The sequence below is a fragment of the Neodiprion virginianus genome, chromosome 6 (assembly GCF_021901495.1).
Source record: "Neodiprion virginianus isolate iyNeoVirg1 chromosome 6, iyNeoVirg1.1, whole genome shotgun sequence".
In the NCBI taxonomy this organism is placed as follows: Eukaryota; Metazoa; Arthropoda; class Insecta; order Hymenoptera; family Diprionidae; genus Neodiprion; species Neodiprion virginianus.
Window position 1 is genome coordinate 14,128,211 of NC_060882.1, and position 72,089 is coordinate 14,200,299.

A 72,089-nucleotide genomic window follows, 5' to 3' on the forward strand; every position below is an offset into this window, starting at 1 on the left:
TCCATCGCGAGGACAATGAAGCTGAGAGCGGCTCGTCCCAGTCGAAACCGAGTGCCCACAATTCTTGCATAAAGATTTTGGCTCTGATCGTGATCGGCGAGAGCCATCCGAGAGGATCAAAGAGCTGCGCGGTTTGTGAGAGAACTTTTCGTTTCGTGAAATTGTCCCGAGTATGATGAATTTGCGGAGTGAACGCGTACGCGTCGATGTCTGGTCTCCACGCAAGACCGAGAGCCCGAAAGAATGGACTTTGATCGAGATTCAGATGCATCGCGATCTCTTGATGGTTTCGAGAAATGTCAACGAGAGTTTCTGGGTGGCTTGAAGTCCACTTTTGAAGTTCAAAGCCGCCCGCCTTGAGCAATTGATTGAGTTCGTTGATTTTCTCGCGACCTTGATCAACGTCATCTGCTCCTGGGAGGATGTCGTCGACGTACGTGTTCTCGAGAATGACGTGGCTCGCAAAGGGATACTGCTCGCCTTCGTCCTGAACGAGTTGATAAAGAACACGGACCGCGAGATATGGAGCGCTTGCAAGACCATACGTTACCGTAGTCAGCTGATATTCTTCAATCGGTAGCTCTGGTTCTTCCCTCCAGAGGATTCGCTGAAAACCTTGGTCATCATTGTGGACCAAAATTTGTCGTTACATCTTGACGATGTCTGATGAGAACGCGACTGGATATTGTCGCCAGCGTAAGAGAACGTCCGCGAGGTCGGTTTGCACTTTTGGACCGACGAGAAGATTGTCATTGAGAGAGAGTCCGAGGTTGGTTCTTTGAGACCCGTTGAACACGACACGCAACTTTGTTGTTGAACTGCTGTCGCGAACTACACCGTGATAGGGAAGATAAAACACGCGGGAATTGTCTTCAGGTGTATTAATAGCGCGACGCATGTGCCCGAGTACACGATATTCACGAAGGAAGCTCGAGTAAGCCTCCTTGAGTTTTGCGTCGCTACCGAACCGTTTCTCCAAACGAAGGAGCATTTGATGCGCGGGATTCCGCGAGTTGACGAGCTCTACCGAATTGTCTTTGAGCGGCAGCCGAACTACGTAACGACCGGACGCATTTCGAGAAACCGTTTCGCGAAAGTGTTGCTCACAACGCTCTTCTTCGGAAGTTAGTGCCAAAGGTTTCGACACTTCTTCCTGCTTCCAAAACTGCTGCACGAAATCGAGCAGTTCGTGATCGAGGGAGCATTGGAAGCCTTGGACTGCGCTATACGAGGGGCTTGCTGCTTCCGCTGAAACGCAGCCGGACAGGACCCAACCGAACTGAGTTTCTTGCGCGATTGGTGTTTCTGGTGCTCCTCTTCGAACTCCTTGACCAATGATGTTGCTGTAGATGTCAGCTCCGAGAATTACGTCGATTTGACTGGGATGTGCAAAGCTTGGATCCGCGAGGTTGAGTCCTCGTAGATGAGGCCAGTCTTCGACGAGAAGTCGTAATGAGGGTAGATACGATGTGAGTCGTGGAAGCACGAGTGCCTCCACCTGACAGGAGAACGAGGTGTGAGCACGAGATTGGAGTTGCAATGTCGCGATGCCGCGAGTCACTGCCGATTTATGAGCTCCGACGCCAATGACCGGTATCGTTGCTTGATGCCGACGTAGTCGCAATTGTTGCGCTAGCGACTCCGTGACGAATGAACTTTCGGATCCTTGATCGAGTAGAGCGCGAGCGATGATTCTTTCTCCAGTCTCCGGATTCGAAGCGATCAATTGCACTGTGGCGAGAAGAACTGGAGAGCGCTTGATCATTGTAGGCTGAGCTGAGTGGTTGCTCACCTGAGAGGCGCTGTTCGAGATCGGTGCGTTCTGCACTGCAGGTTGCGCCACTGCGGCCTGTCCTTGAGATGTGCCGCTGTTGGCAGCTGTCGAGATTGAGGAAGAGTTTCGATGCAGCAAGGAATGATGTCGACCGTTGCACACGCGACACGTTCTGTTGGATCGACAGTCCTTCTGCTAATGTGGACCGAGACAATTGAAGCAAAGCTTTTTCGCAGAAACCACTTCCTTTCTTTGATCCAGAGATTTGTCGCGAAAGGTCGAACAGAACGCGATTTAGTGGTTGCCATTGCAACAAGCACACGACTGTTCCTTTGATTGCGCTGTATGTGACCTTGTCGTCTGAAGATTTGACCTTCCTTGCGATGAGTGCGGTTTCGACGTCGCGATTTGATTATGAGCATGAGCCTGCTCCACGGCTTCGAGGGTGTGGATGCGACCGATGAGAAACGCCTTGAGCTCCGCAAACGTGGGGGGCTCGAGTTTCTCGCTAACACTTTTCTCCCACTCTTCGAGAGATGCTGGGTCGAGCTTGCGAATCGTCATGTGCACGATGATGTGATCCCCTAATTTCTCGGGACCATCGAGAAGTTCGAGTGCGCCAAGAGCTTCGCAAGTGTTGTTGTGCAAGCTCTTCAGTTCTGATGACGACTTTTTCGTGACACGAGGAATCGCGAAAAGTGTCGCGAGATGAGAATCCGTCAAAAGTCTCTTGTTTTCGTACCGTGAGACGAGAGTTTCCCAGGATCAAGGGAAGTTTTTAGCGGTAAGAGCGATGTTTTTAATGAGTTGTGACGGTTCATCGGTAAGACTTGTTTTGAGGTAGTGTAGTTTTCCCACTTCCGAGAGTTGCGAATTTTCGCGAACGATTGATGTGAAGAGGTCGTGGAAAGACTTCCAGTCTGAGTAATTGCCCGAGAACGTAGGCAATGCGATGCGTGGTAGCCGTTTTGAGGCTCCTCCAGTTGTGAGTTGCGGGGCTACGGCTGTTGGCACGATCGGTGCCGATAGAGTCTTGAGAATTCCGAGTAGATCGAGCATCTCTCCCTTCGCGTTTAAGTATTGCTCTTCACACTGTCCGTTAGTCTTTCGCCAAATACGAAAGTCTTTTGATAGTGTCCAGTTGATCACCTTTTGCTGCGATTCTAATTTGATCGACGGTCTCGTGCATGTTTTGGAACTTCAGCCAATTTGAATTTAAAGCATCCAATCGCGATTGCACTTGCCCGAGGGTTGTTTTTGCTTCACCGAGCTTGCGCAAGTTTTCGAGAGTGCGACAGTTGCGCCTTAAGAGATCGGTTTGACGTTCAATGTATTCGTCGATCGTCATTTTGACAAACGAGAAAGTGTAACTCACGCGACGAACGAAGTTTTCACGAACGAGATACGCACACAGTGATAATAGGGCGTCGCGATACACACTTCGAGAGATCGGTGTTGTTGACGCTCAGATCTTAGTCACGGTCACTACAGAGGACACCGCACGTTTGAATTTAACAGACGCGACTGATTTTGATGATGGTTTTCACCGATAACGATATTGTTCACTTTGATTACGTGAACTTTCGCAACTTGATGCACACGCGATAGTTCCGTTTCACTCACTGGCTAATTCGTTTTTCCGTGAGTCGCAACGATTCGAAAGATTCGACTCGATTTGCGAATGATCCGATTCGATTCGCGACTGATCCGGCTCGAAGGACCAAAAATGTTTAGAGAGATGGCAAAAAGATATGGATCATCGTCGCGGGATCCGCGAATTAGTGATGAGAACGAGTGTGAATGAAACGAAATGTTGTTGAGATGGAGAGAGATGATGATTAATAGTAACCGAGAATTTTATTGATTCTGATGCGGCGATACAGACCGTATCGCAAGAGAACGTTACAGAGAGTGAAAATTTTACGGAGCGAGAGAACACATAGATTATACACATACATGATTTCGAGATAGCAGACAATACATGAGATACAGCTGATGGGTTTTGAGTCGCGACACGGGCGAGCGGCGAGATTTGACGCAGAGACGGCAAGTAAACATTGCACGCGAGTGTGCGTACATGTGCGAGGACCATTTTGAGTGTCGCGAGACACACATTTAACTATTTGATACCTTGCCGAAACAACATCAATATAATAGAATATAAATGGAGGTGATCAAGTTAAGGAATTTAATAAAATAAAGAATGATTTATTCAAATAAATTATTATTTTCAAATTGAATATGAATAATTTTCAAAAATTAAAAATATGAAATTAAATAAATAATGATTCATCAATCTGTTTGTTTTTTTTCAATTTCATAATGAGTTCTAATTCGTTGTACGAATGTTCCAAATTACAATTAATAAAGTGAATTAAATGGCATCTTTCCAATGAATAATATTCTGATTTTCAATAATATGCGAGCAGATGAATAAAAAATATATAGGATTTTTCTAATCATTATACATAATTTTAAAAAATTTGAATCATGTGAAAAAATTTTTTTTTCAAAATGTCCCTTTTTTTTAAAAATTGAATTAAAAATTATAGTATATATATATATACAAATACACACATATATATATATATATATATATATATATATACATATATATATATATATATATATATTTATATATATTTATATTATACATTACTATAATAGAATATAAATGGAGGTAACTGAGTTAAATGATTTCATAAAGTGAAAAATGATTTATTTGAATAAATCATTTCTCTCAAATTAAAGAATAATTAATTCTCATGAATGAGAAATACGAAATTGAATGAATAATTATTTATCTGTCTGTATGTTTTCTTTCAATTTCATAATAAATTCTAATTCATTGTATAAATGTTCCAAATTACAATTCATAATGTAAATTGAAAGGCATTTTTCTAATCGATAATATTTATATTTTAATTTATATGTGAGCAGATAATCAAAAAATATATAGGATTCTTCTGTTACGTCCTCCAGACTTCATATTCCTTTCCCACGCTCTTAGTTACCTTACGCTCTGTAATCTACCCTTATCGTTCGCGAGTCAGCAGGTTCTCCTGTAACTCGCGGCTAGCTTGCCTGCTACATCCGGCAGAAGCAGGCAGATCCATCCCAGCACTCAAGCAAGACACCTATCCCTCTAAATCAAGACCGTACCCTTTTTCCCTTGACCGACTCCGTTGCATTGACCACGAATAAACAATCATATACTTTAAATCGTTTACCTTCCCTTAATACCGATCCCTTTCTATTCCATTCCCTTCCTGCATTGGGAGTAGTAGCACGCGAGTGCATAGTCGACGTGAACGGACCCTACAATAGCCAAATAACACCTTGGCTGGGCGTGGAGTAAGCTCCGATTACCGCTCATCGGAGCCTACGCAATCTACCCCGTAACATTTTGGTGGCAGCGGTTTTGCCCATCGACCTACCCGTCAGTGCAGTGCTGCATGTTTTCTACGAAAGTGTTCAGTGTTCAAAGTTTCTAACGCCGTATCAATCAGTGATAGCCGTGTTACGAACGAACTACGGCCCACGAGGTACTGTGACAGGCATGCAGAACCTATTCAACTCGCCACGAACACAGGCTCTGCAAACAGTCCCCAATTTCAATAACTCCGTCACATTTTGGTACTATTGAAATTCATCGATACTTACTACGTCGAATAACTGTGTAGCGAGTGGAAATTCAGTGCGATAGCCAAGTTAAGCCGCACACCGCATCTGAACACATCACCCTTCGAACCGACAAATATTGAATGGACCATTCCCGCTCATTCGGACTCCTGCAACCCTGTTAAGACGAGAACCTGGACTCGAAAGTGACATCGCCCTAAGACCTGGATTACCACACTTATTTATCAACAAGCCACGGAGTGCCTCATCTATACCCTCCTCGTGCCGACGCATGACGTGTATCGCCTCTTCAAGTTTCACCTGCGTCCAGCTGCCTAGAACCATGCTGTACTCTGTTTTTGCGTTTACCTTCGCCCTGTAAGTCTATTCTAAGTCTTAGTATTAACTTGATATTTTTATTCCTGTACTTGCAATACCCTGCTTAAAAAATCAACATGGCACCAACTAACGAAACCGGTTCAAGCTTTTGGTCAGTAAAAGATGTCTTGCCGACAATCCCCCCCTTTGACGGCCACAACATGCCCTTTTACTCATTCGTAGAACAATTACGTCACGTAGAGACTCTTATAAAAGCTTCGGATAAAATGACTTTTTCCAAATTTGCGCAATCAAAGGTTACAGGCCCCGCATCTCAATATTTAATAGGCATTAACTGTAATGACGTCGAGGACCTCATAACTGCCCTTAGCCGAGCATACCGCCCGGATATCCCCATACGCCAGTTATCCGCTCAATTAGATAGAATTACACAACAACCATATGAGCGCATCATAGATTACTCGTGCAGAATAAGAGCAATATCAAAAGAAATAAGCACAGCGATCATAGCCAAACACCCACCAGACTTAGCAACGCTTCTACTGAACGATCTAAAGAAGTCCTCCAGACTTCATATTCCTTTCCCACGCTCTTAGTTACCTTACGCTCTGTAATCTACCCTTATCGTTCGCGAGTCAGCAGGTTCTCCTGTAACTCGCGGCTAGCTTGCCTGCTACATCCGGCAGAAGCAGGCAGATCCATCCCAGCACTCAAGCAAGACACCTATCCCTCTAAATCAAGACCGTACCCTTTTTCCCTTGACCGACTCCGTTGCATTGACCACGAATAAACAATCATATACTTTAAATCGTTTACCTTCCCTTAATACCGATCCCTTTCTATTCCATTCCCTTCCTGCATTGGGAGTAGTAGCACGCGAGTGCATAGTCGACGTGAACGGACCCTACAATAGCCAAATAACACCTTGGCTGGGCGTGGAGTAAGCTCCGATTACCGCTCATCGGAGCCTACGCAATCTACCCCGTAACACTTCTAATAATTATAAATAATTTCGAAAAATCTAAATAGTGTGAAAAAAATTTTTTTTTCAAAAGTTCTCTTTTTTCAAAAGAAAATTCAAAATTATATTATATATATATATATTGTGACGTGGTATTTCTTACCCCGTCACTTTGTTTAATTATCGCATTCCCCTAGGTACAAATATCGCTAAAAATAACAAAAGCACGTCTGAGGCCAATACTCCAAAAATGAACGACTAATTATCTTTAAGTTTATATCTCTTTACTAAGCTAATTGTATGCTATTTTCTAATTCTGTAATGCTCTTCGAGAACCATCCGCGAGACCTTCACGTCAAGATACCAGGACACTGCCTGACAGGGGTCACGTACCAGCTCAACATCAACACCACCGACTACAGACGAACGAATACCGCTGAAACCACTCCCGATGGATGCCTATCTAGTTGTCGAAAAGGGTCGTGCGTGATGCACAACAGCACCTCCAACTATTTGAGACTTATCGGCCAGGAGCCGAACCACGAACGAATGCTTCTACCGCTCGGATGCATCGTCAGGCGGCGTACAGGGCTGTGCGTCAAAAACACACCGAAGCCTCCCGTCGACGATACTTATCAGCCTGGAGCTGAACCGACCCTAACATCTACTAAGTCGTTGACTATCCAATAGAAGACGGTTTTCTCGTCACGAACCGTCTTATCGAAGGACTGCGGCGTGGAATAGGCTAATGATATGCTGACCACGTGGATATGGTGGATCTAGTGTGGGGATCCGGGTTGAGGGCCATCACCACCAGATCGTTCCGGCATGAGGGCTTCGATGAGCGAGGGCCGGGATGCAGCGCCGACGAAATAGCTACAACGGGGAGTACCAGTAAAGCAAGGAGTGAGTTACAGTCTGTCGCAAGTCCAGGGGACCGGTGACGTAACATTGCCGCACACCTCAATATCGCAATACCTGAGCAGTACGACCCCCCCCCCTTCTCACCAACGATACCGCATAGCTGCAGGAAAACATCGCTAACCACCTTCCGACGTCCTGATACCTCGATACCTGTCGTCGAGGGAAAAGAAAAACAAGCGGCGAGGGATTATCGCCGCCTATCCGTGGACCAGGCCACGCGACCTGCTGGTCCAATTAAAATACCGCAAATTTTAGGAAGAATCACGTGACAGCAGCTCGACGAAAATCAGGATCATCGCTCATCTCGTCACTCTACGTTCAGTTACCAATCATAGCAGACGTGCCTTTTGTAACTCGACTTCCAGTTTCGTAATAGCGCCATTATTAATCCGACCTTCAGCTTTGTTAATTGTACCAGTGTTCCCATTATCGCTTTGATTACCGCTATCGCATCGCTTTCTCTCGCACCTGTTAGATCTTCTTTTACGTAAGTGAGGTTCCTTTTCTATTTTGTGAAGCCACGAGATTACTTGCAATATATCGTACCTTTACCTTTATCTCTTTCTCTCTTTACCTTGCAGTTGGTCTGCTTGAGCCAATTGGGCTCGTATCTTTTCTCTTTATCTTGCAGTTGGTCTGCTTGAGCCACCTGGGCTCGTACCTTATTTTCTCTTATCTCTTATCTTGTCCCTTTTTCTGCCTTATTGCAAGTAACTTCGCGACTGATTGACTATTACTGACGCATTGTAGTGACTATCGCTTTATCTTATTATCTTTCTCTTTTAGAATATTTGAATGTCTAATATCGCTGTCTAGCAGCGCGTTCCGTTGAAGGATCAATTTTTATCTTAGCTACTGAGCATTGCTATTTTGTTATATTTTCTTTGATTAGTTTCTATCTGTCTCTTTACCTATTATCGTTGATTATCGTATCTTAGTGAGAGTACCGCGGGAGCGATCTTATATCGCTGCGCGGTCCCGTTCGTCGTTCATTTGACATTGGAGTATTGTGCCGTATCGCATAACATCTTTTTCACTATTTTCTTCGCTAATATCGCTGATCGTAGTTGTCCGTAGTCTATTTGGTTTGCCGTACGTTGCCTATTAATTATCTTGAATATTGTTTGTCTTATCTTGAATTGCCTTTTATCGTACCGAATATTATCTATCTTTCTCTCGCACTTACCGCAAACTATAGACTACGTATTATCTTTTATTCTCTATATTTTATAATAATTTTCTATTTGACCTGTCGCTTGAATCTGCCTTGTAACTCATAATTCCCTGTCTGCCTATTTCTGAGTATTCTGGTGATGTGATAACTATTACAATTATTGTATTTCGCATGTGTTTATAATTGCTTCTCTGATTTTATGATTTATTTGCTTACCGCTTAATTTAAGTACAGTATATCTTTTTCTGTTTTACCTATCTATCATAAAACCGTGTTAATCATTACCTTTTAGTATCGTGAGCTTGCGCATATTTCCCGCTTATTCGGAAAACGTTCCGTTAATTGTTAACTCTCTCGCTTAACCTTTCTCTGGCTGTAACTATTGTTAATTATCGCATATATCGTACTTGTATCGCAAACTCTTCAGCTACTTGCTTGTCAGTAAACTTATCGCTTCTTGTTTAATATATTTGATATTATTCCTGCTTCACCTGTTTCTTATTTTATCTATTGGATTCGACTCCGCCCCTCTACCATTATCTTGTCTCTCTGAGCGAACTGTGCAAAACCGTCGTAGAACCTGACCTTACCTTTATCTATTACCTTTACCTTTATCTTTGTCTTTTTCTCTAATTATCTATTTTTGACGCATGTGCGTCTGGCGCCCAACAATCGTACCTTTCTCCCTTAGTATCTCTCTCTATCTAATTATTTAGATTAGCGACTGCGCCGTAGGGTAACCAATTATCGTTATATCGTTCTTACCCTCAAATATATAAAAATATTGGTTACAATATATACAGGGTGTCCCTAAATTGAGGGACACGGACCAGCCAGCATGATACCTGACTGAAATGCAACCGAGAATTTCTTTACCGGAAGCTCGTCCGACCCATAGTTTTTGAATTATAAGCGATAGCGTCAGGCCAATCAGAGTGCACCATTTCATCTGGATTTGCCGCCACGGAAATTGCTGTTTTGTTCGTCTGGGTGAATTATTATTATTCGGTTACAAAGCAAATATCGGCACCTCCCCTCACTCGCTGTTGTACCCCTTCTCGAGCGCTGACCTCGGTATTGTTGCCGCGGCACACGCTGCCGGCCGCACACCCACAGACGCACACTCGTGTGTGTGAAAATAAGCGAATGCCCAGCTACACAATACTACGAAACACACATCTACGAGTGAAAATAAAAATAAATCTCGAAATTAATCAGCGGATTTAAGATTTAATGTTATAAAACACTTCCAATCATCGATGTATGCATAAAAGTAGAGATTTTAGATGATTGATATGCCGTTAGTGTTCATAATTAGTCATTCAATCAATCTGAATTATGCTTTCCGAACATTTTTTGTGTCTTTGCAACATAACTTTTCCACTAGTTTGAAATTCATCATTGACATCCGATTTTTCAATAATGCGAGGAAACAACAACTCGCTGAATTGACGTGTCAACAGGTTTGTGAATCAATCACAATTCACCTGAGTTAACACAAAATAACTGAATAAATGAGAATTCACTGAATCACTAAAAATGATAACTGAAATCCTGAGAATTATTTGAGATATAACTGAATTAGGAAGAGTTGTAATAAGTCAAGTTACTTTGAATAACATTAGATTCGTGCCAAAATTTTATGTTTAGAGAGAAAAATAATTAAATTCAAATAAAAAAGTAATTTTAAATCAAGAAGAAGAAAATTTCCAAATACCTGAATTCAAATGAAGCAATTTGAATTCAATAAATCTATCCGAATTTAAGGAAAAATAATAATATGTATATCTATATATACATATGCTATAATGTTTAATTTTCTTTAAAAAAAAGGGATCTTTTTGTTACATATATATACATATATATATATACATACATATATATACATATTACATATATATATATATATATATATATATATATATATATATATATATATATATATATATATATATATATATATATATATATATATATATATATATGTATATCTATATACATATATATATATTTATATGTCAAGGATAATGAAATGAATAACGAGGAGGATTATCACCGCTTTCTTCTATTCGGTCTCCAGAGAAACTACGGCAAAGATCAATAACAGAATAAACATTGAGCATTTTGGATCTTGTTATAAACGTTGAATTTTAAAAAGCTTTGTTCAATAAGTTAAGTTCCGTTTTTATCTTGTAAAAGAATAAAAAGGTGGTCCATCATGCGTCCCACACGCAAAACACAAAGTTCGCGAGTGTTATCTGGCCATTCTCTTACATATATATATATATATGCACACACACATATATATATATGTATATATATATTTATGTATACTTATATAATACATTAATATAATAGAATATGAATAGAGGTAATGGAGTTGAATAATTTAATAAAATGTAAAATAATTTATCGGAATGAATGATTTTTCTTGAATTAAAAAATAATTAATTCTCAAAAATGAAAATATGAAATTGGATAAATAATAATTTATCTATCTGTGTGTTTTCTTTAAATTTCATAATAAGTTTCAATCCATTGTATAAATGGTCCAGATTAAAATTCATAAAGTGAATTGAACGGCATTTTTCCAATTATTAATATTTTTATTTTAATTATTATGTGAGCAGATAATTAAAAAATATATAGGATTTTGCTGATAATTATACATAATTTTAAAAAATTTAAATGATGTGAAAAAATTTTTTTTTTCCAAATTTCTCTTTCCTGAAAAGTAAATTAAAAATTACAATATACATATATATATATACACACACACACACACATATATATATATATATTTATATTACACAATAATAAAATGGAATATAAATGGAGGTAATTAGGTTGAATAATTTGGTAAAATAAAAAATTATTTATTTGAATATATTATTTTTTTCAAATTAAATAATAATAAATTTTTCAAAATTAGAAATATGAAATTAAATGAATAATAATTTATCTATCTGTATGTTTTCTTCCAGTTTCATGATAAGTTCTAATTTATTGTAGAAATGTTCCAAATTACAGTTCATAAAGTAAATTAAATGGCATTCTTCTAATGAATAATTTTTTTATTTTAATTAATATGTAATCAGATAATTAAAAAATGCATAGAATTTTTTTAATAATTATATATAATTTTGAATAATTTAACTAATGTAAATATAATTTCTTATTAAAATTTCTCTTTTTTCAAAAGCGAATTAAAAATTTATATATTTATATACATTAATATTATACATTAATATTATAGATTAATATTATACATTAATATCATACATTAATATTATACATTATTATTTTACATTAATATTATACATTAATATGATGGAGTAAAAATGGAGGTAATCAAGTTGAATAATTTAATAAATTGAAAAATGATTTATTCAGATGAATTATTCTTCTCAAATTGAAGAATAATTGATTTGTGAAAATTAAAAATATGAAATCAAATAAATATTAATCTACCTATCTGTATGTTTTCTTCAAATTTCATAATTAGTTCTAATTCATTGTCTGAATGTTCCAAAATACAATTTATAACGTGAATTAACCGGCATTTTTCTAATGAATAATATTTTCATTATGATTAATATTTAAGCAGATTATCAGAAAATATATAGGATTTTTCTAATAATGATATAAAATTTTAAAAAATTTAAAGAAACTAAAAGAAATTTTTTTGTGGAAATTTCTCTGTTTTTAAACGTAAATTAAAAATTAAAATATATATACATATATATATACACACACACATATATATGTATGTCTATTCAGATGTATTTATATTGTACATTAATATAATGGAATATAAACGGAGGTAATTAAGTCAAATAATTTAATAAAATGAAAAATGATTCATTTAAATGAATTATTTTTCTCAAATTGAAGATTATTAATTTTTGAAAATTAAAAATATGGAATTGAATCAATAATCATTCATCTATCTGTATGTTTTCTTCAAACTTTATAATAAGTTCTAATCTATTGTATGAACGTTCCAAATCGCAATTCGTGAAGTAAATTGAATGGCATTTTTCTAATGGATCATATTTTCATTTCAATTAATATGTGAGCAGATAATTCAAGAATACATAGGATTTTTCTAATGATTATATATAATTTTAGAAAATTTGAATATGTTGAAAAATTTTTTTTTTTTTTTCAAATTTCTTATCTTTCAAAAGTAGATTGAAAATTATGATATACATATGTATATATACACACACACACATATATATGTATATATATATATATATATATATATATATATATATATATTTATATATATATATTTATATTATACATTAATATAATAGAATATAAATGGAGGTAATGAAGTCAAATGATTTTATGTAATAAAAAAAGATTCATTTAAATAAATCATTTTTCTCAAATTAAAGAATAATTCATTTTCAAAAATCAAAAATATGAAATTGAATATATAATAATTTATCTATCTGTATGTTTTCTTCCAATTTCATAATAAGTTCTAATCCATTGTATAAATGTTCCAAATTACAATTCATGAAGTAAATTAAATGGCATTTTCCTATTGAATAATATTTTCATTTTAATTAATTTGTGAGCAGATAATTAAAAAAAATATAGGATTTTTCTAATGATCACATCTAATTTAAAAAAATATAAATCATGTGAAAAAAAATTTTTTTCCATAATTTCTCTTTTCTTACAAGTAAATTGATAATTTTAATATATATATATATATGTACACACACACACATATACATATATTTATATATATTTATATCATACATTAACATAATAGAATATAAATGTAGGTTATTGAGTTAAATAATTTGATAGAATAAAAAATGATTTATTTAAATGAATTATTTTCCTTCGATTGAAGAATAATTAATTTTTTGAAATTAAAAATATGAAATTAAATGAATAATAATTCAGCTGTCTGTATGTTTTCTTCAAATATCGTAATAAGTTCTAATTCATCGTATGAATGTTCCAAATCACAATTCATAAAGTAAATTAAATGGCATTTTTCTAATGCATAACATTTTCGTTTTAATTAATATGTGAGCAGATAATTAAAAAATATGTAGGATTTTCTCAATAATTATATGTCATTTCAAAAAATGTAACTAATGTAAAAAAAATTTTTTTTTCAAATTTCTCTTTTTTTAAAAGTAAATCAAAAATTATAACATATATATACATTAATATCATACATTGATATTATACGAAATCTAAATAGAATATTAATGGAGGTCATTAGGTTAAATAATTCAATGAACAAAAAATGATCAATTTAAATAAATTATGTTTCTTGAATTGAAGAATAATTGATTTTGAAAAATTAAAAATATAAAATTGAATAAATAATCATTCATCTATCTGCATGTTTTTTTTGAATTTCATGATAAGTTCTAATGTATTGTATAAATGTTCCAAATTACAATTCATAAAGTAAATTCAATGGCATTTTTCTAATGAAGAATATTTTTATCTTAATTAATATGTGAGCAGATGATTAAAAAATATATAGAATTTTTTAATAATTCTATATAATTTCGAAAAATTTAACTGATGTACTAAAAATTTTCAGTTTAAAAATTTCTTTTTTTTTAAAAGTCAATCAAAAATTATAATATATGTATATATATATATATATACATTATATTATACATGAATATTATACATCAATATAATAGAATATAAATGAAGGTGATCAAGTGAAAATAATTTGATACAATAAAAAATGATAAATTTGAATATATTATTTTTCTTGAATCGAAGAATAATTAATTTTTGGAAAATAAAAATATGAAATCAAATAAATAATCATTTATCTATCCGTATGTTTTCTTTCAATTTCATAATAAGTTCGAATCCATTGCATATATGTTCCAAATTACAATTCATAAAGTAAATTACATGGCATTTTTTTAATAAATAATATTTTTATTTTTATTAATATGTGAGCAGATGATAAGAAAATATATAGGATTTTTTTAATAATTATATACAATTTTAAAAAATTTGACGAATGTAAAAAAAATTTTTTTTTTAAGATTTTCCTTTTTGTAAAAGTAAATTAAAAATCATCATATATATATACGTTTGTAAAAATATATATACATATATATATATATATCACCAAAATTCAAATTAAATTGAAATTTTTTGAATTATTCATCAACAACTGTTAAAATTAGTATGCATTGAAATTTGACGATAAATATCTTTCAAACGCTTAACTTAATCGACAAATCATAAGACAACATTTTTGTAGAGCAGTTAATTTCCTACAAAACCACGAGTTGTGCAATTCATCAAAATTTTTTGTAAGCGAGTTGAAAAATTCATAAGCAAAACAGAAAATTCTCTTAAAATAATCAAAGCTTAAGCTTTGATATCTTTCAAACCGTGAGGTTTACGAAAAAATTGTAAGAGACCTTTTTTGTAGAGCGTTCGATTTCCTACAAGAATATGAGAAGAGATATTTTTTAACGAACAGTTGTCAAAGAGATGTGAATTTTTGTTTCTAATACTCAGGAAAAAATGCAAAATTGTGAAGCGGAAGACCTTGTTATCAAAATTAAGAGCTCATATTTGGTGAGAATTCTTTAGAGGTATCTAGCAACCGATTTCCAGAGTATAAAGTGAAAAAAAAAATACTCATTTTTTTTGGCCCACCCTAATATATATATACACATTATTATTATACATGAACATTATACATTAATATAATAGAATATAAATGGAAGGAATCAAGTTAAATAATTTAATAAAACAAAGAATGATTAATTTAAATAAATTATTTTTCTTGAATTAGAGAATAGTTAATTTTTAAAAATTGAAAATATGAAATTGAATAAGTCATCATTTATCTATCTGTATATTTTCTTCAAATTTCATGATGAGTTCTAATCCATTGCATAATTACAATTCAAATTACAATTCATAAAGTAAATTAAATGGCATTTCTCTAATAAATAACATTTTTATTTCAATTAATATGTAAGCGGATAATTAAAAAATATATAGGATTTTTTTAATAATTATATGTAATTTCAAAAAATGTACTTAATGTGAGAAAAGTTTTTTTTTCATAAGTTTTTTTTTTTTTTCAAAAGTAAATTAACAATTTCAATATACATATATATATGTATATATATTAGGCTGATTTAAAAAAAACGGCTAATTTTTTTTTTTCAAAATCCTCACATAAAAACTTCCGAGAAGGTGTGAAAAGACGCCTGTAAAAAGCGGAGCCCTTAATATTATTATTAAGAGGTCGCGCATCGGGAATTTCTATTTCCCGTTTAAATAACACAGGAATAAATTTTTTTAAATTTTGCAATTTCGTATTTTTGCAACGGCTCATTGAATTAGCGGGCCAAAGCATATTTTTGTAGGAAATTTGACGCTCTACAAAAAAGGCCTCACAAAGTTTTCGATAGTCACACTCCTTCAAAAGTTATTCGAGGTCAAAGTTGAACTTACAAAAAAATTCAATGTTTTTTTTGTTTTTCGATGATACTATGAATCTTTTCTCATTATTTTTTTTAAAATGTAAATTGAAAATTTCAATATATATATGCACGATAATATTATACAATAATATTATACATCAATAATATACATTAATATTATACATTAATATTACACATTATTATTGTTTCGGCAAGGTATCGAATAGTTAAATGTGTGTCTCGCGACACTCAAAATCGTCCTTGCACATGTACGCACACTCGCGTGCAATGTTTACTTGCCGTCTCTGCGTCAAATCTCTGCTTGCCCGTGTCGAGACTCAAAACCCATCAGCTGTATCTCATGTATTGTCTACTATCTCAAAATCATGTATGTGTATAATCTATGTGTTCTCTCGCTCTGTGAAATCTTCGCTCTCTGTAACGTTCTCTTGCGATACGGTTTGTATCGCCTCATCGAAACCAATAAAAATCTCAATTATCGGTATTCATTATCTCTCTCCATCTCAACATCACTTTCGTTTCATTCACATTCGTTCTCATCACTAATTCGCGGATCCCACGTCGATGATCCATATCTTTTTGCCACCTCTCTAAACATTTTTTGGTTCTTCGCAAATCGAGTCGAATCTTTCGAATCGTTGCGACTTACGGGAAAACGAATTAGCTAGTGAGTGAAACGAAACTATCGCGTGTGCATCAAGTGGCGAAAGTTCACGTTATCAAAGTGAACAATCTCGTTATCGGTGAAAACCATCAACAAGAATCAGTCGCGTCCGTTAAATTCAAACGTGCGGTATCCTCTGTAGTGACCGTGACTAAGATCTGAGCGTCAACAACACCGATCTCTCGAAGTGTGAATCGCGTCGCGCTACTATCAGTGTGTTTGTATCTCGTTCGTGAAAACTCAGTTCGACGCGTGAGTTTAAATCCTCTCGTACATCAACATGTCGATCGAAGAACATATCGAACGTGAAAACGACTACATTTGGCGCCTCTCTCGTGCCGTCGACAACCTGCGCAAGCTCGGCGAGGCAAAAATCACTTACGGGCAGGTGAAGTCGCGGCTTAATGCCTTAAATTCAAGTTGGAATAAGTTCCAAGAGAATCACGAAAAGATCAGCGAGATCAAGTTCGCAGCAAAAGGTGATCAACTCGACGCGATCAAAAAGCTTTCTCACTTGGCGAAAGATTATTACGGGCTGTGTGAAGAGCACTTCTTGAGTGGCGAAGAAGTGATGCTTCATCTTCTCGAATCGCTAAAGCCTGCGCCTGCAGCAACCGTGCAAGCCGCTGCAGCTCCTCAAGACGCACCAGCAGGAGGATCATCAAAACGGTTACCGCGTATCGAACTGCCCACTTTCGCGGGCAGCTACTCAGAATGGGAGCCGTTTTACGACCTCTTCTCGTCGATGGTTCGCGAAAATTCGCAACTTTTGGAAGTGGAAAAACTGCACTACCTCAAAACCAGTGTGACCGATGAACCGTTACAACTTATCAAAAACATTTCTCTCACCGCAGAAAACTTCCCTCGAGCCTGGGAAACTCTCGTCTCGCGGTACGAAAACAAGAGACTTTAGACGGATTCTCATCTCGCGACACTTTTCGCGATTCCTCGTGTCACGAAAAAGTCGTCATCAGAACTGAAGAGCTTGCACAGCAACACTTGCGAAGCTCTTGGCGCGCTCGAACTTCTCGATAGTCCCGAGAAATTAGGGACCACATTATCGTGCACATGACGATTCGCAAGCTCGACCCAGCATCTCTCGAAGAGTGGGAGAAAAGTGTTAGCGAGAAACTCGAGCCCCCCACGTTTGCGGAGCTCAAGGCGTTTCTCATCGGTCGCATCCACACCCTCGAAGCCGTGGAGCAAGCTCATGCTCATAATCAAATCACGACGTCGAAACCGCACTCATCGCAAGGAAGGTCAAATCTTCAGACGACAAGGTCACATACAGCGCAATCAAAGGAACAGTCGTGTGCTTGTTGCAGTAGGCAACCACTACATCGCGTTCTGTTCTACCTTTCGCGACGAATCTCTGGATCAAAGAAGGGAAGTGGTTTCTGCGAAAAAGCTTTGCTTCAATTGTCTCGGTCCACATCAGCAGAAGGACTGTCGATCCAACAAAACGTGTCGCGTGTGCAACGGTCGACATCATTCCTTGCTGCATCGAAACTCTTTCTCAATCTCGATAGCTGCTAACAGCGGCACATCTCAAGGACAGGCTGCAGTAGCGCAACCTGCAGTGCAGAACGCGCCAATCTCGGATAGCGCCTCTCAGGTGAGCAACCACTCAGCTCAGCCTACAATGATCAAGCGCTCTCCATTTCTTCTCGCCACAGTGCAATTAATCGCCACGAACCCGGAGACTGGAGAAAGAATCATCGCTCGCGCTCTACTCGATCAAGGATCCGAAAGTTTATTCGTCACGGAGTCGCTAGCGCAACAATTGCGACTACGTCGGCATCAAGCAACGATACCGATCATTGGCGTCGGAGCTCATCAATCGGCAGTGACTCGCGGCATCGCGACATTGCAACTCCAATCTCGTGCTCACACCTCGTTCTCGTGTCAGGTGGAGGCACTCGTGCTTCCACGACTCACATCGTATCTACCCTCATTTCGACTTCTCGTCGAAGACTGGCCTCATCTACGAGGACTCAACCTCGCGGATCCAAGCTTTGCACATCCCAGTCAAATCGACGTAATTCTCGGAGCTGACATCTACAGCAACATCATTGGTCAAGGAGTTCGAAGAGGAGCACCAGAAACACCAATCGCGCAAGAAACTTAGTTCCGTTGGGTCCTCTTCGGCTGCGTTTCAGCGGAAGCAGCAAGCCCCTCGTATGGCGCAGTCCAAGGCTTCCAATGCTCACTCGATCATGAACTGCTCGATCTCGTGCAGCAGTTTTGGAAGCAGGAAGAAGTGTCGAAACCTTTGGCACTAACTTCCGAAAAAGTGCGTTGTGAGCAACACTTTCGCGAAACGGTTTCTCGAACTGCGTCCGGTCGTTACGTAGTTCGGCTGCCGCTCAAGGACAATTCGGTAGAGCTCGGCAACTCGCGGAATCCCGCGCATCAAATGCTCCTTCGTTTAGAGAAACGGTTCGGTAGCGACGCGAAACTCAAGAAGGCTTACTCGAGCTTCCTTCGTGAATATCGTGAACTCGGGCACATGCGTCGCGCTATCAATACACCTGAAGACAATTCCCGCGTGTTTTATTTTTCCCATCACGGTGTAGTTCGCGACAGCAGTTCTTCAACAAAGTTGCGTGTCGTGTTCAACGGGTCTCAAAGAACCAACCTCAGACTCTCTATCAATGACAATCTTCTCGTCGGTCCAAAAGTGCAAACCGACCTCGCGGACGTTCTCTTACGCTGGCGACAATATCCAGTCGCGTTCTCATCAGACATCGTCAAGATGTAACGACAAATTTTGGTCCACAATGATGACCAAGGTTTTCAGCGAATACTCTGGAGAGAAGAACCAGAGCCACCGATTGAAGAATATCAACTGACTACGGTAACGTATGGTCTTGCAAGCGCTCCATATCTCGCGATCCGTGTTCTTCATCAACTCGATCAGGACGAAGGTAAGCAGTATCCCTTTGCGAGCCACGTCATTCTCGAGAACACGTACGTTGACGACATCCTCCCAGGAGCAGATGACGTTGATCAAGGTCGCGAGAAAATCAACGAACTCAATCAATTGCTCAAGGCGGGCGGCTTTGAACTTCAAAAGTGGACTTCAAGCCACCCAGAAACTCTCGTTGACATTTCTCGAAACCATCAAGAGATCGCGATGCATCTGAATCTCGATCAAAGTCCATTCTTTCGGGCTCTCGTTCTTGCGTGGAGACCAGACATCGACGCGTTCGCGTTCTCTCCGCAAATTCATCAAACTCGGGACAATTCCACGAAACGAAAAGTTCTCTCACAAACCGCGCAGCTCTTTGATCCTCTCGGATGGCTCTCGCCGATCACGATTAGAGCCAAAATCTTTGTGCAGAAATTGTGGGCACTCGGTTTCGACTGGGACGAGCTGCTCTCAGCTTCATTGTCCTTGCGATGGATCGAGTTTCTACAAGATCTTCAAGGCATCTCAGCTATCACCATCCCACGATGGATCGGGTCAAGTTCAGCATCTCTCGGGATAGAGATCCACGGTTTCGCGGACGCCTCTCAAAGTGCATTAGGCGCAGTGATCTACGCGCGAACGTATATCAACACTCACGAAGTGCGCGTTTCACTAGTGTGCGCGAAAACTCAAGTAGCGCCGCTAAAGAAGGTGATAATTTCTCGTCTCGAACTCTGTGCTGCGAATCTTCTCGTCCGGTTGATGTCTCATGTGGAAAAGACTCTTAATTTCGAAAACACCCCGGTTTATCTGTCGACGGATTCCACAGTCGCGCTCGCGCGGATCTAAAGCCACCCATCGCGGTGGAAGAAATTCGTTCGTAATCGCGTAACGGAAATCCAAGAGTTCGCGAACGCTTGTTGGTATCACATCTCGGGTTTTGAAAACCCCGCTGATCATGCGTCTCGTGGTACATCTCCGGAGCAACTTCAAAAATCAGAACTTTGGACGTTCGGACCATCCTGGCTCTCGAAGCCTTCTGTCAATTGGCCATCCTTATCTCCGCGACCGGAAGAAAACATTCATCTCGAGGAAAGAAAAGGGCTGTCGACGCACATCGCAACAGCTGAGCCGCAACAAATCTGGGATCTCGTCGATCGCTACTCAAAACTATCGACTCTCCTCAAAGTCACATCATTGTGCAAACGCGCAGCAAATCGGTTCCTCGCGAAGACGACATCGAATCGCGTAAACACGTCTATCACTGTCGGACCGATCTCTACTCTCGAATTGAGCGACGCCCAACTGTTTTGGACCAAGGTGACTCAGCAGGCGTACTTTGCAGAAGAAATTCGCCAAATCGAGACAAGCTCAAGTCTCACTCGAAGTCATCCACTATCGCGACTCACGCCGTTTATCGATTCGAACGGATTCCTCAGAGTCGTGGGTCGACTGAATCACTCATTGCTTTCGTATGACGAAAAGCACCCGTTCATCTTGCCTCACGAATCATCGTTCTCCACATTGATCATCGATCATCATCATCGGTTGACGCTCCACGGAGGTCCGCAACTCACTCTCGCTACAATCCGACAGCGGTACTGGATTCTGGGAGGAAGAGTACCGATCCGCATGTTTATACATCGTTGCGTTCCTTGTGCGCGTCATCGCACCACCCTCAGCAGCCAACAGATGGGCCAACTCCCTCAGTCTCGAGTCACGCAATCAAGGCCGTTTCTTCACCCTGGCGTTGACTACGCTGGTCCATTCTCGATTCGAGCCTCCCGCGGAAGAGAAGCGAAATCATGCAAGGGATATATCGTTATCTTCATCTGCTTCACGACCTCGGCTGTGCATCTCGAGCTACTTTCGGACTACACGACGGAGGCATTCATCGCGGCGTACAAACGCTTCACATCTCGACGAGGAATTTGTGCCTCAATCGCAAGCGATTGTGGAACGAATCTCGTCGGCGCAGACTCAGAACTTCGCCGTCTTCTCGCTGCATCGTCAAAGGAGTTCGCAGAAATGGCAAACATCCTCGCATCACACGGAACCCAGTGGCGGTTCAATCCTCCCTCCGCGCCTCATTTCGGTGGAAAATGGGAAGCCGGAGTGAAATCAGTCAAATTTCACCTCAAACGAGTCATCGGAGAAGCTACTCAAACGTTCGAGCAATTCGCGATGTTCCTCACGCAAGTAGAAGCCACGCTTAATTCTCGACCTCTTTGCGCTATTTCGGACGATCCACGGGATCCAAGTGCCTTGACTCCAGGACACTTTCTCGTCGGCTCAGCATTGAACACAATTCCTGAACCGTCACTCATCGAGGTGTCAGTTCAACGGCTATCGCATTGGCAACACTCGCGTCAAATGCTGGAGCATTTTTGGAAACGGTGGAGTACGGAGTATCTTCAGTCCTTCCAAAACCTCTCGAAATGGCAGACTCATCACGGAAACATCAAAATCGGATCCATCGTTCTCGTAAAAAACGAAAATCTACCTACATTTGTGTGGCCCCTCGCGAAAGTGATCGAAGTGCATCCGAGAACCGACGGTCTTGTTCGCGTTGTGACCGTTAAAACGAAATCCTCTGTGTTAAAACGTCCAATCGTAAAATTGTCTGTGCTTCCAGTGTCCTCTCAAGACAATTATTGACTCTAAGAATAAATAACGCACGGCGGGCGGCATAATCTAATTTCGCGATCGTTACCGATAGCGAAGCGGGCGGTATGTTTCGGCAAGGTATCGAATAGTTAAATGTGTGTCTCGCGACACTCATAATCGTCCTCGCACATGTACGCACACTCGCGTGCAATGTTTACTTGCCGTCTCTGCGTCAAATCTCGCCGCATGCCCGTGTCGCGACTCAAAACCCATCAGCTGTATCTCATGTATTGTCTACTATCTCGAAATCATGTATGTGTATAATCTATGTGTTCTCTCGCTCTGTAAAATCTTCACTCTCTGTAACGTTCTCTTGCGATCCGGTTTGTATCGCCTCATCGAAACCAATAAAAATCTCAATTATCGGTATTCATTATCTCTCTTTATCTCAACATCACTTTCGTTTCATTCACACTCGTTCTCATCACTAATTCGCGGATCCCACGTCGATGATCCATATCTTTTTGCCACCTCTCTAGACAATTATTATACATTTATATTATACGTTAGGATAATAGAGTAAAAATGGAGGTAATTAAGAGAACAATTGAATGTAATGAAAAATTGATTAATTTAGATAAATTATTTTTCTTAAATTGAAGAATGAATGATTTTTAAAAATTAAATACATGACATTGCATAAATAATCATTCATCTATCCGTATGTTTTCTTTGAATTATATAATAAGTTCTAATCTATCGTATAAATGTTCCAATTTACAATTCATAAAGTAAATTGAATGGCATTTTTCTAATGAATAATATTTTTATTTTAATTGATATGTGAGCAGATAATTGAGAAATATATGGGATTTTTTTAATAATTACATATAATTTTAAAAAATTTAACGAATGTAAAAATGATTTTTTTTCAGAATTTCCCTTTTTTTGAAAGTGAATTAGAAATTATAATGTATATTTATACATTAATATTATACATTAATATTATACATTGATATTACACATGAATATAATAGAATATGAATGGAGGTCATTGAGTTAAATAATTTATTAAACAAAAAATGATGAACTCGAATAAATCATTCTTCTCAAATTGAGAAATGACTGATTTTTGGAAATTAAAAATATGAAATTAATAAATGGTCATTCATCTTTCTGAATGTTTTCATTAAATTTCATGAAAAGTTTTAATCCATTGTATAAATGTTCCAAATCACAATTCATAATGTGAATTGAATGGCATTTTTCTAATGAATAATATTTTCATTTCAATTAATATGTGAGCAGGTAATTAAAAAATGTGTAGGATTTTTCTGATAATTGTATATAATTTTAAAAAGTTCAACCAATGTAAAAAAATTTTTTTTTTTTAATTTTTTTTTTTTTACAAATTAAATCTCAAACTCTAATGTATATATATACATTAATATTATACATTAATATTATACATTAATATTATACCCTAATATTATACAATAATATTATACGTTCACATAATAGGATATAAATGGAGGTGGCTGAGTTGAATAATTTAATAAAATAAAAAATGATTCATTCAAATAAATTAATTTACTTGAATTTAAGAACAATTGATTTTCAAAAATTTTGAATTTGAAATCAAATAAATAATCATTCATCTATCTGTATGTTTTCTTTTTATTTCATAATAAGTTGTAATTCATTGTATAAATGTTCCAAATTACAATTCATAAAGTAAATTAATGGCATTTTTCTGACGAATAATTTTTTTATTCTGATCAATATGTGAGCAGATAATTGAAACATACATAGGATTTTTTCAATAATTATATATAATTTTAAAAAATTTGACTAATGTAAAAAAAATTTTTTTTTTTATACATTTCGCCTTTCTCAAAAATAAATTAAAAATTATAATATATATATGCATGAATATTATACATTTATATTACAGATTAATATAAGAGAATGTAAATGGAGGTGATTGAGTTAATCAATTTGATAAAATGAAAAATGTTTAATTTAAATAAATTATTTTTCTTCAATTGAAGAATAATCAATTCTTGAAAATTAAAAATATGAAATTAAATGAATAATCATTCATCCATCCGTTTGTTAACTTTGAATTTTATGATAAGTTTTAATTCATTGTGTAAATGTTCCAAATCACAATTCATAAACTGAATTAGAAGGCATTTTTCTAATGAATAATATTTTTATTTCAATTAATATGTGGGCAGATGATTGAAAAATGCAAAGGATTTTTTTAATAATTATCTATAATTTTAAAAAATTGAACCGATATAAAAAATTTTTTTTTTTCAATTTTTTTTTTTTTATGGAAGTAAATTAAAAATTTTAATAAATGTAGATATACATATATACAATAATATTATACATTTACATTATACATGATTATTATACATTACTATTACACATTAATATTATACAATAATACTATACAATAATATAATATAATATAAATGGAGGTAATTAAGTTGAATAATTGATTAAAATAAAAAATGATTAATTCAGATAAATTTTTTTTCTTGAATCAGAGAATAATTAATTTTTGAAAATTAAAAATATAAAATTAAATAAATAATCATTTAAATAATCATCATCTGTATGTTTTCTTTAAATTTCATAATAAGTTCTAATCCATTGTATAAATGTTCCAAATTACAATTTATAAAGTAAATTAAATGTCGATTAAAGTTATTCTTGGATATGAAGGTCACAACTCAAAACACTTTTTATCGTGTTAACGTTTCGGCCCTGGTGGGGGCCCTCTTCAGAACAATTTTATTTAAATATCTGTCACGAACAAAATAAAAATAAAAAAATAAAAAATAATATACAAATAGGTTTGACAAAATAAGACATATTGATGTAAATAATATGCAAAGGTGTTGAAGCAAGTATAAAAGAGAGATTACCTCATATGCGATAACACTTCCAATTACATAAATGCGTGTTGGTAATTGAAGAATAAATAGAACAAAAAGGCAAAAAAGACAAAAACCGAAACACACTGCGTTCGCGACACGTAACTCCCACGAATTCATAATTATAGTTGGTTTGTTAAAAGAAATAAAATACACAGCCGTTATGGTTGAGTCAGAGCACATAAGCACAGTGGAACGTCTAGTGTGTAGTGGAAAGAGGTCGATCTCGATAGTTATCAGAGCAACGCAGAGTCAACGGGTTAAACGGAAAACAAAATTTTTTTGTGTTAAGAAGGTAAAATCGAGAGCAAGCTCAGTCGGTAATGGACAATTTACAATGGTCGTATCACAGAGGTGTAAATATTGCTTAGGTGTTCTATGTCTTGTTTACGGTTGACAGAATTAGGATGTGCTACGATATTGCACATTTCTAACAGAAGCCTATTATAATACAAAGGTTCAACATCAATAATGCTAGCTTGAGAATAGTTAAAAGAGTGGTCGAAATCGATGGCATGTCTCGTCAATGCAGTATAATTATCCTCGTGTTCATGGATATTGCGTATATGTTCGGTTATCCTTGTGTGTAGTTGTCTACTAGTTTGGCCTATGTAAGCCTTGTTGCAATGATTGCAAGGTATTTTGTAAACTACTCCCGAGCGATTGCCCAGGGGTAAGGGGTCTTTACCCGAATCAAACAACGAGGATATATCATGTGCACATTTGCCCACAAATTGAATTTTGTATTTGGAGAATGTTCTATTAAGTGACTCAAACAAACCCGCAACATAAGGGATGGAAATATAGTTTTTTTGAATGGTCTGTGTAGTAGTTGTATCGAAATTGTTGTTAGGGCTGGTAGATGACAAGATGGAATCATATTTCAACTTTATATGTTTGTTAAGCAGGCGAGGTGGATAGTCGTTCTTAAATAGTACCTGCTGAATCAAGGACAAATTTTTATTGTGAAATTCCATGCTTGAGAGTCGGATCGCTCTGTCAACTAAGCAATTGATCGTTCCAATTTTGTATGATTTGGGATGGTGAGAATGGTAATTTAAATACCTTTGTGACCAAGTAGCCTTGTGGAACCAATCAGTTTTAATGAGCTGATTGTCATTGATAATCAGGACATCTAAAAAGTTGATTTGGTGATTAGACTCTAATTCAGATGTAAATTGTAGTCTCGGATGGAAACTATTGAAAACTGAAAGCATTTCTGCGACTTTATGCGAAGGGACAGCTGTAATTATGTCGTCTACGTATCTGAAAAAGAATGAAGGCTTGAAGTCTAGTTTATTAAGACAGTGTTGTTCAAGGTCATCCAAAACCAAATCAGACAAAATTGGAGAGAGCGGTGAGCCCATAGGTAAACCATACGTTTGGGCATATATGTTGTGGTTAAATTTAAATATGGCAGCCTTAAAACATATTTGCAATGCTTTTAAGAGTTCGTTACGTGGGACCGGAATTTTGTCCACCAGCTGATGCCAGCGCTGTTTGACAGCGTTGATTGCCAGATCTTGTGGTACATTAGTGAATAAGGATATAACATCCAGTGAAACTTAAATATAATCAGCTGGAAGACGAAGGTCCCTAATAGCATTCACCAACGCAAAACTATCTCTTATCCGTGACAAGGGAGGTGTGATGTTATTACCTATCCATTTACTAAGGAAACGAGCCAGATTAATCGTCGGACTATCAGTGAAGGACACAATGATTCGTACCGGTGTATCAGGTTTATGGATTTTCGGTAGTCCGTAAGCTCTAGGTGGTAGGCAATCCGTTTTAGCAATTTGACGTCTCAGTTGATTAGAGATGAATTTGCTATCGACCCAATCAGTTGTTAGTTTTTTTACTTCTTGTTGCAAAGTAGAAGTGAGATCATATCTAACAACTTTATAAGAATTATTGTTAGATAGTTGTTGCAACATTTTGGCCTCGTACATTAGTTTGTTCATCACAACAGTCTTGTTTCCCTTATCCGCCTTCAAGAAAAGCAAATCCTGATTGTTGTTTTGGAAGATCTTAGTTTCATTGATTTTTTTGTGAAGGACGTTCTTATCGGCGTTAAGGGGAGCAGGAGTGTTAATGAACTTTTTTATTGTATTGGTGAAATCTTGCCTAGCCGTATTACGAGAATTAAAAGGAATGCAGGAGATCTTTGATTCGAAATCCGATATGAGTTTGTTGGTTGGAATGCGGTTATTCTTAAAAGGAATGCCATATTTAGGTCCCATTTTTAGTACGTCGATAACATTGACCGGAATCTCGGTGCTGCTGAGGTTTACTAACCAATTTTCAGAGGTCGTGTCAATTGGATTAAAATTGAGTCGTTTTTTGTTATTGATCAGACTAGCTAACTTGTTGATATTAGCCGTCTTGTAAGCGTTGAAGGCCGGTTCTAATTTCAAGTGTTGCGTGTCGAAGAATTTTTTTGACACTTCAACCGGTAATTCAATTAAGATGTCATTCTCCAGCGACAACAAAATATTTTGGTATTTAACAATGGTCGCGTGAGCGTCACTAATCTCAAGATTGAGTACCGACCTTTGAAATTTGTATACATTGTGTGTGTAAACAGAACGCGACTTAGACATTTTAAAATTAATACCGTTCGAAATAACATCACACCTCCCTTGTCACGGATAAGAGATAGTTTTGCGTTGGTGAATGCTATTAGGGACCTTCGTCTTCCAGCTGATTATATTTTAGTTTCACTGGATGTTATATCCTTATTCACTAATGTACCACAAGATCTGGCAATCAACGCTGTCAAACAGCGCTGGCATCAGCTGGTGGACAAAATTCCGGTCCCACGTAACGAACTCTTAAAAGCATTGCAAATATGTTTTAAGGCTGCCATATTTAAATTTAACCACAACATATATGCCCAAACGTATGGTTTACCTATGGGCTCACCGCTCTCTCCAATTTTGTCTGATTTGGTTTTGGATGACCTTGAACAACACTGTCTTAATAAACTAGACTTCAAGCCTTCATTCTTTTTCAGATACGTAGACGACGTAATTACAGCTGTCCCTTCGCATAAAGTCGCAGAAATGCTTTCAGTTTTCAATAGTTTCCATCCGAGACTACAATTTACATCTGAATTAGAGTCTAATCACCAAATCAACTTTTTAGATGTCCTGATTATCAATGACAATCAATTTTCTAATAATTATATATAATTTTAAAAAATTTGACTAATGAAAAAAAAATTCTTCTTTTATACATTTCTCTTTTCTCAAAAATAAATTAAAAATTATAATATATGTATATACATCAATATTATATATTCATATTATAGATTAATATAATAGAATATGAATGGAGGTTTTTTAGTTCATCAATTTGTTGAAAAAAAAAATGTTTAATTCAAATGAATTATTTTCCTTCAATTGAAGAATAATTAATTCTTAAAAATTAAAAGTATGTAATTGAATGAAGAATCATTTATCTATCCGTTTGTTATCTTTAAATTTCATAATGAGTTCTAATTCATTGAATAAATGTTCCAAATCACAATTCATAAAGTAATTTAAATGGCATTTTCCTAATGAATAATATTTTTATTTTAATTAATATGTGAGCAGATAATTAAGCAATATATAGGATTTTTTTAATGATTATATTTAATTTCGAAAAATTCACCTAATGTGAAAAAAAAATTTTTTTATCAAAAATTTCTCTCATTTTGAAAGTAAATCAAAATTATAATACATATATTATCATTATTAATTAATATTATACATCATTATTTTACAGTATTATTATACATTGATATTATACAACCATATTATACATTGATATAATGTAATATAAATGGAGGTAATTGAGTCAATTAATTTCATGAAATAAAAACTGTTGAATTTAAATAAATTATTTTTCTTCAATTGAAGAATAATTAATTCTTAAACATTAAAAATATGTAATTGAATGAATAATTATTTATCTATCTGTCTGTTTCCTTTCAATTTTATAATAAGTTATAATCCATTGAATAATTGTTCCAAATTACAATTCATAAAGTGAATCGAATGGCATTTTTCCAATGAATAATATTTTCATTTCAATTAATATGTGAGCAGATAATTAAAAAATATGTAGGATTTTTCGAATAATTGTGTAAGATTTTGAAAAGTTCAACCAATGTGAAAAAATTTTTTTTTTTTAATTTTTTTTTTTCCAAATCAAATCACAAACTCTAATATATATATATATACATTATTATTATACATTAATATTATACATCAATATAATACCCCAATATTATACAATAATATTATATATTTATATAATAGAATATAAATTGAGGTAGTTAAGTTAAATTATTTAATAAAATGAAAAATGATTTATTTAAAGAAATTATTTTTCTTGAATTGAAGTACAATTTATTTTCAAAAATTTTAAATGTGAAATCAAATAAATAATCATTCATCTATCTATATGTTTTCTTTCTATTTCATAATAAGTTGTAATCCATTGTATAAATGTTCCAAATTACAATTCATAAAGTAAATAATGGCATTTTTCTCATGAATAATTTTTCTGTTCTAATCAATATGTGAGCAGATAATTGAAACATATATAGGATTTTTTTAATAATTATATATGATTTTAAAAAATTTGACCAATGTAAAAAAAATTTTTCTTTCATACATTTCTCTTTTCTCAAAAATAAATTAAAAATCATAATATATGTATATACATCAATATTATATACTCATATTATAGATTAATATAATAGGATATAAATGGAGGTAATTGAGTTAATCAATTTGTTGAAAAAAAAATGTTTAATTTGAATAAATTATTTTTCTTTAATTGAAGAATAATTAATTCTCAAAAATTAGGAATATGAATTTGAATAAATGATCATTTATCTATCCGTTTGTTATCTTTAAATTTCATAATAAGTTCTAATTCATTGTATAAATGTTCCAAATTACAATTCATAAACTGAATTAGAAGGCATTTTTCTAATGAATAATATTTCCTTTTCAATTAATATGTGGGCAGATAATTGAAAAATATATAGGATTTTTTGAATAATTATCTGAAATTTTAAAAAATTGAACTGATGTAAACAATTTTTTTTTTAATTTTCTCTTTTTATGAAAGTAAATTAAAAATTTTAATACATATTGATATATACATGTACATCAATATTATACATGAATATTACACATTATTATTATACAATAACATCATACATTGATAGAATAGAATATAAATGAAGGTAATTGAGTCAAATAATTTCATAAAATAAAAAATGATTAATGTAAATAACTTATGTTTCTTAAATTGAAAAATAATCAATTTTTAAAAATCAAAGATACGAAATTAAATTAATAATCATATATCTATCCGTATGTTTTCTTTAAATTTCATAAGTTCTAATCCATTGTATAAATGTTCCAAATTACAAAACATGAAGTAAATTAAATGGCATTTTTCTGATGAATAATATTTGTATTTTGATTAATATGTAAGCAGATAATTAAAAAATATATGGAATTTTCCTAATAATTATATATAATTCCAAAAAATTAAACTGATGTAAAAAAAAATTTTTTTTTTTCAATATTTTTCTTTTTAAAAGGTAATTAAAAACTGTAATGTGTATATATACATTATGATTATACATTAATATTATACAATAATATTATACCCTTGTATTACACATTAATATTATACAATAATATAATAGAATATAAATGGAGGTAGTTAAGTTAAATAATTCAATAAAATAGAAAATGATCAATTCAAATGAATTATTTTTCTTAAATTGAAGATTAATTAATTTTCAAAAATTTGAAATGTGAAATCAAATGAATAATCGTTTATCTATCTGTATGTTTTCGTCAAATTTCGTAATATGTTCCAATTCACTGTATAAATGTTCTGAATTACAACTCATGAAGTAAATTAAATGGCATTTTTCTAATTAATAATATTTTTATTTTGATTAATATGTGAGCAGATACTTGAAAAATATATAGGATTCTTGTAATAATTATGTACGATTTTAAAAATTTAACTAATGCGTAAAAAATTTTTCTTTTAAATTTCTCTTTTTGTAAAAGTGAATTAAATATTATAATACATATATATATACATTAATATTATACATTAATATCAAACGTCAATATTATACATTAATATTATACATTCATATCATACATTATTATTATACATTGATATCCTACATCAATATTATATATTAATATAATAGAGTAAATATGATTGTAATTAAGTTGAATAATTTAATGAAATAAAAAATGAATAATTAAGATGAATTATTTTTCCTTGATTGAAGAATGATTGATTTTAAACAATTAAAAATATGAAATTGAACAAATAATCATTCATCCATCTGTATGTTTTCTTTAAATTTTATAATAAGTTCTAATCCATTGTATAAATGTTCCCAATTACAATTCATAAAGTAAATTAAAAGGCATTTTTCTGATGAATAATATTTTCATTTTCATTAATATGTGGGCAGATAATTAAAAATATATAGGATTTTTCTACTAATTGAATATAATTTTAAAGAATTTACCTGATGTAAAAAAAATTTTTTTTTGAAATTTCTCTTCTTTTGAAAGTAAATTAAAAATTATAATATATATATATATATATATATATATATATATATATATATATATATATATATATATATGTGTGTGTGTATATAATTGTGTATATTTATATATGTAATATAATTTTCAATTTTCTTCTTAAAAAAGAGAACATTTCGACGAAAAATTTTTTTTACATTATTGAAATTTTTCAAAATTATGTATGATTATTAGAAAAATCCTGAATATTTTTTAATTATTCGCTCACATATTGATTAAAATAAAAATATTATTCATTAGAAAAATGCTATTTAATTTACTTTATGAATTGTAATTTGGAACATTTATACAATGGATTAAAACTAGTTATGAAATTTGAAGACAACATACAGAAAGATGAATTATTATTTATTTAATTTCATATTTTTATTTTTGAAAATTGATTATTTTTCAATTCAAGAAAAATAATTTATTAAAATAAATCATTTTTTATTTCATTGAATTATTCAACCCAATTACCTACATTTATATTTTATTATATTAATCTGTGATATAAGTATACATACATATATATTCATATACATATATATATATATATATGTTACATATATATATATATATATATGTTACATATATATATATGTACATATATACATATATATTGTAACGTGGCGTTTCAGAATCGCCCGTCACAAGGGCACACAACCGCTATTATTTTTAGTTTACGCGTCCTCAGCAGGGTACTCCAACCGAACTCGATACAAACTAGGCAATAACTACTTTTAACTAATTCCTTTTTGTAAATTCTTTATTTCGCGCTTCGGCGCAAGCTAACAAGGTACATGGACGACAACGATCCCGATCAACAAGGGACCACTAGCTACCGTTTCCAGCTCTCGACGACTTCGCCTACTGACGGTCTCATCAGACTATACTGGCTACCTTGGTGCACCTTTATATACACCTGGGGTAGCATCCACCCGAACCTTCCGTATCGCCTCGACTACCGGTGAACAGGGAGATAAAAATCCTCCCGGTGGCCGAGGGCATCGTTCCTCGAAGAGGAACCAGCCGCCAACTCTATCGGATGCCGTAAGGATGGCGTGAAGGGCAGACCGTAGCCTGCCATCCTCCGACTTACCGGCCTGGTGCCGGACCGACCCCAAACCACTACGTCCAGGGTGATAAAGCCATCATTCTGAGGATCGACGCTGCCTTCCTATCGGCAGGGACTAATTGCGTGGGTCGTGGTCCACGGTTTGGCCAACCGTCTGACTGCACGACCTCAAGTACAGGCAGCTAGCTACTGCCTGTACAAAAGCCGGTGGAGGTGAACAATGAGGCGTCACTCTCCACCCGGTAACTTTGACCGAGAGGCACCCTCTGTATGCCTCTGTCGAAGAAGTCCCCGATGATAGGCAGCCTGGACCGTAAATCGAAGCGACTACAAATCGTACGAGTTGGTGTCAACGACGAAATCGCGAGCAGCACATTACACCACATCTAGCGGTAATTTTTGGAAAACGTATGACCACGCAGTAACCGATATTCGCCACAGGGGGATGGCCTATTTGCGGTGGGGGTCAACCGACCAATCAAAGAAGAAGAATCACCTCACGACAACCGCGAGATCGGCGAGCTGAACTACGACCTGCTATTCTACGCTCGACCTGTTGAGGAACAGCTTCGTTTTCGATTATTCTCCCGACCATTACTACCGATTTAAGCTGCCGACACCTTTTCCTTCTTTTGCTACCGACCTATCGTTTATTCTACCGCTATCGTTTATCCTTCTAAACTCTTTGCATCCTTTTTCCTTTCCTTATCAGTTTTGCTTTTGTGAAGTATAGTTTAAATTAAAATCAGTTTGTGTGCCTGAGGTCAACCGTTAAGGTAAGGCTTCTGCCTTTGAATTGTACCGTTACGAAGTTGCTCATAATTTCTATTCTTTATCATAGTATTTATCGACTTTGCGTGAATCATGGTCCACGGTTAAAGTTGCAGTAAGCCGCCGTGTGGCTGCATGATTTCGGTCATTAATATTATATTTATTGTTTCTTGGTTGCATCGTGTGATGCCGTTTTGTGTGAATCAGGGTCCACGACTTCCGTGGGGCTGCATGATTTCAGTAACTCATTATTTTCGTATCTGAGCGACCTCGTAACTGCCAAATAATTATTTTTTGTATTTATGACTTTTCTGATTATTTGTGAATCTCTATTATCTTGCTTCTGTAGTTTCTATCGTATTCTGAGCCCTATTGGCTTCATATTTCATTCCATACTCTCTTTGTAATAGTAGTGTGCTTTATATTTTATTTCTGTTATCGCTTATTATATTTTTATTTATTTTTGTGCCTATTGTATCGTATATCGAGTTCCATGGAGTACAAGCGAGCGTAGAATCACCCTTAGATATTACCGCATTTCTCTTTGTTACTATTGACCATTTTATATTATTTTTGCCTGTTATTTATTTCTCCGTATTTTGTTAAATTAAGTTTTGTAAATTATTCTTTTGTATTGCGGTGTTCTTTAGTGTATTTCTCTATTTTGTAAATTCTCCGAAATTCTCTCACTCTCATAACTTTGTATTTTGGTATTCTCTCAAAAGTTATATTTAGGAATTCACTATTTAATTCCTCGATTATGTAATGATTGTAAATTATCTAATCTACCGTATGAATAATTCTACCGAAGGCTACCTAGTCGATCGTTTGCCGACTTGGTAAATTGTTACTAAATGTCAATCTCTCATCTTGGTTATAATTTATGGTAAATTTGACGTATCATCTACCGAACTACCGTTACGTTGTTTTCTACCGATCGCAGTAAAGCTCTCTCGTTCTAATTAACAGAATAATAATTTTCGTAGCGTCGTTTGCAACCTGGGTAAGATCACGTCGCCCAGTGACGTGTAGTTTTAAGTCAACTCTTGCATTATATCGCATCTCTCGGCCTACGTCTATTTTTCTCTGTTAACTACCGTCTCTCGTGTTAAAGCTACCGTTTACTGCTATTCTACCGATATTTTTGTGAACAACGATTATTTATTTTATTTACTACCGCTATCGATACCATCTTATTTGCCTGTCTCACTTATGTAACCTTCTCGACAATATATGATCGATTGACTTATTCATTTCCCTTTTAACTGGAGTTTATTCTTTATTTGGTTATTTTCTTTGATTCTGGAATTACTGCTGGCTGCCTTGAACTCCGCCACTCTACCGGGATGTACGCGATCGTATCTGTGCCTAGCCAGCCATACAACGGGTTCTCTATTTATCCCTTTTGTACGGTCTTGTGTTAATTTTATTGATTTAGGTTATTATTTGAGAATCGACGCTAACGCGTCTGGCGCCCAACGTAATCATTTTGTTGTAGTTTAATATTGCGTGTAAGTAGAGAATCGCGCCAAAGTGTCAACGGTAAGTCCTCATGACGAAAGTAACAAAATTTAGCGTTACAAATTGGTGCTCGACGAGGGGCAGAAAAGACTTAGCGTTACAATATATATATATATATATGTGTAAATTCATATATGTGTTATAATTTTTAATTTTTTTTCGAAAAAAGAGAACTTTTTGACGAAAATTTTTTTTTAAATTATTGAAATTTTTCAAAATTCTGTATGATTATTAGAAGAATCCTGAATATTTTTCAATTGTTTGCTCACATATTAATTGAAATAAAAATAATATTCAATAGGAAAATGCCATTTAATTTACTTTATGAATTGTAATTTGAAACATTTATACAATAGATTAAAACTTGTTATGGAATTTGAAGACAACATACAGATAGATGAATTATTATTTATTTGATTTCATATTTTTATTTTTAAAAATTGATTATTTTTCAATTCAAGAGAAATAATTTATTCAAATGGATCGATTTTTATTTCATTGAATTATTCAACCTAATAACCTCCATTTATATTTTATTATATTAATCTTTGATATAATGTACATTCATATATATATATGTATATTATATATATATATATATATATATATATATATATGTGTGTGTGTGTGTGTGTATATAATTGTGTATATTTATATATGTAATATAATTTTCAATTTTCTTCTAAAAAAAAAAGAACATTTCGACGAAAAATTTTTTTTACATGATAGAAATTTTTCAAAATTATGTATGGTTATTAGAAAAATTCTTAATATTTTTGAATTATTCGCTCACATATTGATTAAAATAAAAATATTATTCATTAGAAATATGCTATTTAATTTACTTTATGAATTGTAATTTGGAACATTTATACAATGGATTAAAACTAGTTATGAAATTTGAAGACAACATACAGAAAGATGAATTATTATTCATTTAATTTCATATTTTTATTTTTGAAAATTGATTATTTTTCAATTCAAGAAAAATAATTTATTAAAATATATCATTTTTTATTTCATTGAATTATTCAACCCAATTACCTACATTTATATTTTATTATATTAATCTTTGATATAAGTATACATACATATATATATATATATATATATACATATATACATATATATATATATATATATATGTATATATATATATATATATGTATATATTTATATATGCTTTATAATTTTCAATTTTCTTCCAAATAAAGAGAACTTTTTGACGTAAAATTTTTTTTACATTATTTAAATTTTTCAAAATTATGTATGATTATTAGAAAAATCCTAAATATTTGTTGATTATCTGCCCACAAATTAATTAGAATAAAAATATTATTCATTAGAAAAATGCCATTTAATTTACTTTATGAAATGTAATTTGAAACATTTATACAATAGATTGAAACTTTTTATAATATTTGAAGAAAACATACAGATAGATGAATTATTGTTAATGTAATTTCATATTTTCATTTTTAAAAATTAATAATTTTTTAATATAAGAAAAATAATTTATTCAAATAAATCATTCTTTATTTTATTGAATTATTCAACCTACTAACCTCCATTTATATTTCATTATATTAATCTTTGATATAAGTATACATACGTGTATATATATTTATATATATTATATATATATATATATATATATATATATATATATATATATATATATATGTATAGATAATTGTGTATACTTATATATGTGTTATAATTTCCAATTTTCTTTTGAAAAAAAAAACTTTTTGACGGAAAATTATTTCTACATTATTGAAATTTTTCAAAATTATTTATGATTATTAGAAAAATCCTGAATATTTTTAATTATTTGCTCACATATTAATTAAAATAAAAATATTATTCATTAGAAAAATTCCATTTAATTTACTTTATGAATTGTAATTTGGAACATTTATACAATGGATTGAAACTAGTTATGAAATTTGGAGACAACATACAGAAAGATGATTTATTATTTATTTAATTTCATATTTTTATTTTTGAAAATTGATTATTTTTCAATTCAAGAAAAATAATTTATTAAAACAAATCATTTTTTATTTTATTGAATTATTCAACCCAATTACCTACATTTATATTTTATTATAATAATCTTTGATATAAGTATACATACATATATATATACAGGGTGTCCCTAAATTGCCTCCCACGGACTAGCCAGCATGATACCTTGTTAAAATCCAACCGAAAATTTCTTTTCCGGAAGCTCGTCCGACGCATACTTTTTGAATTATAAGCGATAGCGCTAGGCCAATCAGAGTGCACCATTTCATCTAGATTTGCCGCCACGGAAATTGCTGTTTTGTTTGTCTGGGTGAATTATTATTATTCGTTTACGAATTAAATATCGGCACCTCCCCTCTCTCGCTGCTGTACCCCTTTTCGAGCGCTGACCTCGGTATTGTTGCCGCGGCACACGCTGCCGGCCGCACATCCATGGGCGCACACTTGTGTGTGTAAACAGAAGCGCATCCTCAAGAATAAGGGATACAGCAGCGAGAGAGGGGAGGTGCCGATATTTAATTCGTAAATGAATAATAATAATTCACCCAGACGAAAAAAACAGCAATTTCCGTGGCGGCAAATCTAGATGAAATGGTGCACTCTGATTGGCCTAGCGCCATCGCTTATAATTCAAAAACTATGCGTCGGACGAGCTTCCGGAAAAGAAATTCTCGGTTGGATTTTAACGAGGTATTATGCTGGCTAGTCCGTGGGAGGCAATTTAGGGACACCCTGTATATATATATATATATATATATATATATATATATATATATATATATATATGTATATATTTATATATGCTTTATAATTTTTAATTTTCTTTCAAAAAAAGAGAACTTTTTGACGGAAAATTTTTTTCACATTATTTAAATTTTTCAAAATTATGTATGATTATTGGAAAAATCCTAAATAATTTTCGATTATCTGCCCACATATCAATTAGAATAAGAATATTATTCATTAGAAAAATGCCACTTAATTTACTTTATGAATTGTAATTTGAAACATTCATACAATAGATCAAAACTTATTATAAAATCTGAAGAAAACATACAGATAGATGAATTATTATTGATATGATTTCATATTTTTATTTTCAAAAATTATTAATTTTTTAATTTGAGAAAAATAATCTATTCAAATAAATCATTTTTTATTTTATTGAATTATTCAACCTAATAACTTTCATTTATATTTTATCATATTAATATTTGATATAAGTATACATACATATATATTTATATACATATATATAAATATATATAAATAAAAACATATATATAAATATATATATAAATATAAATGGAGGTTATTAGGTTGAATAATTCCTAATAACCTAATAACCTCCTAATAAACCTAATAACCTCCATTAATATTTTATTATATTAATCTTTGATATAAGTGTACATACATATATATATATATATATATATATACATATATTAATACATATATACATATATATATATATATATATATAATTGTGTATATTTATATATGTGTCATAATTTTCAATTTTCTTTCAAAATAAGAGAACTCTACGACAAAAAATTTTTTTTACATTATCGACAATTTTCAAAATTATGTATGATTATTAGAAAAATCCTGAATATTCTTTAATTATTCGCTCACATATTAATTGAAATAAAAATATTATTTATTAGAAAAATGCCATCTAATTTACTTTATGAATTGTAATTTGAAACATTCATACAATAGGTTAAAACTTATTATAAAATTTGAAGAAAACATACAGATAGATGAATTATTATTGATATAATTTCATATTTTCATTTTTAAAAATTATTAATTTTTTAATTTAAGAAAAATAATTTATCCAAATGAATCATTTTTCATTTCATTGAATTATTCAACCTAATAACCTCCATTCACATTTTATTATATTAATCTTTGATATAAGTGTACATACATATATATATATATATATATATATTATTATATATATTATTTATAATATTTATATATATATATTTTTTTTTTTATATATATATATATATATATTATTATTTATTATATATATTATTTATAATAATATATATTATTATATATTATTATATATATTATTATATCATATATATATATATATATGTATATATAATTGTGTATATTTATATATGTGTGATAATTTTTAATTTTTTTTCGAAAAAAGAGAACTTTTTGACGAAAATTTTTTTTTAAATTATTGAAATTTTTCAAAATTCTGTATGATTATTAGAAGAATCCTGAATATTTTTCAATTGTTTGCTCACATATTAATTAAAATAAAAATATTAATCAATAGAAAAATGCCATTTAATATACTTTATGAATTGTAATTTGGAACATTTATACAATGGATTAAAACTTGTTATGAAATTTGAAGACAACATACAGATAGATGAACTATTATTCATTTGATTTCATATTTCTTTTTTTAAAAATTGATTATCTTTCAATTCAAGAGAAATAATTTATTCAAATGAATCATTCTTTATTTCATTGAATTATTCAACCTAATAACCTTCATTTATATTTTATGATATTAATCTTTGATATAAGTATACATACATATATATATATATGTATATTATATATATATGTGTGTGTATATAATTGTGTATATTTATATAAGTAATATAATTTTCAATTTTCTTCTAAAAGAAGAGAACATTTCAACGAAAAATTTTTTTTACATTATTGAAATTTTTCAAAATTATGTATGATTATTATAAAAATCCTGAATATTTTTCAATTATTCGCTCACATATTAATTAAAATAAAAATATTATTCATTAGAAAAATGCTATTAAATTTACTTTATGAATTGTAATTTGGAACATTTATACAATGGATTACAACTAGTTATAAAATTCGAAGACAACGTACAGATAGATGAATTATTATTCATTTAATTTCATATTGTTATTTTTAAAAATTAATAATTTTTTAATATAAGAAAAATAATTTATTTAAATAAATCATTCTTTATTTTATTGAATTATTCAACCTAATAACCTCCATTTGTATTTTATTATATTAATCTTTGATACAAGTATACATACATATATATATATATATATATTATATATATATTATATATATATATATATATATATATATATATATATATATATATATATATATGTATGTATATATAATTGTGTATATCCATATATGTGTTATAATTTTCAATTTTCTTTCGAAAAAAGAGAACTTTTTGACAAAAAATTTTTCTACGTTATTAAAATTTTTCAAAATTATTTATGATTATTAGAAAAATCCTGAATATTTTTAATTATTTGCTCACATATTAATTAAAATAAAAATATTATTCATTAGAAAAATGCCATTTAATTTACTTTATGAATTGTAATTTGAAACATTCATACAATAGATTAAAACTTATTATAAAATTTGAAGAAAGCATACAGATAGATGAATTATTGTTGATATAATTTCATATTTTCATTTTTAAAAATTATTAATTTTTTAATTTGAGAAAAATGATTTATTTAAACAAATAATTGTTTATTCTATTGAATTATTTAACCTAATAACCTCCATTTATATTTTATTATATTAATCTTTGATATAAGTATACATACATATATATTTATATATATATATATATATATATATATATATATACATATATATATATGTATATATATTCATATATGCTTTTCAATTTTTAATTTTCTTTTGAAAAAAGAGAACTTTTCGACGAAAAGATTTTTTTACATTGTTTGAATTTTTCAAAATTATGTATGATTATCAGAAAAATCCTGAATATTTTTTAATTATTTGCTCACATATTAATTAAAATAAAAATATTATTCATTGGAAAAATGCCATTCAATATACTTTTTTAATCGTAATTTAGAACATTTATACAATGGATTAAACCTTGTTATGAAATTTGAAGACAACATACAGATAGATGAATTATTATTTATTTAATTTCATATTTTTATTTTCAAAAATTGATTATTTTTTAATTCAGGAAAAATAATTTATTCAAATGACTCATTTTTTATTGTATTGAATTATTCAACCCAATAACCTCCATTCATATTCCATTATATTAATCTGTGACATAAGTATACATACATATATATATATATCTATATATATATATATATGTATATGTGTATGTTTATTTTCATATGTGTTATAATTTTTGATTCTCTCTCAAAAAAAGGGAACTTTCTGACGAAAAATTTTTTTTACATTATTGAAATTTTTCAAAATTATGTATGATTATTAGAAAAATCCTGAATATTTTTCAATTATTTGCTCACATATTAATTGAAATAAAAATATTAGTCATTGGAAAAATGCCATTTCATTTACTTTATTAATTGTAATTTGGAACATTTATACAATGAATTAGAACTTGTTATGAAATTTGAAGACAACATACAGATAGATGAATTATTATTTATTTAATTTCATATTTTTATTTTTAAAAATTGATTATTTTTCAATTTGAGAAAAATAATTTATTCAAATAAATCATTTTTTATTTCATTGAATTATTCAACCCAATTGCCTACATTTATATTTTATTATATTAATCTTTGATATAAGTATACATACATACGTATATCTATATATATATATATATATATATATATATATATATATATAAATATATATATACGTATATACATATATTTATATATATGTGTATATATTTTCATATGCTTTAGAATTTTTAATTTTCTTTTACAAAAGGAGAACTTTTTGACAAAAATTTTTTTTATACATTATTCAAATTTTTCAAAATTATGTATGATCATTAGAAAAATCCTAGATATTTTTTAATCATTTGCTCACATATTAATTGAAATAAAAATATTATTCATCAGAAAAATGCCATTCAATTTACTTTATGAATTATAATTTGGAACATTTATACACCGGATTAAAACATGTTATTTAATTTGAAGACAACATACAGATAGATGAATCATTATTAATCTAATTTCATATTTTTATTTTTAAAAATTGATTATTTTTCAATTTAAGAAAACTAATTCATTCAAATAAATCATTTTTTATTTCAGTGAATTATTTAACCCAAATGCCTACATTTATATTTTATTATAATAATCTTTGATATAAGTATTTATACATATGTATATATATATATATATATATATATATATATGTATATATATATATTTATATATATACATATGTACATATATATATATATATATATATACATATGTACACATATATATATATATATATGCATATATTTATATACGCTTTATAATTTTTAATTTTCTTTTAAAAAAAGAGAACTTTTCGACGAAAAATTTTCCTTACATTATTTAAATTTTTTGAAATTATATATGATTATTAGAAAACTGCTAAATATTTTTTGATTATCTGCTCACATATTAATTCAAATGAAAATATTATTCATTAGAAAAATGCCATTCAATTTACTTTATGAATTGTAATTTGGAACATTTAAACATTGGATTAAAACTAGTTATGAAATTTGAAGACAACATACAGATACATGAATTATTATTCATATTATTTCTTATTTTTAGTTTTAAGAATTAATTATTCTTTAATTTAGGAAAAATAATTTATTTAAATAAATCGTTTTCAATTTCAGTGAATTATTCAACCTCATTACCTCCCCTTTTATTTTATTATATTAATCTCTGATATAAGTATACACACACATATATATTGTAACGTTTTAGGCGTTACGTTAATAAAATACGGATCCGCGAGTTTACTCATTATCGAATCAAAAGAAATCAAGAGCGTAAATAGAATATCGTGATAAATGCTTTTAATGCAATATACGTGTTTCTTGTTTAAAGTCTGAAACAAGACTGTTTTTACAATAATATCGGTTGGCGCAGCAACCTTATTCTTTTTAAAGACATAAGAGGTTTATAAACGTCTCTTATCTATGCTGACTACTAGATCATTAAAGAGGGGGCCAAACGGGTGATTTCACCCTTTGTAACACTACTCCCCCCCGAGGAAAAGAGTCGTCCCGACTCGGGAAAGATAAAACAATTATAAAAATAGTCTAGTAGTCAGTGCTCAAAGGTGAGTTGGAGCTGTGGCTCTAAAAATTTAAGAACTCTCTTTTTTACTATCTGGCATTTGCCCACAGTCTCAAGGTAAACCACAGAAAACCTTAAGCAGGTAGTTGAGCGTTAAATAATCTCAAAAAATTATGTGCCATGTTTTATAAAGGTTAGTGTTATTAAGTGTTATGTGGCTTCATGAATTCAAAGTTATCCGCAACGGCCCAGATTGATGTCGGGAAGAAATTCAATCTTCTTCATGAAGGATCCCTCCGAAACAGGTTCAGATGAAAACATCGAACCGGGAACCGACAATTCCAGGACCAAATAAGATGAAAACAGACTTCTCTTCATAGGAAATAAAGAAATCGTGGGGTGACTTCTTTAGAAATAGTTCACCCTAGAGTTTCGGAAGGACAAATGTGAGTGATGGTATAACAATTCAAATTCACTAAGTGAATTTGGGAGAATACTTGAATAAAATAAATTGAATATGTATTCAAAAGAAAAGAAACGATCTTATCTGAATTATTTCTGCGTCCTTCTTCAAAATAAAACCACCAGTCATCCTCAGGAATCGGGGAAGATTGGAAGGAAAAGGCTGTGTCAAATAACCTGAAAAAGTGCTCACAAAAACTGACACTTAAGGTTAATAAAATGTGAAAATCAAGCAATCGCTCATCGACCTCGAAAAATAATCGTGGCTCTTTTCACATTATTTCTTAAACCAAAGCCTATCCGACACAAAACTCGATTCTGAAGAAGAAATTTCTAGAAGGAAACAAAACCTTCAGAAAAACAAAAGATCTCTTGAAAACACCGTTGTTGCTCTCCGAACGGCACGCTTGTTAAAGAAGTACAAAAATCTTTAAAAACTTGATCGGCCGTAGCTTCTGCATTGATAACTAAAACAGGAGCCGATAAAGAAGAAAAGGTTTGTTTTACTAGCCAATCTTCATGAACCTCATGGATAGTTCTGAGTAGCTCTAAAGAAATACTCGATTCTTCCTCACGAGAACGGGAACTAACTCGAGCAAAGAAGTTTCTGGGGAAACTCGCAAATAAACAATCAAATCTACTCTGAGCTCAGACGAGCGAATGAGAAGATCAAAATTTTTTGTCAATAAATGAGATTCGAAATCGCGAAAATTACCTAACCTTCGACGAGCTTCTACAAAACAATTGCTACTGAATATCGATCTTTCCATCACCTTTACAGGCAATGAAGTCGTCTGCAGATGTCTATCTAACATAACCATTTGAGCGAAATGCTGAAAATAATAGCAATAACGATCTGGGTTCTGATACATCAAATCTAAAAGATTAATTCCAGCTACATTTCGATATTCTTCAAGAGGTTCTAAAAGTGTACAGACCTGGCGATCTGCTAAAAACCTCTTGGTGAAAGTTGTTTTTCCGCATCCGATATTTCCTTCAATAATAATCGTAAGCGGTCGAGTTTTACTCAAATGAATTCCGAAAGGTAAATTCTTCTCCCAATCGATAACCGACTGTAAAGAAGATCAAGTCGATCACAGTCGTCAAGGGTGTTCGTTCGAAGATCTAACCTCGAAGGACGTTCCTGGTCTTGGAGAGACTGTTCCAGGTTAATCTTCTTCAAATGGAGCAAGGCGATCCAAGTGAACCACTTTCTGACGCGAATGAGCAGATCTTCGGATTCTATAAACAACATCATTTATCCGATGAACCACTAAGTAAGGGCCTTCCCAATTTCTTTGTAGCTTTGGACACCGTCCTTTCTGTCTTCGAGGTTGAAAGAGCCAGACAGAATCTCCAGGATTAAATTTTAAATCTCTGGCTCGAATATCATAACGAGTTTTCAATTTATCTGAAGCCATAGAAATTCTATTCCTAGCAAAGTGATGAATTTCTTCTAAACGTTGTTGTAATGAAAAGGCATAATCTGTTTGATGCTGTCTTTGCACAGGAACAGGGCCTTTCTCTAAATCTGACGGAAGTCGAAGATTTCTTCCAGTAAGCATGAGGGCTGGCGTCTGCTTCGTCGTCTCATGAATCGCAGATCTGTAAGATAAGAGGAAGAAAGGGATCCAGGAGTCCCAGTCTCTCTGATTCTGCTCTACGAAGGACGACAAATATTGTAGCAAAGTCCGATTCAGACGCTCTATCATGCCGTCAGATTGCGGATGCAAAGGAGTTGTACGAGTTTTTCTAACCCTTAAAATCTGAGTAACCTCTTTCATTAAGGTCGACTCAAAATTTCGGCCTTGATCAGTATGAAGTTCCAGAGGAACTCCGTGTCTACAAATAAATTCTTTAACGAATGCCTGCGCTACAGTAGAGGCTTCTTGATCAGCGAGAGGAACCACTTCTGGCCACTTAGTAAAATAATCAGCAATAACCAAAGCATATTTATTTCCAGAATGGGTTATCGGAAGAGGTCCGAGAATGTCCATCGCTATTCTTTCAAATGGAGCTCCCACATTGTAAATTTGAAGAGAGCTTTGTCCCTTCGCTCGAGGTCCTTTCTTTGCCGTGCAGATTCGACATCTTCGACGCCAATCTTCAACGTCCATCCGGCAACGGGGCCAAAAGTAGAAGTTGCGAATTCTGCCCAGAGTTTTATTTGACGCGAAGTGTCCGCCTGCAGGAGAATCATGATAAAGAGCAAGAATCTCTGGAACTCGTGACCTGGGAACCAAAAGTTGCCACCTGATTTCTTTCAAGTCTGCAGATTCCCATTTTCGGTATAAAATTCCATCAATTAACAGAATAGAATCCCATTGAGCCCAATAAATTTTCAAATCTGGCTCGGCTAAAGATATATCCTGCCAGTCTGGGCGAGTTTCTGCTTCTTTCCAAGACTTCACTTGATTCAAAGTATCGTCCTCTTGTTGCGATTTTCTCCATTCCTCCTGGTTATTTTCGAAAGAAATCTTCCGTATTATAAGAGAGGGGTCACGATTTTTCTCTAATCGTGCACACTGTTTACACTCTGGCATTTCCTCGCAGGGTCTTCGAGAGAGAGCATCGGCGTTTCCATGATGAATTCCTGCTCGATGACGAATATCAAAATCGTACTGACCGAGCCTTTCTAACCATCTAGCTACCTGACCTTCGGGAGATTTAAACGAAAGTAGCCACCTGAGAGAAGCATGATCTGTACGTATCAAAAATCTCCTGCCGTACAAATAATGGTGAAAATGTACTACGGTTTTAACGACAGCTAAAAGCTCTCTACGAGTGACACAATAATTCCTCTCGGTTTTACTCAAAACTCTGCTGAAATAGCTTATTACTCTCTCTTGACCTCCCTGAATTTGTGACAGAACCCCGCCTATTCCTGAAAGAGATGCATCCGTATCTAAAATAAAAGGAATTTCGACCTTAGGATAAGCTAAAATCGGCGAAGAAATAAGATTTTCTTTTCATTTCTTGAAAGCCTCTTCGCATTCCGGGGTCCAGTCAAAAGGAATCTTGATTCCGGTCAAATGATGGAGAGGTTTAGCTATACTAGCGAAACCTTTTACAAATCTTCTGTAATACGTACAAAGGCCTAAAAAGCTTTGAATTTGTTTTTTATTCTTAGGTGTCGGCCAAGAAGAAACCTTCTCTATTTTAGATGGGTCGGTTTTCACACCTTGTGCTGAAACGATCTGTCCGAGGAAGCTTACTTCTTTCTGGAACAGATGGCATTTTTTCGGGCTCATTTTCAGACCTGCTTGCTTCAGCCTAGCGAAAACTTGTCTGAGATTTTGAACTTCTTCTTCAAAGTTCTTGCCAAAAACGATTATATCGTCTAAATAAACGAGGCATATTTTGCCAGTGAGCCCATGGAGAACAGCTTCCATCATTCGTTCAAAGGTAGCCGGGGCATTACTCAAACCAAACGGCATAACCTTGAACTGCCATAATCCTCCTAAACCCGTAACAAAAGCTGTTTTTTCTTTATCTAGAGGATCCATTTCGACCTGCCAGTATCCGCTCTGAAGATCTATGGTGCTGAACCAAGTTGCACCAGCTATCAGGTCGAGTGTCTCGTCGATTCTGGGTAGAGGGTAAGAATCTTTCTTCGTTATATCGTTCAGCTTCCTGTAATCGATACAAAATCGTTTGGATCCGTCCTTTTTGTTAACAAGGACGATTGGTGAGGCCCAGGGACTAGACGATGGTTCAATCACATCGTTCTTTAACATGTCTTCCACAAGCTTCTTCACCTCTTCTCGGGCGTTAAGAGCGAGTCTTCGAGGAGCTTGTTTAATTGGTGAACTCTCTCCGACGTCGATCTTGTGTTTGACAGAAGTACATCGGCCCTTATCACCACTATCTTTGGCGAAAGAATCTATAAATTCTAGCAAAAAAGATTTAAACGATTCTACCTTAGCTGAATTTAACGAAATCGAAGATTTCTCAACAAGGCTCTGTAAATGTGAAGGAAAATGTTGTTGCAAATCATCCTCCGAAAGTTCTATTTCTCGAATTCTAGGAGGAGTCCAATAAATTCCATTTCTATTTGTACAAAGAGTTATTTCACGATTGTTTGAAGCTAGCGAATTTCTCTTAGTCGAAATAACACAGTTATGAGCTGTAAGAAAGTCTATTCCCAAAATACCTTTATCCTCTATATCTGCTATGAAAACCTTATGTGGAGAGTCGATACACCCAAAAAGGTTAATTTGGACAGTAGCCTGTCTCAAAACCGGGGTCGTCTCTCCAGTGGTTGTTCGCAGAGAAAAAGAGGGAACAATCTGGTCATCGGATTTAAAGAGATCCGATCGAACTACGGTTACTTCCGCACCCGTGTCTATTACCCATAGACAATCGACGCCATTTACAGTACCGCGCGCGTAAAGACCAGACTGTCGTAAACTTCTAATTAAAAACTGTTCTCTAAGAGGGCTTTCACTTCTAACAATCTGCGATGATTTTCGCCCTGACAAATCATCTGAAATTAGTTTTTTGGGTGAGTTCCTGTTGAAAAACTCGATTGAGGATTTGCTTCCCCTATTTCTATATTTTTCTTACGCCAGTTGAAAGAGTTTGAATTCGAGCCTTGCATTGGTTCTCTACTATTCTTTTTACTTAAAAAGCAATGATTAGCATCATGTCCTATTTTATGACAAAATAAACAGGTCAAGCCGGTTTGATTCGTCATGACCGCGTTCTTATTTACACGCTTATTTTGTTGGTTTTGAAAAGAACCTCGATTTCTTGGTTTAAAATTACTATTGTTATTTTTATTTCTATAATTTTGAGGTTTTGACTCCTCCGAGTGTTCAAAACTTCGTCTTTTTGAGGTGTTTTCGGATACCTCAATCCGACGAAGCTTGTTCGGCCCAAAATATTGTCTCCTCGTTGCCTCCACCTCGAGGGCTTTGGCCGTTGCCTCCCGCAGAGAAGTGAGGCCCGACGTTCCAACGGCCATTTTAATCTCTGGATCATTAATCGCATTCAAAAAAGCTTGCGTTGCTAATAAATTACGAGACGGCTCGTGATCTGGCAAAGCTATACGAGAAAGCCGTTCGATATCTTGACTAAGAGACGCGAGGTCTTCGTCTCGTCCCTGTCTTCTTGTCTGTAATTGTGCCGTATACAGTTTCGTCAAGTGGTCATTTCTATATCTCAATTTGAGTGCAGAACTAAGTTTCTCATAATCGGAAATTTCTTCCTCAGATAATGCCGTTAAAACATTCAAAGCCGGCGTTCGAAGACAAGAGGCAAGACTGTGGGCCCTCATGGCGGAGTCCCACTGATTATGTTTAGCAATCGTATTAAACTGACGTTCATAATCTGCCCATGGAATCTTTCCGTCAAAAATTGGCGGTTTTGAAGGATAAAGAGGTTTCTCGTTAATCTGAGATGCAACCTCAGGAAGTCTCGAATTATTTAATTGATTAAAATGAGAACATTGAGGCCGAACCTGAATCAAAGACTCGGAAAAACCAGCCTCATTATTTACTCTCGTTCTACTAATTGGAGATTCATCTACTCTCCTAATAAAAGGCACAGACTTTGATTCAGGAACATCCTGGAATCGACCTGGATGTTGAACCCCCTGAACAATAGGAATGGGAACAGGAGAGGCAACAGGAGAGGGAAGCGGAGTAACAACTCTGGAACCCTGCGGTGTTACAGCTGGTCCCCCAGTGCCACTCATTTGATGAACGGACTGAAGAGCCGCCACAGTTGTCCGGAGTAGTTCGTGAAGACTAGTCTCGGAACGCTCTCGAGCCTCCCCTTCTCGCCTCCGTTGTTCTTGTTGTTCTTGAAGCAGCTGGATTAGTTGTTGTTGATGTTGAGTAGCAGCTTCTTGTTGATGTCTCATAATCTCTAGTAAGTCGATTTGTGAGACTGTGGCCATCGTAGGGACAGGTAAAGAGTCCACTGAAGGTGCACAAATAGACTCGGGAAGCCGCGGATTTTCGGTGATAGCTGGTTCTTCACCGCCACTTTCCCGACGACGAGAGCGTGTTAAACGACCGCTACTCATAGTTTATTTAACTATTTTACGCACTGAATTAACTCGATTAATAAGAACTCAAGATCCCGCTTCTGACACCAAATGTAACGTTTTAGGCGTGACGTTAATAAAATACGGATCCGCGAGTTGACTTATTATCGAATCAAAAGAAATCAAGAGCGTAAATAGAATATCGTGATAAATGCTTTTAATGCAATATACGTGTTTCTTGTTTAAAGTCTGAAACAAGACTGTTTTTACAATAATATCGGTTGGCGCAGCAACCTTATTCTTTTTAAAGACATAAGAGGTTTATAAACGTCTTTTATCTATGCTGACTACTAGATCATTAAAGAGGGGGCAAGACGGGTGATTTCACCCTTTGTAACAATATATATATCTATATATACATATATATATATATATATATATATATATATATATATATATATATATATATATATAAATATGTACATATATATATATATATATATATTAAGGTGATTCAAAAAAAAAAAATTAATTTTTTTTTTCTTCCAAACAGTCTCAAAAGTTTCTTTTGGATGTAAAAAAATTATTGTGAAAATATGAGCCCTTAATATTAATATTAAGATAGTCCTCATCGCATTTTTGTAATTCCCATGAGAATAACATGGGAAAAATCATTTTTGCTTCTTCTGATTTTTATACCGTTCATACAACTGATTGACTCATAAATCGCTGTTATAATTATTATAGAGAATTGAACGCTCTACAAAAAAGGTTTGATAACATTTTTTTATTAGTCCACGCGTTCAAAAGTTATTGAAGATCGAAGTTCAATTTTTTAAAAATTTGAACGAATTTAGTGAATTACACCGAAACTGTTGGTTTTGGTGACAAGTTAAGGATCAAATATTTTGTCAAACATAAATTGGAGTTCTGATAAATGTTAACCATTGATTTTTTTTTGTTCAATTCAATATATATGATGCTTTTAAAGAATTTTTTTGCAGAATTAGAGCTGAAAATTTATATTAAGTTCAAAAATCATGGTGATTTCAATTTAAGTAGACATTAAAGACAGGTATTCTCAATTTTGATCTTATTTTTAATTATAAAATTAATTTTGTGAGTTTCCGTCTCAAAAATTTCAGTATTTTATCTTCAATATTTTTAAACAAATTTTTATAATTTTTTTCAAAAGAAGAAATTCGCCATTTGTATCTGAAATTATAAAAATTTTTAGCTCTAATTCTGCAAAAAAATTCTTTAAAAGCATCATATCTATTGAATTGAACAAAAAAAAATCAATGGTCAACATTTATTAGAACTCCAATTTATGTTTGACGAAATATTTGATCCTTAACTTGTCACCAAAACCAACAGTTTCGGTGTAATTCACTAAATTCGATCAAATTTTTAAAAAATTGAACTTCGATCTTCAATAACTTTTGAACGCGTGGACTAATAAAAAAATGTTATCAAACCTTTTTTGTGGAGCGTTCAATTCTCTATAAAGATTATAACAGCGACTTATGAGTCAATCAGTTGTATGAACGGTATAAAAATCAGAAGAAGCAAAAATAATTTTTCCCATGTTATTCTTATGGGAATTACAAAAATGCGATGAGGACTATCTTAATATTAATATTAAGGGCTCATATTTTCACAATAATTTTTTTACATCCAAAAGAAACTTTTGAGCCTGTTTGGAAGAAAAAAGAAATTAATTTTTTTTTTTTGAATCACCCCAATATATATGTATATATATGTGTGTATATTTATATATGCTTTACAATTCTTAATTTTCTTCTCAAAAAAGAAAACTTTTTAAGGAAAAATTTTTTTTACACTATTAGAATTTTCCAAAATTATGTGTGATTATCAGAAAAATCCTAAATATTTTTTAATTATCTGCTCACATATTAATTAGAATAAAAATATTACTCATTCAAAAAATGCCATTTAATTTACTTTATTAATTGTAATTTGGAAAATTTATACAATGGATTAAAACTTGTTATGAAATTTGAAGACAACATACAGATAGATGAATTATTATTTATTTAATTTCATATTTTTATTTTTGAAATATGATTTCTTTTTAATTTGAGAAGAATAATTTATCCAAATAAATCATTTTTTATTTTATCAAATTATTTAACCTAATAACCTCCATTTATATTTTATTATATTAATCTTTGATATAAGTATACATAAATATATATATATATATATATATATATATATATATATATATATATATATATATATATATATATATATATACATATATATACATATTATATATATATATATGTATATATATATATATATATATACATATATGTATATATGTATATATATGTACATATATATATATATATATATATATATACATGTATATATAATTGTGTATGTTTATAAATGTGTTATAATTTTCAATTTTCTCTCAAAATAAGAGAACTTTTAGAAGAAAATTTTTTTCACATTATTGAAATTTTTCAAAATTATGTATGATCATTAGAATAGACCTGAATATTTTTTAATTATTTGCTCACATATTAATTGAAATAAAAATAATATTCATTAGAAGAATGCCATTTAATTTACTTTATGAATTGTAATTTGGAACATTTATACAATAGATTAAAACTAGTTACGAAATTTGAAGACAACATACAGATAGATGAATTATTATTTATTCAATTTCATATTTTTATTTTTAAAAATTGACTATTTTTCAATTCATGAAAAATAATTCATTAAAATAAATCACTTTTTATTTTATTGAATTGTTCAACCCAATTACCTACATTTATATTTTATTATATTAATCTTTGATATAAGTATACATACATATATGTATATATATATAAATATATATATATATATATATATATATACATATATATATATATATACATATACATGTATATATATATATATATATGTATTTATATATGCTCTATAATTTTTAATTTTCTTTCAAAATAAGAGAACTTTTTGACGAAACATTTTTTTCACATTATTTCAATTTTTCACAATTATGTATGATTATTAGAAAAATCCTAAATATTTTTCAATTATCTGCCCACATATTAATTAAAATAAACATATTATTCATTAAAAAAATGCTATTTAATTTACTTTGTGAATTGGAATTTGGCACATTTATACAATGGAATAAAACTAGTTATGAAATTTGAAGACAACATACAGATAGATGAATAATTATTTATTCAATTTCATATTTTTATTTTTATAAATTGATTATTTTTCAATTTAAGAAAAATAATTTATTAAAACGAATCGTTTTTTATTTCATTGAATTATTCAACCCAATAACCTACATCTATATTTTATTATATTAATCTTTGATACAAGTATACATACATAAATGAATATATATATATGTATATATATACAGGGTGTCCCTAAATTGCCTCCCACGGACTAGCCAGCATAATACCTCGTTAAAATCCAATCGAGAATTTCTTTTTCGGAAGATCGTCCGACGCATAGTTTTTGAATTATTAGCGATTGCGCTAGGCCAATCAGAGTGCACCATTTCATCTAGATTTGCCGCCACGGAAATTGCTGTTTTGTTCGTCTTGGTGAATTATTATTATTTGTTTACGAATTAAATATCGGCACCTCCCCTCTTTCGCTGCTGTACCCCTTATGCTTGAGGATGCGCTTCTGTTTACACACACAAGTGTGCGCCCATGGATGTGCGGCCGGCAGCGTATGCCGCAGCAACAATACCGAGGTCAGCGCTCGAGAAGGGGTACAACAGGGAGAGAGGGGAGGTGCCGATATTTAATTCGTAAACGAATAATAATAATTCACCCAGCGAACAAAACAGCAATATCCGTGGCGGCAAATCTAGATGAAATGGTGCACTTTGATTGGCCTAGCGCTATTGCTTATAATTCAAAAACTATGCGTCGGACGAGCTTCCGGAAAAAAAATTCTCGGTTGGATTTTAACGAGGTATCATGCTGGCTAGTCCGTGGGAGGCAATTTAGGGACACCCTGTATATACATATATATATATATATATATATATATATATATATGTATATATATTGTGTATATTTATAAATGTGTTATAATTTTCAAGTTTCTTTTAAAAAAAGAGAACTTTTTGAGGAAAAATTTTTTTTACTTCATTGAAATTTTTCAAAATTATGTATGATTATTAGAAAAATCCTGAATATCTCTCAATTATTTGCTCACATATTGATTTAAATAAAAATATTATTCATTAGAAAAATGCCATTTAATTTACTTTATGAATTGTAATTTGGAACATTCATACAATGGATTAAAACTAGTTACGAAATTTGAAGAAAACATACAGATAGATAAATCATCATTGATATAATTTCACATTTATATTTTTAAAAATTATTAATTTTTTAATTTAAGGAAAATGATTTATTCAAATGAATCATTTTATATCTTATTGAATTATTCATCCTGATAACCTCCATTTATATTCTATTATATTAATCTTTGATATAAGTATACATACATATATTTATATATATATATATATATATATATATATATATATATATATGTATATATGTATGTATATATATGTATTCATATATATATATATATACATGTATATATAATTGTGTATGTTTATATATGTGTTATAATTTTCAATTTTCTCTCAAAATAAGAGAACTTTTAGAAGAAAGTATTTTTCACATTATTTCAATTTTTCACAATTATGTATGATTATTAGAAAAATCCTAAATATTTTTTAATTATCTGCCCACATATTAATTAAAATAAACATATTATTCATTGGAAAAATGCCATTTAATTTACTTTGTGAGTTGTAATTTGGCACATTTATACAATGGAATAAAACTAGTTATGAAATTTGAAGACAACATACAGATAGATAAATAATTATTTATTTAATTTCATATTTTTATTTTTATAAATTGATTATTTTTCAATTTAAGAAAAATAATTTATAAAAACGAATCGTTTTTTATTTCATTGAATTATTCAACCCAATTACCTACATCTATATTTTATTATATTAATCTTTGATACAAGTATACATACATATATGAATATATATATATGTATATATATATACACATATATATATATATATATATATATATATATATATATATATATATATATATGTATATATATTGTGTATATTTATAAATGTGTTATAATTTTCAAGTTTCTTTTAAAAAAAGAGAACTTTTTGACGAAAAATTTTTTTTACTTCATTGAAATTTTTCAAAATTATGTATGATTATTAGAAAAATCCTGAATATCTCTCAATTATTTGCTCACATATTGATTAAAATAAAAATATTATTCATTAGAAAAATGCCATTTAATTTACTTTGTGAATTGGAATTTGGCACATTTATACAATGGAATAAAACTAGTTATGAAATTTGAAGACAACATACAGATAGATGAATAATTATTTATTCAATTTCATATTTTTATTTTTATAAATTGATTATTTTTCAATTTAAGAAAAATAATTTATTAAAACGAATCGTTTTTTATTTCATTGAATTATTCAACCCAATAACCTACATCTATATTTTATTATATTAATCTTTGATACAAGTATACATACATCAATGAATATATATATATGTATATATATACAGGGTGTCCCTAAATTGCCTCCCACGGACTAGCCAGCATAATACCTCGTTAAAATCCAATCGAGAATTTCTTTTTCGGAAGATCGTCCGACGCATAGTTTTTGAATTATTAGCGATTGCGCTAGGCCAATCAGAGTGCACCATTTCATCTAGATTTGCCGCCACGGAAATTGCTGTTTTGTTCGTCTTGGTGAATTATTATTATTTGTTTACGAATTAAATATCGGCACCTCCCCTCTTTCGCTGCTGTACCCCTTATGCTTGAGGATGCGCTTCTGTTTACACACACAAGTGTGCGCCCATGGATGTGCGGCCGGCAGCGTATGCCGCGGCAACAATACCGAGGTCAGCGCTCGAGAAGGGGTACAACAGGGAGAGAGGGGAGGTGCCGATATTTAATTCGTAAACGAATAATGATAATTCACCCAGCGAACAAAACAGCAATATCCGTGGCGGCAAATCTAGATGAAATGGTGCACTTTGATTGGCCTAGCGCTATTGCTTATAATTCAAAAACTATGCGTCGGACGAGCTTCCGGAAAAAAAATTCTCGGTTGGATTTTAACGAGGTATCATGCTGGCTAGTCCGTGGGAGGCAATTTAGGGACACCCTGTATATACATATATATATATATATATATATATATATATATGTATATATATTGTGTATATTTATAAATGTGTTATAATTTTCAAGTTTCTTTTAAAAAAAGAGAACTTTTTGACGAAAAATTTTTTTTACTTCATTGAAATTTTTCAAAATTATGTATGATTATTAGAAAAATCCTGAATATCTCTCAATTATTTGCTCACATATTGATTTAAATAAAAATATTATTCATTAGAAAAATGCCATTTAATTTACTTTATGAATTGTAATTTGGAACATTCATACAATGGATTAAAACTAGTTACGAAATTTGAAGAAAACATACAGATAGATAAATCATCATTGATATAATTTCACATTTATATTTTTAAAAATTATTAATTTTTTAATTTAAGGAAAATGATTTATTCAAATGAATCATTTTATATCTTATTGAATTATTCATCCTGATAACCTCCATTTATATTCTATTATATTAATCTTTGATATAAGTATACATACATATATTTATATATATATATATATATATATATATATATATATATATATATATATATGTATATATGTATGTATATATATGTATTCATATATATATATATATACATGTATATATAATTGTGTATGTTTATATATGTGTTATAATTTTCAATTTTCTCTCAAAATAAGAGAACTTTTAGAAGAAAGTATTTTTCACATTATTTCAATTTTTCACAATTATGTATGATTATTAGAAAAATCCTAAATATTTTTTAATTATCTGCCCACATATTAATTAAAATAAACATATTATTCATTGGAAAAATGCCATTTAATTTACTTTGTGAGTTGTAATTTGGCACATTTATACAATGGAATAAAACTAGTTATGAAATTTGAAGACAACATACAGATAGATAAATAATTATTTATTTAATTTCATATTTTTATTTTTATAAATTGATTATTTTTCAATTTAAGAAAAATAATTTATAAAAACGAATCGTTTTTTATTTCATTGAATTATTCAACCCAATTACCTACATCTATATTTTATTATATTAATCTTTGATACAAGTATACATACATATATGAATATATATATATGTATATATATATACACATATATATATATATATATATATATATATATATATATATATATATATATATGTATATATATTGTGTATATTTATAAATGTGTTATAATTTTCAAGTTTCTTTTAAAAAAAGAGAACTTTTTGACGAAAAATTTTTTTTACTTCATTGAAATTTTTCAAAATTATGTATGATTATTAGAAAAATCCTGAATATCTCTCAATTATTTGCTCACATATTGATTAAAATAAAAATATTATTCATTAGAAAAATGCCATTTAATTTACTTTGTGAATTGGAATTTGGCACATTTATACAATGGAATAAAACTAGTTATGAAATTTGAAGACAACATACAGATAGATGAATAATTATTTATTCAATTTCATATTTTTATTTTTATAAATTGATTATTTTTCAATTTAAGAAAAATAATTTATTAAAACGAATCGTTTTTTATTTCATTGAATTATTCAACCCAATAACCTACATCTATATTTTATTATATTAATCTTTGATACAAGTATACATACATAAATGAATATATATATATGTATATATATACATATATACATATATATATATATATATATATATATATATATATGTATATATATTGTGTATATTTATAAATGTGTTATAATTTTCAAGTTTCTTTTAAAAAAAGAGAACTTTTTGAGGAAAAATTTTTTTTACTTCATTGAAATTTTTCAAAATTATGTATGATTATTAGAAAAATCCTGAATATCTCTCAATTATTTGCTCACATATTGATTTAAATAAAAATATTATTCATTAGAAAAATGCCATTTAATTTACTTTATGAATTGTAATTTGGAACATTCATACAATGGATTAAAACTAGTTACGAAATTTGAAGAAAACATACAGATAGATAAATCATCATTGATATAATTTCACATTTATATTTTTAAAAATTATTAATTTTTTAATTTAAGGAAAATGATTTATTCAAATAAATCATTTTTTATCTTATTGAATTATTCATCCTGATAACCTCCATTTATATTCTATTATATTAATCTTTGATATAAGTATACATACATATATATATATATATATATATATATGTATGTCCAAAGTATGGTTTGAGGACTTTTTCTAAGGTATATATCTTATCACGAAATTTCATTTAGAATAGTAAAACGTGTCATATGTAAACATTTTAATTGAAAAAAAGTCATTGGTTCAGATTTTAATCGACATATAATGTTCAATGGCTGTTTTGAAGTCTCCCCAAAATTGGCGTGTATGAAGACAAAATCTATCATGTATCGACACATACGAGGACATTACTTTATACGATTGGAATCGTACAGGAACACAATTTCATATCAACTGGCTGTTTCAAGGACTAGATTTTTTTACCATTCGGGTAATACAGGGACATAGTTGTTTACGAATCGGTTAATACACGGACAGAATTTTGTATGAATTGGCTAATATAAGGGTATGATTTTGTATCGTTCGACTTATACAAGGACATAATTCTATATCAACTGGCTTCTATGGAGACGTTATTTTATATCGATTGGCTCATACGAGAGAATGATTTTATACAATTAGCTCATATTACCACATAATCTCATAATGGTAGTTGTCGTAAGTGTTCTTTAATTTTTTTATATAACGCAAGCATGTTTTACGCGTTTTTTCATGCTTGTTTTCCGAACCTTAAGTGGCCGGTTATGCGATGGTGAAGGAGATGAGTGGTGGGGGGGTGTGAAACTGTACAATAAAGTGCAACTCAAACTCCTAGGCCTCTAATGGTGTGAAACTGTACAATAAAGTGCGACTTAAGCTCCTAGGACGTGCCCGAATACGTACTCTGCGCATGCGCATTCGCAGATAAGTCTGACAGTCCCGACGCTTCAACCTAACCTCGGTTTCATGAAAAATCGCGTAACATGCTTTTGTTATATAAAATATCGTGTGCTATAAGGAGACCACTCGGTCTTTGCGCCTCGCGTATTTGCAATATTCGTCTTCGTCTCGCGTATGCACACTCGCCTTCGGCTCGTGTGCACGCTCGCCTACGACTCATATTGCAAACTCACGCTCGGCTGCTAAAGATCGAGTTAGTCTCCTTGTTGGGATTATCTTTAACGAAGCTGGGTGTTTTAGAATCAGGTTATATTTTTGTTATTCGACACATTTAATACAATATATATTTTGAGAAACCACGAGCACTTATTTTGTTGCGACCGTGCGCGTTACGCATTCGAAAGGGAAGAGAGCGAGTCTTACAGAAAAAGGTGTTAGGTAACACCTTACAAAAGTCTCTAGGGACTAGATAGAGCGAGAAATCCCTAGTAACTCTAGTATAGCTTTATTGTCTATCTACATTTCAACACGCCCCCTCAATAAAGCTTCTTTTCTTTTTCTTTTTAAATATCTTACACAAACTGTACATATAATTTTAACAAACATATAGCATATTTTTTTTATTCTAGAACTTCTTATGCGCCCCCTGATTTTGGACGATTTAGGAGCACATTTCTATTGTCTAAATATATATATTATTGCATTTCTTTCCCCTTTTTTTCTTTAGATAAGGTTCAATTCTTTCACAAATTTATCAAATTTTTCTTTCGGGAGTGGCTTTGTGAATAGGTCAGCTGGTTGGTCCTCTGACTTGATATATTTTAGAATTATAATACCTTCTTCAATTTTTTGTTTAATGAAGTTAAACTTGATGTCTACATGTTTGACTCGTTTGTTGTTTTCTGGGTTGTTTCCCAGATTTATGGTTGCTTGGTTATCGACATAAATGGTTATCGGATTTCTATTTGCTATCTTAAAATCTTTTAAGGTTTTCAACAGCCAGCAGGCTTCAACGACCGCAGAGCTTAGAGCTATGCACTCCGCTTCCGTAGAGGACAGGCTAACTGTTTGCTGTTTCCGTGATGACCAAGCAACTGTACAATCAAATAATTTGAATACAAATCCCGACGTTGACTTTCGGTCATTTATGTCGCTACCCCAATCAGAGTCCACGTAACCACATAGGGTCTCAACACTTGTCTTCTTCTTAAATACTAGTTTTATATACAAAGTTTTATGGACGTATCTCAGTACTCGCTTTAGTGCTACATATAGTTCTTGATTTGCATAATTTTGGTATCTACTTAGGTACGATATGCTAGTGCATAAGTCTGGTCTGGTTCCTAGGACTGCATACATAAGACAGCCTATTATTCTTCGGCATTTTGACTCTAGTACCGGATTAGTCATATCAGGTTTAATAAACTGGAATTTATTTTCCATAGGTGTCGACATCGGCTTCGAGTCCTCCATACCAAATTTATTTAATACTTGCTTTAAGTAGGCAGCTTGACTTAATTCTGTAATTCCCTTTTCTAGGTTTTGCGTGATGCGTATGCCTAGATAATTTGATACCAGACCTAAATCTTTCATTTTAAATATATTTCCCAGATATACTTTCAAGTCGCAGATTTCTGCTTCGTTTGTACCAAAAATCAAGATATCATCTACAAACAATAATAAGAATGCTTTAGTGACAGAATTACACTTAGTGTATAGGCAAAAATCGTTTTGAGAACGAGCAAATCCCTTTTTGGTTATTATGTCATCAAACTTTAAATTCCAATATTTTGGTGATTTCTTTAAACCATAAATCGACTTGTTTAATTTGCACACGGTGTTTTGTCCGTTCTCTACGTTTCTTGGCAATTTCATGTATACTTCCTCATTTATCTCTCCATATAGGAAGGCACTTTTAACATCCATCTGGTACACTGGTAATCCTAACCTATTTGCTATAGCTAATACCATTCGGAATGTTGTTATTTTTGCAACAGGTGCATATACCTCATATATCTCAAAGTTTTCTTTTTGCTGGAAACCCTTTGCTACTAATCGCGCTTTAAATTGAGATGGATTACCATCGTTGTCTTCCTTAATTTTATAAACCCACTTACTATCTATTACTCTTTTGTTTACCGGGGTCGGTACTACGGTCCAAGTTTTGTTTTCTCGCAACACACTTAGCTCGCTGTTCATCGCGTCTATCCACTTATCGGAGTGGATGCTTTGGACTGCTTCTTCATAGGTAGTCGGTTCGTTGAGTACACTTATAAAGCCGGTTTCGTAATCAGCATATCTATTAGGCTTAACGATTTTACGTTTCCCCGGTCCACGTATTATTGTGGCATTTAAATCTACTTGCGACCCACTTGATTCACTTGTTTCACTTAACTCCTCGTAGCACTCTTCAAAGACGCTGCTGCCCGATTGACGGTCTGCCCGATCATCATCGTCTTCACTCTCCTCGTTTTGCTGTTCCTCTTCGTTCGGGTGGTCAAGTAATATGACCTGTTCTTGTTGTTGATTTGGCCAGAAAGCCACATCCCTTCTTATGTCCACCGAGCCTGTTTCTGGAGAATACACCCTGTAGCCCTTTGTATTCTCTCCATATCCAACAAACAACACATCTTTACTTTTTGGGTCCCATTTCAGTCTGCGTTGATCTGGGACGAGGACGTCTGCTTTAGAACCAAAGATCTTGAAATTACTGATGTCACAACTCTTGTTAAACCATACTTCGTACGGTGTTTTTCCTGGTACTTTACTCGGGCCTGTTCTGTTTATTACATATGCTGCAGTGTTAACTGCCTCAGCCCACAAATTTTTGTGGAGACTTTTTGCCATGAGCATGGACCTTGCCGCTTCTACAACTGTACGGTTTTCTCTTTCACTCTTACCATTTTGTTGTGGGTTATATGCTACCGTCGTCTGGTGTCTTATCCCTCGCTCGTCGAACGCTTGCCTCAGTTCGTTGTTGACAAACTCGGTTCCATTGTCCGATCGTACGATCTTGACTTTGTTGCCCGTATCTTGTTCCGCTAAGCTGAGGTACCGTTTGACGTTGCCCGCTACTTCAGATTTCTTTTTCATACAGTAGATAGATCTATAAGAAGAATAATCGTCTTTAATTTGCAGGAAATACCGAGAGCCTCCAATTGATTCAACCTCCATAGGTCCACATACATCCATGTGTACTAATTCGCATGTGCGTGACGTGACAGTTCTACTTTGTTTGAACGGGGCTTTATGCATTTTACCTCTCGCACAACCATTACACCTTTCGTTGTCCACATTATATGGAATATTAGACTTGTCTAGCATTTGTTTGACGTAGTTTGTGTTCTGGTGAGCTAAACGTTCATGCCAAACTGATAAATTTTCCTTGGCGTAACCTACTGCAGCTCGTTCACTTTCACTAAAACGCATGATATAGAGTTTTTGGCTTCTGTCCCCGATGGCCGTCACTTGACCGTTTTTCATGATATTGCACCGATCCATATTGAATATAACCTCATAGCCTTTGTCGGCTACACTTCTTACTGAGAATAGGTTTACCGTCATTTTAGGAACATACAGTACATTGCTCAGTGTGGTGTTTATCCACTCGACGCCGTTGTATGCTTTCACTTTGACCATTCCGCTGCCGACCGCATCCAATTCAGTTCCGTCGCCTATCACTACCTTTTTGCAGTTTCTTAGTTCGGAATAGGTAGCAAACATACCTTTTATGTGGCACATATGTTCACTGGCGCCTGTGTCGACTAACCAACTCTGATTATTTTTAAACTCGGCTACATAGGCGTTACTTTTCCCGGTGTCTGTTTGGTTCTGCGTATTGTTCTTCTCTTTCAACTTTTGTTTATGTATTCTCGTTCTGCACTTACTTATGTGGTGTCCTTGCTTCTTACAATAGTGACACTGTCCTTTTACTGTCCGACAATCACGTTTATAGTGTCCTTCTTTACCACACCCGAAACACTTCACAACGCTCTGAGAGCTGTCGCTCGCTAACGCTACCGACGTTTCCTCTTTTACCGGTAAGTCTCTGTCAGTCGATCGTTCTTCTTCAACGAGTAGCCTAGCTATCAACTCGTCCATACTCTGGCTCTGTATTGGTACCGACTCCCATGCCGCAATAAAATGCTTGTACTTCTCTGGCAGTGACGTTAACACTTTCGTTATGATCATTCGCTCTGAGATTATTTCTCCCAGTTGGGCTATTTTGGCCCGCATTTCTTCGAGTTTTGCGAGGAAGACTGATATATCATCCCCTTCGCACTTCAACGCGAAAAATTTCTGTTGTTCAAGATGCAGGCTTGTCGCTGATCTCCGCTCGTACACTGACATGAGTTTGTTCCACATCTCTGGAGCTGAATTCGTTGTTATCACATGTACCATGACTTTTTCTTGCAAGTGCGTCACTAGGATTCCTTGTGCTTTACTGTCCTTTGAAATCCAGTCGGCGTATCCTTCCGCGCCTAGCACCGGCTTTGGCACACTGCCCTCGACCAAACCAAATAACCCCATGGCTTGTAATATCACTCTAATCTGGAACTTCCATATACTCCAGTTGCTGCTCCCCTCGAGTTTCACGCCCGTATTTACGTACACTTTCTCCATATCTACCGGACACTGATTCTACCGAACTCTACCGACCGGCGTTTTGCACGCCGTAGCCTAACCTCGCTTTGTAATCCACGTTTATTTTACCGATCCGCGGTGTCTGGGCCCATAACCTGTTGGGATTATCTTTAACGAAGCTGGGTGTTTTAGAATCAGGTTATATTTTGACGTGACAACGTCTTAAATTAGGTTGCGGCTGGGAGTCACTTATGAAAAAGTGTAACGCCCGGTAACGTTACGATGAGTCACCGAACGAGAGAGAGGCCCGCCGAATGCCTTGCGTCTCTCTCCCACTCAACTATGATCGGTCTGCCGCGCGTGCAGCACTAGAGAATTAGGCGCATTGAATCGGCGCATGCTTGTGTCTCTGTCTTTGTCTTTCTCGAACGTTCTTGGCGTTGGAAAAACAAGAAAGCGTCATAATACAAGTTCACACGTGTGGTTAAAGTATCGTCAGCTGTGTCTGTAGTGAAAATGTGGAGTGCTTAGATTCGTCATTATCATCGACATCTACGGCGGAAGTGGTCCAAGTTGCGATTACAGACGTAACTCGTGTCATTAAAACCAAGGGTGACATGTGCATGACTGAAGTTACTTGCTTCGCCGCTAATACTAGCTTCAAGTTTATACTCGGTGCTATATATATTCATCCAGGAGCTAGTATGCAGGATATTGGAATGTTGCTATGGCAAGGACTCGGTCCGTACATTCACAACAGCCAGTACGTGCCACCGTTCGTGCAAGTTGATTCTAGTATACCGATTCTTCTGTGTGGTGATTTTAACAAAAACGTAAAGCCTGACAACTCGTTTCTTAATTTCATGAAAAATACGTATAATCTTGATTGCGTATCAAACGTTTCTAAGTCAACTACGTTAAAAGGAACAACTATCGACTTGACTTTCGCAAGACACATTACAGCAGAAACACTTCCTTTCATTTCATATTTCTCCTATCATCGTCCTATCCTCAACAAAATCACTCAAATAGGAATTAGTTAAGTTTAAGTTTACATGTACAATGTTTTAGTAAACAAAATATATTTCTATAGTTAAAATTTGTGCAATTCTCATTTTCATTCAATTCCTTGTTCCTATTGTGCAATTTAATTATATTCATATCAATAAATATTCTACCGAGAAAAAGACGTTGTCACGTAAAATCTTCGCCCGTAAAACCGACTTTACAGGCAACCATTTTTTGTTATTCGACACATTTAATACAATATATATTTTGAGAAATCACGAGCACTTATTTTGTTGCGACCGTGCGCGTTACGCATTCGAAAGGGAAGAGAGCGAGTCTTACAGAAAAAGGTGTTAGGTAACACCTTACAAAAGTCTCTAGGGACTAGATAGAGCGAGAAATCCCTAGTAACTCTAGTATAGCTTTATTGTCTATCTACATTTCAACACTCCTTATAACACAATATACTATTAATTCAGTTCGCAATGCGAGCGTCAGTTTGACGCTAAGTGAAAAGCCAACTTAAACCGTGAAGCCCTTGCCATTGGCTAACTACATGTCTCGGCTTCTATGATTGGCAGTCTGCTCTGTTTTTGAAGCGATGCTTTTAGGAACCCAGTGGCGCCCAGTGTGATGCTTCGGGAATCCCCACCTCTAAAGGACCTTCAATTTAACGGCGCGCCCGTGGAATAGCTGTTCTTAGCAGCTAATGTGGTGCTTGCAGATCAAATACCAAAAAGTGTCGAATATACCTATAATATGCCGCCGAAGGCGCATAAAAACGCGATGGCGATCGTCCAATTTACGGATGGCTTTGTTTACATCTGTAAATTGACGGATATAAGTGTGACAAAAAAAAATCACCACGCCGTGAGGTACAAAGATCGCAAGAAATATGCTGCACATGTTCTTATCTTAAGCGGTAAGTTGAACGCTGTGAAAATGTCTTTCAGAAACCTTACGAGCTTATTGTGAGAACTACCTATTTCTCAGTGTTGTCGCAATCTGACTTTCGTTTCCATAATTAACAGCTAATCTTGAACTACTCAACGAAGTACTACAGCATCTTCAGACTGATTTACCCCACGTTCATCTCGAAAAAGTTACGTACACAGGCACACGCTCTTCCAGTTCTCGTCTATTGCAACAAGCGAAAAGTAACCTAGAAGGTAAATCAAAGTAGTTTCCGCATTATATTACAAATATTACAAAAAATCTGGTTAGCTTATAATTTGTCAATTCCAAAACCATTATATGGGTGATTCAAGTTTAGTAGGCCATATTGTAATGGTCGATTCATTGTAAAAATCCAAGACTAAAAGTTCTTCACGACAAAATTCAAGGGACCGATAGTATGAGAGCTAAAAAATATCAACGTCAACTATTCACAGAGCTTGTACATGAGTAGGCGGCTGGCTTCTGAGCCAAAACTTGGCTGTGCTTCTAGCAAGTTGAATATTGGCGATGATTCGAGATTCATTTCTGGTTGAGCATTTGGTTTTGGTCTTTGATTCACGTGACAATGTCCAGATACATTTGCTGTAGGTTATTTTTGGTCAGGTCTACCGCTGGATACTTCCCAGACTCCAGGTGACTTGGTTCGTGGTTGTCGCTAGCTAGGTTCACTGTCTTGAAGTTTCTGGGATCCAAGTTAAAAACTTCACAGTTTCCAGGATCCGAGTGCTCCGCTTCATAGTTTTTGTCGATAAATATGAAGCAGGCGACCTGGATCTTGGAAAGTACAAAATAGTTGATCCGGACCCTGAAAATTACACAGCGAACAACGTGGATGTCTAGAGCCACGAAACAGGCAGCCTGGATCTTGAGAACTGAAGCGGTTGACCTGGATTCCGGGAGCTACTCAGCAGAAGACCCAACCAAATTTAGGTAATAGCAAAAGTACCTGGACATCGTCACACGAATGAAAGACAATGACCTAATACTGCAATAAGAAATCAAAATAAAATTTTGACAGATATTCGATTCACCACAAGCGTTGCTAGGTTTTTACTCATTAGCGAGTCTTGTCTTGATCATATATAGGCTCTGTGACTCGTGGACTACGATATTTTTCAACTCTCAAACTATTGGTCTCTCAAATTTTTCATAACGGCTTTTCGGTCTTGGATTTTCACCAAAAATCTACCCTCAAAATATGGTCAGTTCAACCCAAATCACACCGTATATTCCAAAACAAAGTCCAAGAATTAAACAGAGTCCGCCAAACCTGAATAACATGATAGAAAACTGGTAAAAGATTTGTTTGTTTTTTTCATATTTGTGAGGTACTTTAGTCTTTTTGAAAATTCAATTAATTAATTAAGGGGGTATACGAGTATGCACCTTTGAATAGGCTGGAATTTTCAAAAGGAAATTTTTTTTTTTTCTGCCATTGAGGATTCTGATGAAATCCAAAAAAATTATGATTTTGAGAATAGTTTGACCTTCCCTATCTATATTTTACATGATATATAACTTTCAGTTTAATAGTGGCTATGCTAAAGATGGAAAAATACAAAATCACTCGGTGTCGTAAAAAATCAGGACCACCATTGGACCGATCTTGAAATTTTTGGTTCTCAATTGTTCATGAGAGATGCCCCTATCTGATGCACATTGAACTGTTCGATATTGCAAGATTTACCTGAGTTATTCAATTTTTTTGATTTTTTTTCCTGTTTTAAAATATTTCTAGCTTTTTTTTCAATTATTTCATACGAAAATTGGTTTATCAACAAGTCCCATCCTAATCTGATAGAGACATTTCTCATGAACAATCGAGGGCCAAAAATTCCAAGATTGGGCCAACAATGGTTCTAATTCTTCACGACAACCGGTGAAAATAGTGACTGTTCAGAAGTGGACTACGAAACGTTCACCTGCGATAATGATTTTGGATGCCGTTACAATACTACAACATTTCTCTAATTACTTACTTTCATTACATGAGTTCATCATCTTCTTAGAGCCCAATCAGGTACAAGTTGGGATGCACAAACCAGTGTCGCTGAATATAAGACGTAGCGAAGAGAAAAACACTTATCGTAAGGGTTCAGGTGGACCGCTACATAGATGTTAAATAAAATTTTTTGGTCTATAATGGTTCATAAAACAAAACTTCATCGTACGAATGTGAAACTTTTTGATGCATTCATTTTAGTCCTAAAAAATTGAAAATAGTCACCAACAGTTGGTGAATTTTAGAATATTGACTCAAAACAGGTGATTATTTAAATTCGGTTAACAGTATCAAAAATTCCATCTTTGATATGATGAAGGTATGTTTTCTGAACCATGACAAACCAGAAAGTCCTTGATCGGTGCAACGATCTTCCTAAATGGTTCTGATAAGTACTTTTGTCTTTGCTGCATCTCATACTTAAAAGCGATGTGGTTTAAACATGCTTACTTGCACTTGCGACTTGCTGATTGGGCCTTAGAAGAATACTTACCTTCTCGAATAAAACTGGATGATTTCAAACATTTTTTGGGATAAAATCAGTATGTCACAAATAATTCATTTAATGGTATATACCCCCATAACATCAATAACAAATCACTTTATGTGTCAATACTTTTTGAAGAATTGCTAATTTTATTTCATGGTGTTATTTATAGATGGTAATAAGCTGTTTGTGAATGAAGATTTCCTACCAGATATTGACAGCACTGAAAATGGGCTTTTCTGCAAATTCTCATTTAGAGAAAGTTCCACAGATGCTGGTAAGTTTACAGGAGTGTGATGTCTATTTTATTATCTACAATCATTCACATCTAATTAGGTGGTTAGGCTAACGACTAAATTTTGACTTTTTTACCGTCGTCATGACACGAGTACGATGTTACATAAAATTGTTGCTGGAACTTCAAAAACGTTCATAAACGTATCATTGTGTAAAACGATATTATTTTACAGGCAAAGATTCATTCTTCCTCGAAGCTGATGTGCTAAAAGCTAAACAAGTGTCTGAACTCAAGACTACTCAATCAAAGGTCTTATCGTCGCTCAAGCCAAGGGTGGTGAATATTGAAACGGTCAATTACGACTTACTCAGAGCTCCAAGCAGAGCTGATAACACATATACCACGGATGGATTCTCGTCATTTGGTACGTATGAGTATACAGGGTGAGTTTTCTCCAGGATCCGTACAGGGAGGGGTTCTTCTTCCTGTACATGTGATCGACTAAATGAAAATCCCTACTTAGCTACTCTCACACAATAGCAGGTCTATCTATTTGTGTGGTAAGCGGCATTCAGACAATAACAAGTATGGGTACAATGAGCCCCTCACTCTACGGACCCCGAAGAAAACTCACTCTGTATACACCAACATGATGATCACTAAATTTCAGTAAAATGAACATTTCAATGTTATAAAACATAACTACGTTCACTTGATTATCAAAAAAAATACAATAACATTACAATTTTCATATTTCCTTATTTGTTAGATCTGGAAGAAAATCGTGGTCAGGATATTCACGTTCACCGCAATTCTGTTGATGATTTGTAAGTATTGATGAAAACAATATATTATAAATGTAATACAAATACGGATAATGCATCTAAGAAGTGAATTTTCCATAATTCGCTTTATCTATTTAATACACGTTGGAACAAACTGACTATAAATTAGATTTTCTGCCCTCACACGTATTCACTATTGAACTTTCAGGCTAAATATGTCGATGGAACATCAGCTTGATAATATGATATCGTCCAATGATTACCCAAAAGCTGTGAAATCGCCACAATCGTTCGATCTTGACAATCCGCCTCCTTTGAGCTCCACAGTTATAGAGTCAACCGTGTCACATATTGCAACTGATATCATCGAAGGTGAACAGTCTGATATTCAACACATATTTGTATCTGAGCCACTAAGAAATTTAGTGCTATAAGTAATTCTTGAAACAAATTCCTGAAAGCGTAATAATACGTATGGAACATTCTACGCGACTTCAGCCAGCCAAAATATTACTAGAGTCCAAAAATTTCCAACCAATTAGGATATACAACTAGAATACTTTTGTTAAGTGTTATGGCCCATAGTGGTTTGTGCATTGAATTACAGACACCTGAACATTACGTTTTTCCAACGGAAGTATCTCAGAAACTAATTCGTATCGAAAATTATAATGGGTAAAAAATGTTTGTTCTTCCATTGTCTACAAAACAAGAATACATTAGAGTGGTCGAGTGCATTTTTCAGGAACAAACAAATATTCAACGTGCCTTTTTTTTTACTAAGAACCCATTGATGTTCACATCATCTATTTGTTTTCTTATTTGGAGGTAAAGCAAAAACTTGGTGGAAAATTATATCATGGCGACACCAGTCGTGTCGAATATAATTCTCAGAATTTTGAATTGGCTAGTTCCTCCATGATATAATTTTATACAAAACTTCTATCTCATCTTCAGATTGTGAGTAAAAAATAGATATGAATATCGATGGGTTCTCAGTCGAAAGAACTGAATATTTTTTTGCACCTGGCAATCATGGTTGACCACTCAAATCTGTTGGTTTTGTGGGAAATGAAAATTATTTATTATTTTTTAAAATTATTATCAATTTTTGAGATATCTCCGTTTGAATATAAACATTCAAGTGCGCAGAATCCAGCGCACAAAGCACTATGGACCTCGAAACTTGGTAAATAGAAACTTGGTATGATACTTTTCCCTACTGAAAAAGTTCATGTGATAAATCATATACTGTTATGACCGAAATCAGCATATATTTCATCATGTAACTTAACATGTAAATACGAATTGATACATCACAAATCACATGATAAATCATAAAATATCAAGTATCAGATAAAATACGTAACAAATCACATGACAAATCATATGTTTCGGTATGTAATTTGTTAAGTATTTTATCTGATACTTGATATTCTATGATTTATCATGTGATTTGTGATGTATCCATTCGTATTTACATGTGAAGTTACATGATAAAATATATGCTGATTTCGGTCATAACAGTGTGATTTATCACATGAACTTTTTCAGTAGGGTTTTGCTCCAATCTTTGAAATTTTTCATGGGATGAAGTCATTTCATAGGTGGCTGAAGTCACATGATCATATTTGAAGTCATATTTTTAGTATGAATTGATTTGTCTAATCGATCATTTCAGTGGAATGTTATTTAAAAATTGTGCTGCAACAGGCGATTGATAAACAAAATATCTTTTTTTTTAAAAAAATAGTTTGGAAAATTGAATAATGCAAGTCTTAAAACGCAGTAAATTAAATTCATTTTGACGATACATATTCATATCTCGACATAATTCATTACGTTCTGAAATGAATACATTTCATTGGCATGAACGAATTTCACTGCTTTCTGAAATTAATTGCGGCATGTATTTGCTCCCCGAATTTGTTCCATGAAAAGGAGACTTTATTCACTAATGAACCCTCCTATGAATAATAGCAGGTATTAGTAATAGAGTCTTATGTATTACTCTCACAGTCGAGCTATCCTCAACAATAACTTGAATTTAACTTATACCATTTCATTTCACAATGGCTCATCTGATAGAATACCACATGAGAATCGTGCCGAGTAATACTTATTTGCAATATTGTTCTAGATGAAACTTTTGATGATTACTTAGAAAAAGACAAGGATTATCAAGTGATAGAAGAGAGCGATACTACTGATAGCGAAGAATCAATAGAATCACCAAGTCACAAATCTGAGGAGGAGCCTGTTACATTTACATTTTCAAATAAGGTAGTGTCAGCTCCTGATGATATCAATATGATCGTTGACAATTCTTCAACTTCGACAAGTACAAAAAAATATTTTTGCTTGTACTGCCACAAAATGCAGACTAAGTTAGCAAGACATTTGGAAACGGTACACAGTAATGAAGCGGATGTCAAAAAATTCATTGGCCTCCCCAAAGGTAATTCTGAACGGCAAGAAATTATTGCGACTCTTCGAAAACATGGCAATCACATTTTCAATACAGATAGAAGATTCAATAATGGCTCGTTGTTAGTATGCAGGCGTCCTAACCCAAGAATGAAGAAGACTGCGAAAGATTTCATTCCTTGTGCAAAATGTAAAGGCCAGTACGCTAAGTCGGTCATTCGTCATCATTGGCGTCATTGTACAAAACTTCGCGGTGAAAATGGTAGAATTATAATGGTCAAAGGACGAGCAATAATGGCTCGCATTCATGAGAAGGCAGAGGCTGACGTCATAGTGAGAATCTTTGCATACATGCGTGAAGATGACATAGTCCGGACCATTCGCTATGACGAATTAATAATCTTATTTGCTAACAAACAGTATGAGAGTTACAGTGTATCTCAACATTTTTTTCCAATGATCCGAGCACGTCTAAGGCTG

The 72,089-nt window shown here is 32.9% G+C and overlaps 3 protein-coding genes across 3 annotated transcripts; 2 read left to right on the forward strand and 1 right to left on the reverse strand.

The window, feature by feature from the left end:
• The first annotated feature begins 17,215 nt into the window (after positions 1-17,215).
• Positions 17,216-17,848, forward strand: LOC124307432 (uncharacterized). The gene has a single exon (XM_046769070.1). It carries the CDS (start codon positions 17,216-17,218, stop codon positions 17,846-17,848), a length of 633 nt encoding a protein of 210 aa, XP_046625026.1.
• Positions 17,849-18,003: 155 nt separating this feature from the next.
• LOC124307433 (uncharacterized) lies at positions 18,004-22,504 on the forward strand. Its single transcript, XM_046769071.1, has 5 exons — positions 18,004-18,259; positions 18,465-19,010; positions 19,095-19,692; positions 19,813-20,557; positions 20,882-22,504. Exons 1-5 carry the CDS (start codon positions 18,004-18,006, stop codon positions 22,502-22,504), a joined length of 3,768 nt encoding a protein of 1,255 aa, XP_046625027.1.
• A 4,462-nt stretch (positions 22,505-26,966) lies between these two features.
• On the reverse strand, positions 26,967-28,004 carry LOC124307434 (uncharacterized). The gene has a single exon (XM_046769072.1). The coding sequence runs from the start codon at positions 28,002-28,004 to the stop codon at positions 26,967-26,969; it is 1,038 nt and encodes a 345-aa protein (XP_046625028.1).
• Between the last annotated feature and the right edge of the window lie 44,085 nt (positions 28,005-72,089).

Excerpts from the sequence above, each read along its gene's own strand:
- LOC124307432 (XM_046769070.1), top strand. The coding sequence starts at position 17,216 with ATGTCGATCGAAGAACATATCGAACGTGAAAACGACTACATTTGGCGC.
- LOC124307434 (XM_046769072.1), bottom strand. The coding sequence starts at position 28,004 with ATGTCTAAGTCGCGTTCTGTTTACACACACAATGTATACAAATTTCAA.
- LOC124307433 (XM_046769071.1), top strand. The coding sequence starts at position 18,004 with ATGACGATTCGCAAGCTCGACCCAGCATCTCTCGAAGAGTGGGAGAAA. Across the intron at positions 18,260-18,464 it reads ACAGTCGTGTGCTTGTTGCA|CTGCTAACAGCGGCACATCT; the intron begins GTAGGCAACCAC and ends CAATCTCGATAG. Across the intron at positions 20,558-20,881 it reads AAGTAGCGCCGCTAAAGAAG|CCTTCTGTCAATTGGCCATC; the intron begins GTGATAATTTCT and ends TGGCTCTCGAAG.